Source organism: Chanodichthys erythropterus, chromosome 13 (assembly GCF_024489055.1).
Source record: "Chanodichthys erythropterus isolate Z2021 chromosome 13, ASM2448905v1, whole genome shotgun sequence".
Lineage (NCBI taxonomy): Eukaryota > Metazoa > Chordata > Actinopteri > Cypriniformes > Xenocyprididae > Chanodichthys > Chanodichthys erythropterus.
The window spans coordinates 5,103,601-5,164,548 of NC_090233.1; the positions used below are offsets into that span (position 1 = coordinate 5,103,601).

General features: G+C 35.8%; 2 protein-coding genes across 4 annotated transcripts; both read left to right on the forward strand.

Annotated features, from left to right (window-relative positions):
- Positions 1 to 29,058: 29,058 nt before the first annotated feature.
- lhx1b (LIM homeobox 1b) lies at positions 29,059 to 34,111 on the forward strand. Its single transcript, XM_067407923.1, has 5 exons — positions 29,059 to 29,228; positions 30,801 to 31,024; positions 31,266 to 31,540; positions 32,280 to 32,445; positions 33,741 to 34,111. Exons 1-5 carry the CDS (start codon positions 29,059 to 29,061, stop codon positions 34,109 to 34,111), a joined length of 1,206 nt encoding a protein of 401 aa, XP_067264024.1.
- A 1,944-nt stretch (positions 34,112 to 36,055) lies between these two features.
- aatf (apoptosis antagonizing transcription factor) lies at positions 36,056 to 59,280 on the forward strand. Of its 3 annotated transcripts, none has more exons than XM_067407914.1 (13): positions 36,056 to 36,175; positions 37,029 to 37,199; positions 37,396 to 37,851; positions 37,991 to 38,128; positions 41,209 to 41,323; positions 41,543 to 41,774; positions 43,153 to 43,317; positions 43,572 to 43,655; positions 43,805 to 43,872; positions 43,954 to 44,034; positions 47,988 to 48,059; positions 50,035 to 50,078; positions 59,051 to 59,280. In XM_067407914.1, exons 1-13 carry the CDS (start codon positions 36,064 to 36,066, stop codon positions 59,098 to 59,100), a joined length of 1,788 nt encoding a protein of 595 aa, XP_067264015.1. In that variant the 5' UTR covers positions 36,056 to 36,063; the 3' UTR covers positions 59,101 to 59,280. The 3 variants fall into 3 exon arrangements, with proteins under 3 accessions (XP_067264015.1, XP_067264014.1, XP_067264016.1); XM_067407913.1 differs by having other exon boundaries at positions 37,393 to 37,851; positions 59,051 to 59,278; XM_067407915.1 differs by lacking the exon at positions 50,035 to 50,078 and having other exon boundaries at positions 37,393 to 37,851; positions 59,051 to 59,276.
- The last annotated feature ends 1,668 nt before the right edge of the window (positions 59,281 to 60,948 follow it).

The window sequence follows — 60,948 nt, forward strand, 5'->3', positions numbered from 1 at the left end:
TCAAGAAAGTTTGTTTCCTGTAGCATACATATATCTGCTTTTCATTTTTTAAGGTGTTTTAGTATCTTACTTCTTTTAATTGTTGAATTGATGCCCCTCACATTCCAACTAACAAACATTATGTGTGATTATTTGGTAAGTTAAATTGTAGGAACCTCCATAAATACATATGCACATACATGCTCATTACATACATCTTCTCTAATTTAAATAATCTATATACTGATTAACTTTCACTCCCCATTTATGTAGAATAAACATATAATTTTTACATAACTTTTCACAATTAACATAAAAACAAAATAACATGAAGAACTTTAGTGACTTTAATTTAGTAACGTTCTTGTGTGGGGTAAGGGTACGATGGACATTCTGGACCACTTTGATATGATACCACTAACAGTTGACCGTGAGATATTTTCGTATTTCACGAATGGACTTATTGCACAGGTTCAACCTATCACGGTATCACGCTTGAATTCACTGAGCTCCTGAGAGTGACCCATTCATTCACAAATGTTTGTAGAAGCAGTTTGCATGCCTAGGTGCATAATTTTATACCTGTGGCCATGGAAGTGATTGGAACACCTGAATTCAATGATTTGAAGGGGTGTCCCAATACTTTTGGAAATACAGTGTATATTTCGTGACTTGCTGTAAGATTTGAAAGCTGCGTTATGAGAAAATAATTAATACAAATGTTTTGGGTAATTCATCCCTCATTAGCATCTGTAAGCTTTACCCTCGGCCCCAGTGACAGGCAAACCAAGGCTGATTCTGGATGCTGAAGTCCTGGGGGTGGAATATTTATGCATGTCCCTGCAGGCCTCTTGCAGGCTGGAGGGCTGGTTGCAGTCCTTTGGTTCTCTCCTGCTGTGAGATATATTGAACAGGAGTGTTGAACTGGACTCTGGAGGGGCCTAAGGCTGTTGTCAATTGGCACCACCATATTTGTGATGCTTTGTTCTGAGCATTCACGTCAGTTCAGGCCTGAAGAAGCCAGAGTGCCTTAACAAAGCACTGAAGAGAGGCCTGTGTTCTCCAGCTCTGGGATCAGCTGTTCTTCACTACAGCTCCATTAGCACTGGCCTACCACCCCTCACACCTCAGCCCGAGGTCAGTGTTCATGGCATCCAGAATGACATGCACAAGAACATACTGTCTCCTCATGTCTGTTGAAATACATTAAAATAAACACAAAAGCCACACTTCATTATGCTCCTCTTGTGAACAACCCTCACAGGATAGTATGAGATTTTTAATAATTTCTTTTTTTTTTTCCAGTATGAAGTTTTTGTGAAAAGTTTGTTGAGGAAAGCCTCCATCTTGTTAGAACATTTGATTTAATTTGATTCAATTAACATAAATTGAATTTGCTAAATTTTGACCCGATTCAATTGATTCAGTATTTTAATTTAAAGGAACACTCCACTTTTTTTGAAAATAGGCTCATTTTCCAGCTCCCCTAGAGTTAAACAGTTGAGTTTTACCATTTTCGAATCCATTCAGCCGCTCTCCGGTTCTGGCGGTACCACTTTTAGCATAGTTAATTGAATCTGATTAGACCGTTAGCATCGCGCTTAAAAATGACCAAAGAGTTTTGATATTTTTCCTATTTAAAACTTGACTCTTCTGTAGTTAAATCGTGTACTAAGACCGATTGAAAATAAAAAGTTGTGATTTTCTAGGCTGATATGGCTAGGAACTATACTCTCATTCAGGCGTAATAATCAAGGAACTTTGCTGCCGTTCCATGGCTGCAGCAGTGCAATGATTTTACGCAGCGCCCGTGAGCCCCTGCTTGCACAGGGAACGTGCCTTGCAACCATGGAGACGTTTGTGAGAGACGCTGCATAATATCATTGCACTGCTGCAGCCATGATACGGCAGCAAAGTTCCTTGATTATTACGCCGGAAAGAGAGTATAGTTCCTAGCCATATCAGCCTAGAAAATCACAACTTTTCATTTTCTGCCGGTCTTAGTACACGATTTAACTACAGAAGAGTCAAGTTTTAAATAGGAAAAATATCAAAACTCTTCAGTAATTTTTAAGCGCGATGCTAACGGTCTAATCAGATGAATCAATGATCAATGAACTATGCTAAGCTATGCTAAAAGTGGTACCGCCAGAACCGGAGATCGGCTGAATGGATTCGAAAACGGTAAAACTCAACTGTTTAACTCTAGGGGTGTTGGAAAATGAGCCTATTTTCAAAAAAAGTGGAGTGTTCCTTCAATTTAATTTATAAAAAGAAGTATTTGACAGAACCAAGATTAAGCTGAAGGAACCCACATCTTCAGGTTGGCACGTTCAATCAAATTTAGACAAAAATACATTTAGTAGACTGCAAAAGAAATATTTCTGATAACATTATAATAGTGCTGCATGTGGTAACCCTTGTGAAAAAGAAGTGCACTTAACTGTATTAAATTGTTGTGTACTTCAAATCTTAACTGTATATTTAAAAAAAAAAAAAAAACTGTACTTGCATATAATGTAAAAAGCCACTTAAGTGTAAAAGTGTTAAAAGTACACTTTAATGACTTTGTTTCTTAAGTACACTTTTAAAAAGTGTGCTTTGCTGTAATGTCAAATTAAAAAGTTTATTTCAAAGCACATTTTAAATCATGTTTTAATAATCTTTTGTTATGCTTTAAAGATTTTGATGTGTTATTTTGTTATTTTGATTTGTTGACTAACATAAGTACATGTAAAGTACTTCTAGTGTGTTGTTACTTTAAAGTTAATATTCTACAGTTAAAATAAATAGATTTAAATACATGGCATACAAGTTTTAATAAATATTACATTAAAGCATATTTTAGTTTACCATAAATGTTTGTCAGTACATTCAACAGTACACTGTAACCATGTTTACTAAGACAATAAAGTAATAAAGTAATTATGAAATTACATATATAAAGATGTACTTACTTAAAGGGTTAGTTCACCCAAAAAGGAAAATTCTGTCATTTATTACTCACCCTCATGCCGTTCCACACCCATAAGACCTTCGTTAATCTTCGGAACACAAATTAAGATATTTTAGTTGAAATCCGATGGCTCAGTGAGGCCTGCATAGGGAGCAATGACATTTCCTCTCTCAAGATCAATAAAGGTACTAAAAACACATCTAAATCAGTTCATGTGAGTACAGTGGTTCAATATTAATATTGTAAATCGACGAGAATATTTTTGGTGCACCAAACTGCTGAAATCACATGACTTTGGCGCTCTGAACAGCTGATTCGACACTCTGATTCATAATGCTCCGATGCTTCCTGAAGCATTGTTTTGAAATCGGCCATCACTATATAAATCGTTATTTTGTTTTTTTGCGCACCAAAAATATTCTCGTGATTTTATAATATTAATATTGAACCACTGTACTCACATGAACAGGTTTAGATGTGTTTTTAGTACCTTTATGATTCCTGAGAGAGGAAATGTCATTGCTCCCTATGCAGGCCTCACCGAGCCATCGGATTTCAACTAAAATATCTTAATTTGTGTTCCGAAGATTAACAAAGGTCTTACAGGTGTGGAACGGCATGAGGGTAAGTAATAAATGACATAATTTTCATTTTTGGGTGAACTAACCCTTTAAGTGGGTCAAAACAAGCATTCTTCAGGTTCCACTAATTGTGACTGTATTTGATATAAATTTGATATAAATTTAAAATATAATACATTGTCATTTAATTGTGAATAACATGCAGTTAAGTGTCCGAGAACGTTAAATTCAGATCACAAAAGTATGCTAATGTGTCTTTTTTCACAAGGGAACATCTACACTGGTTTATTTATAGAATAAATAAACACATGTAAGTAAATATGCTTTGAAATAATCCATATGAGTTACCCAAATTCTACTTTTTACAATGTACATACATGCAAATGGCCAAGATAACCAATAAGATGGCCAATAACAAAATCTAATTTCTGTACAGAAAATGAGTTTTCTATATAATATTTTCTACATAGAACTAAATACAGTGGGTAAACTAAGTCATTACACCACCTCATTGGCTGAAAGGCTGTAGATGGAGGTGTTTTGACAGAGATGGAGAGAGCTGTGAAAGCCCTGGAACATTTGTGTGGATGTCTGTGGAGACTGAGAGCAGATAATAGCCTCCGTGTTGACATTCCCTCTCTAACTGTGACCAATTAATGATGGCTGGCTAAAAGAGCATTTCATTAGTTTTTGCCCTTGGCTGTTGCGCATGCTTGCGAGGGCTCTGCTGAAAACAGATTAGGACATTAACTCATGAAGGACTGAAGGACTTGTGGAGTCATGCCTTCAGGCTCTGCCAGGCTTCAAAGAGCCTGGCGCTATCGTATCACTCGCTCTACTCTATCATCCGCCGGCCTGCCAAACGCATTCATCATATGGCTGCTTTAAAGGTACAGACCATCGCTTTCACCTGGGCTTCCTTTTTATGCATGGAGGAGAGCTTTATGTTGGGAACAGCCAGGTGCACTGCAATAGTACATCAAACGATGACCTAATTGTAAGATTCAATTATGACATGATGACAGGAGAATCAGTCTTGATTTAGGGGTTGTTTCAATCCGTCATTCTGCAGAATTCTATTGGATGTGTTTTAATGGAAGCAATGAGCCACTCTCATCTCAATAAACCAATCACCAATCACGTCTCAGTTTCCTCAATTTCTTCCAAGACCAAATTAGTTGAGCTCGGTCTATACTTATACTGTATGTCAACATTTGTCTCATTTGTGAGCCAAATTATAAATGCTGTTTTTGCATCCTTGAAGGGCACTTCGGGAAGGGGATGCCATTTGTAGGGGCATTCCAAACGAAAGTGAACAATGAAATTCCTTCTTAAAGGGCCCTTCCACAAATCTGTTAGTGAACATGCCATGATCACTTCAATGAATTTATTTTATTGTTTATTTTTTAGATACGTTAGGCAAAAGTTACTACTGTACATTCAGGGTCCAAAGATAAGACGCCAAGAGAGGTAATACTGCGCACACATATATATCGCATATTTTAAAAACTTTATTATAAACAGGGGTGCACATAACTTTTTTGGTCTGGTTCTCAAGGGAGTAGCTACCTGGAGATTTTGCTTGGTACTCACACTTTACACGACACATCCTAAAAGCTGTCCTAATCACTTTCCTCCTGACTGCTCTCCTCACTATCTTCTTTTCTCTCGTACATGGTAGATGATGATAATGACTTTTTTTTTTTTTTACTAACATTAATGACAGCAAAGGCTGCTGCCACTTTAAGAAGGAAAGCACGGACCAAATAACTGACACACATCCGGTTTCTTTCTCAACACTTCACTTATGACATAACCGAGAGAATACTTGCCGAGACAGGTATTTTGACATAATTTTGTGAGTATGTTTCCTTTCAAGCGCAAGTAAACGCGAAAGCGGAATTAATTCGGTGTTCGAACGTCTGACTCTCATCATGCATGCATTTCGGGGGGCTGTGCGCACAGATTACAGTTCGCGAGTCCCGATTTTTGCCTCTTCTTCCGCTTTTAAAGTCGTTTGAATGTGTTAATTGGCGAGACAAAACACGTCCAAATTACAAACTTTCACTCTATGATGGTTAAATATAGCAGTTAATCCTCGAATCACATGCGTGCCGAACCGTTGGACCTTATCCGTATGGATCACGGATTAACTGCGATCCTTTGCACACCTAATAATTAAAGAACACACATATTATGATGATTGCTATCTTACCAGAGATGGAGAAAAATCCTACTCCAATAAGTAAACGTATCCATGTGAACCGGTACTCAAAAGCGCTTCCCTCCATGTTTTCTGTTACGCATAGTTCATTTTTTACCGCGCATGCGTACCTGCGTACCTCTTATGTGCACCCCTGATTATAAAATGTGTATTTATTTGCAACTACCGTGCTCTGTTGTCTGTCAGGGGAAAACAATAAGGAAATTGTTATCTTTTATTGCTTCCTTCACCAATTATATTCCAAACAGCTACATTATGACACACATATGGCTATTACATTTTCGGACAGGAATGTTGTTCCAGGATCAACAATATATGTTGACCCAGGAATTTGTATTCATGCTCACTTCCGATTGGAATTCACCCCTAATTACTTTTAGGAGAAATATTCAAGATTTTTAATATGAGAAATATGATTTACTTCCATAATCTAACATATTTTTTCAGAAGTGAAAAATTGTATTCAATGAGATGACAAAGTGTAGGGCAGGACTTTTTTTTTAATCCACCAGTGATTGGATTGTGAAAAGTGGGTGTTACATATCAGATTGGGACTAGGAGTCAAAAAAAATAAGTAAGAGAGATTAGTGCCATAAAAAAAAAAAAAAAAAAACATTTCTAAGGAGCATGTTTTTTTTTTTTTTTTTAGATTTTTATAAAGATTACGAAGACAAACCTTTTTCCCTTGGAATTACATGCATCAGTGAATCAAAGAATAGCATGGTGTCCTGTATAAACAATTTTGACTCTACTTTAACTGCTCTTGACTTTCGGTTATGCCTCATTGCCTACCAGAGATGCGAAAAGAGAAAGAAAGATCTACAAAAAGAAGGGCTGAGGTACTTCATCTGCTGTGTTTCACCATATCTCCCTCTAGTCTTTGAGCAGACAGGCAGAAGTGAGCTTTCAGCGGCAAACAGGGACTGAAACACTGATATGACCTGTCATGTTGACTTGAGGATGCCATAAAAACAGTGTCCAGTGTGGCAGATAAGACTTGTGATTAATGGCTAGTCAACACTAACACGCTCTGTTGAGGGATCGGGAAGCTTTATGAAAAATGATTGAAAAAAGGGGAGTGGTAATGCATTTTGTATGTGTTTGTGGGTGTTATATGTTTATTGATGCGATATATTGAATTAAACAAAATGGGAATGGTTCATTGAAACACTTATTGAAAAACTGCATTTTGAAATAATGAGGAACATTAACATTATTTCCTGCTGTGATACAAATTTCATTCAAAATACAAGTTGGAGCATAAGTAGCTTGGTATGTCATACCGTTTGGTGTGTGTGAGCATGAATGTATGTGTAAACACACTCATGGAGGCTCGGAGTGTGTTTGTGCATGTCGTTCTGAGTTTATGCTAATGAGACGCAGAGGGCAAAGAGGGAGGGATGAGCACTTCTAACAGCTTTTTGAATGAGATGAATGGGTTACAGATGGCCCACTCAATACATTAAAATGAGACATGCAAAACAGGGGCGGGGCTTCCTCAAGATGGGGGCTTTCCTAAAGCAACTCAGCACCTGTCTATCTTTCGTCATGGATGCAGACACACGTATAATGCAAAAATGCGACTGACTCACCATAACAAATAAGCATGGACAGACTTCAACCAGACTAAAACAGCTGTGTAATGAACTCCAATTAAACCAACAAAACTGCATATAGAAGCTCTCTAAAGCTATTTTAGGTCATTCCAGCTTAAACGTTTCACTAAATACTTCAACAGAACAAAACCTTTCCTTAAATAATGACTAGGGCTTATGTGATTCTACCAATTGGTTTTTCAAGACATTTGCAGAGGTCAGACTGTCAGACTGTGAGTGTTTGGAGTAAATGTTTCTGATTCAGGAGCAATGAAGTGGAGAAATGGATGCTGGGATTGTGAGGTTCAGATGATTTCTCCGCCCGTATCGCTCCTTAGTGTCACTCTGACCACTGACACGTGCTGAGCACTGCCCTCTCTCACCTCCTCCGTCACCCCTATCACACCGTCTGGCTACACCTACCATGGTATAACCTCCTGATCTCCCCAAAGACACACTAACCAGCCCTCTTTTTGGCAACCACACTGCCTGTCCATCATTCTATAATTCATATGTGGGAGGATTTTCTGTTTTATCAGAACGTGCGGGCTGTTATTGATCAGACTATTCTGCTTTTTCACCAACGTATGTAGAACATACCAAAGAAGATCTTAACTGCCTCCAGTTTTATTCATTTTGTCCAAATTTTGAATTGGATTGCAAATAATAAGCCAAAAAAGCAGTGACCTTTTTTTTCTAGGAGCAGCCACTGAAAAGAATAAGCCAAAAAAGAAGCCAAAAAAGCTAACAGTGACCTTTTCTTTCTTTTCAGTAGCTGCTCTTAGGCTCTGGAATAGTCTTCCTCTCCATATTAGAGCTTTCCCATTTATTTCTATTTTTAAAAATCCTCTTTGAAGACATTTTATTCTTTATGTTTTAATTCTTTTTGAGGGTGTATAATTTTAATTTTTGATTTTTGTATTATCTGTCGAGTCTTTAAATCTGTTTTAAATCTGTTTCATTATGTACAGCACTTTGGTTTTAAAGGGTTAGTTCACCCAAAAATGAAAATTATGTCATTAATGACTCACCCTCATGTCGATCCAAACCCGTAAGACCTCCTTTCATCTTCGGAACACAGTTTAAGATATTTTAGATTTAGTCCGCCAAAAACAGCCACGGCAACGTAAAAGTGCATTACCAACGCAGACAGATGAAAGGATTCAATGGAATCAGTTCAATGGAATCAATTCAATGGAAAGGTTTCCGGAAGAGAAGACAATGCTGAATAAAGTCGTAATTTTTCTTATTTTTGGACCAAAATGTATTTTCGATGCTTCAACAAATTCTAACTAACCCACTGATGTCACATGGACTACTTTGATGATGTTATTATTACCTTTCTGGACATGGACAGTCTACCATACATACATTTTCAATGGAGGGACAGAAAGCTCTCGGACTAAATCTAAAATATCTTAAACTGTGTTCCGAAGTCTTACGGGTTTGGAACGACATGAGGGTGAGTCATTAATGACATAATTTTCATCTTTGGGTGAACTAACACTTTAAAACCAAAGTGCTGTACATAATGAAACAGATTTAAAAATCAAAAATCAAATGGACAAATGAAAATTATACACCCTCAAAAAGAATTAAAACATAAAGAATAAAATGTGTCTTCAAAGAGGGTTTAAACATAGAAATAAATGGGAAAGCTCTATTCCAGACTATTCCAGAGCCTAGGAGCAGCCACTGAAAAGAAAAAAAAAAAGGTCACTTTAAAACATGATTGAGGTACAGAGAGAAGTAATTGACTAGATGACCTAAGAGATCTTGAAGCAGTACACCAGGTGAGGAGATCACATATTTGACCGGTAGGCAGCCAGCGTAGAGAGGCGAGTATTAGTTTCTAGTGCCAATCAATAATCTAGCTGTTGCATTTTGCACCAATTGTAAATCTTCTAAAGCAGATTTAGGCAAACCAAGATAGAAGGAATTAAAGCTGAGTGTCATCTGCATACATATGATATGATATGATATGATATGATATGATATGATATGATATGATATGATACGTTGTGTTTCTAAATAATATGACCTAGGGAATCATATATAAAGGAAAAACAAGAGGTCCCAGAATGGAACCCTGTTGAACACCATAAGAGATGTGAGCATTTTCTACATTAACAGAGAAAGTCCTCTTCAAGGTAAGAGGGTAAGAGGCAAACCATTTCAGCACAGGTCCCTGAAACCCAGCTACTTGATCAAGTCTTTGTAAAAGGATGCCATGATCTACTGTGTCAAATACTGCACTTAAATCAAGCTGGCTTAAAATACAGCAAGAACCAGCAAGAGTCGAGAAACTAAAACATCATTGGTAACCTTTAACAAAGCAGATTCAGTACCGTATATTCCAGTGAGAAACAGTTCTGTGAATGAAAATGCCTTGTTAACGCCAGAGGTCAGAGAAGAATGGCCAGACTGGTTTGAGTTGATAGAAAGGCAACAGTAACTCAAATATCCACTTGTTACAACCGAGGTATGCAAAAGAGCATCTCTGAAAACACAACACATCAAACCTTAATGTCAACTAAGAACAGGAAACTGAGACTACAATTCACACGGGCTCAACAAAATTGGACAATAGAAGATTGGAAAAACATTGGTCTGATGTGTCTCAATTTCTGCAGTGACATTCAGATGGTAGGGTCAGAATTTGGCGTAAACAACAAGGAAGCATGGATCCATCCTAACTTTTATCAATGGTTCAGGCTAGGGGTTGGTGTAATGGTGTGGAGGATATTTTCTTGGCACACTTTGGGCCCCTTAGTACCAAGTAACCACAGCATACCTGAGTATTGTTGCTGATCATGTGCATCTCTTTATGACCACAGTGTACCCATCTTCTGATGACTAGTTCCAGCAGATAACACGTCATGTCCCAAAGCTCAAATCATCTCAAACAGGTTTCTTCAACATGACAATTAGTTCACTATATTCAAATGGCTTCCACAGTCACCAGATTTCAATCCAATAGAGCACCTTTGGTGCTGTGGTGGAACGGGAGATTTGCATCATGGATATGCAGCCGACAAATCTGCAGCAACTGTGTGCTATTTTTGCACCATTAAGGAAAATAGCTCCAAACAAACTTAAAGCAGAATCATCTGCTGCCTTTCTGTTCAACACAGAAAGTTTCATTCCAGAATGAATCAGGGTTTCTGAACGAATAGGGTGAGTGAATTATTCAGTGACTCACTTAGACAGCCACCTCTGTGTTCTTCCTGAATGAATCAGCATTTTTGAATGAACTGAATGACACAAAACTGAAATGTCTCATAAAGACAGTCACTTATTGCCATCTAATGGCATAATGTAAGAGTCACTGAAAAATCTCCACCACTAATTCGTTTTTTTTTTTTTGTTTGATGTGCTGCGTTAAAAACTGGCCGACCAATGAGATTGATGCTTTTGTTCACATGCCTGGAGCTGCTGAAGTTACAGTAAAACACAACTTGGTGGCGCTCAAGCACAAAACAGTCTTGCCGAGCACACATTGATACCAAGACGATGAAGATAAAGTAAGTAGTCGAGGAAGAGCCCTACAAACTATCCCTGCATCTCAAACAGCTCCCTAGCTTTCTATAGGTCGTGTATCACTATACTGTGTAAATGAATGTGGCCAGACTCCCTGATCAGTGCCCTGGCTACTGAACTAGGGAGCTGATTGAGAAGCACGCTATGGGTGCTCTGCCACTTCCTGGCCACACCAATAGATGTGTATTACTTCTGCATTTTTACTGTTTGTTTTTTTCTTTTACATTCAAGAAATATTGTTGAGAATGTCTATTTCATAAATATGTTTATTTGCACTACCGTTCACTTGCACTACTGTCATTGTGACTTATTTGCTCTATTTGCTTTCTGACTAGCATCTCTCATATGTCATATATATGACATTTTATATCTGCATTTTTATCTTCTTTAACATTTTATTAATATCATAAATGTTTATTTGCACTATCGTTAAGCACAAGTGCCACATACTGGCAGGGAGTGAATTGCACTTTCACTCTGCGCATCGCCAGTGAAAATTGCTTGGGTATGAACACAAAAAAAAAAAAACGTCTCGAAAAATGCTGGCGATAAACACGTGCGATAATGGTTCCGGTGTGTACAGGCCTTAAGGCAACTGTACAAACCCAAAATACTAAAATTTCTTGGTTATATGTTTTATTTTAGTTCTTTTTTTCTTACACTATGAAGCTAAAAAAGGAGCTTTTCCCCACTTATTTCAATACAGAAAAATATTTTGTCAGCCACATACGGTAAAAATTAGCTATCGTTTATTTTTTCAATCTATCTGAAATACAATTATACCTATGTTGTTTTTCTTGAAATTTTATGACTTTTCTCATTTAGGGTTTGAACATGCCTGCAAAGTTTTAACATGCTGCTGTGTTGTGAAATGTGCATGCAGAAATTGTATAAGTTCTTACTGGGTCAATTTGACCATTATAGACAGCTATTCAAAAGCAACTACAGACCCAAAATACAAAACACATCTTTGTTCTATATCAGAGCTCTTCAACTCTAGTTCTGAAGTGCCAGTGTCTTGCTGAGTTTAACATAGTTTGTGAAAAAATAAAAAGTTGTTTTACCTGATAACTGTCTGTCCCACTTTTTGAGCATAGACTTGAAAAGAACTTTTCCAACTTAAATTGTGGAAAAATCTTGAATACTTCAGAGCACAGACTTAAGTTTGGTATCTTTTTAAAGGAAACACCTCACAGACTATTGTACAGACAGTTGTTAAAGTAAAGTTTATAAAAGTTATAGAAGTTTAACTTTATGAACAATTAAAATATATATTTATATAAAATATATATTTTACAAAACATGTTCAACTCTAAAACTTCAAGAAAATCAAAGCTGAATATCTGAAGTTCTGTGACAATTTTTAAGTTGATACCTCAAAAAAGAACTTTCAGTAAGATGTTTTGAGCACAGTACCAAACTTTTTCACTAAATGACATCCAGACTCCACTGGTGACCATGTAAGGACTCAATTTCCATATATGGTGTGATCTAAACCATATATTTCCTTACTTTTCAAAATATTTATGAAGTATAAAAAGAAAATATTTGAATTCTATCCCTAAAACACATATAAAGAAAAAACATACGGAAAGGATTAGAGCATGTGTTTCACAAATGAATAATCTATCACTATTCATCTGAAAGCTTTCAAATGATATATAGTTTTTCAAGATTACTTTAGGTTTAAACTAAGATATTGTTGTTATAATTGTATAATGGCAAGTGTCCCACAGGTGCTGGGAGGGTCAGTCTTAAAAATAGTGGTTAAAAATATTTCCATAAATCATAAATTCAGATATTTATTCTTTGTAAATTGTGAAAAGTATTGTTATTAAAAGTTAATTATTTGTACCTGATTGTATGCTTCTTTTTTTTTTTTTTTTTTTTTTGTGTGTAATTGTATTGAATCCAATTAGGGTCAATTTGAACCAGACCATACAAGCAGTCACCAGAAATTGAACAGTGCATGAGGGTTAAAAGTGCTTGCCTTAATATGCACCACTCATTATTAGTCGCAAGGACATTTTAACACCTGCCAAATACAATGATGTGGGTTTTATTTTTAAAACCTTAAAGGGATGATTCACCCAAAAATGAAAATTCTGTCATCATTACTCACCCTCATGTCATTTCAAACCCATAATTCTTTGGTTAATCTTTGAAAAACAAATTAAGATATTTTTAATGAAACCTGGCTGAGAGGATTCTGTTCCTCCATTGAAAGTCCAGGTAGACTTTTATTTAGATCTAAATAATGATCTACACAAATCGTGCATCACGCACACAAAGAACCAATGAGGTTTGTTCATGAGTTTCTTACTATATGTGATGTGCTTTGTGTATGTTTGTTTATATGTGTATAAAAGCCTAAATTAAATCTGTTCATCATATAAAGCAATCATATCTCTTTACAAGACTTCGATTAAACCACTCGATTCATATGAATTTGTTTTACGATGTCTTCATAGCCTTTTGGGTTTGTTTACCAAGTTTTGGTTACCTGTACTTTCACTTAAGGGACAGAAATCTCTCAGGTCTCATGAAAAATATATTCATTTGTGTTTCAAAGATGAACCAGTCTTTTGAGTTGCGAACAACATGAGAGTGAGTAAATGATGATAGAATTTTCATTTTTAGGTGAACTATCGCTTTAAATGCTTATGAAAAATATTCAATTAACAATGAGATGATTTTATGGGTCGCATAATCCTTTTTTTTTTTCTTCATTGTGTCATCAAGGTATTGAAAATTCCTTGATATTCAATCAAAGATTATATTTACCCATGGTTCCCATTCATCGGAGGAGAAAGCCTAAATGCGATTATGTAGACGAGGGATTAATGTGGAGATAAGCACTAGGTAATGCATGGTAATGATCTGACAGGAGTATTCCTCCTCCTTCATTTGCATATCTTAAAGTGCTGACAGGTGTGCCAGGGCACAAGGTAGAAATGAAGGCCAGTGGACGCCGATAAGACACTGTGGGGTGTTTTATACCTTTGAATGTTGCCGATAATATGGACATTGGTTCTCTCTCTCTCACACACACACACACACACAAGCATGAAAACACTCTGAGTATGTTTGTCACAGATAACATACTGTAGATGGCTTGCTGGACCATCTCTATGTCTAATGTAGTCTGTCTGCAGCTCTGTTGTGGGCTGTAGGCTCTTGTGAGGGCACTGATAAATCAAGGCAAATGTTATACCGAGGTATTTTTTTGCATTCGCACACACATACACTCTTTGCGCTGTGCCTCATGCATCATTTTATCTGAATCTGCCACATGTTGTTGATTTTTCTCCACTGAAAGCCCTGTCTCATAATATATGCTCGGCTGGTGCTTATAACAGTACAGAATCAATCGTTATATTGGCTACATACCACACTGGAAATGCTGAAACATCCTTCTCAACAATAAATATACTGTGGCCTGCTCATAGGATAACCTATCCTTTACTAGGACTATTCAATCCATACAATCTATATCATACAGCTACATCATTACAAGATAATATTCCTCTATATTTTTATTGACTAGCAGTGCATGTACATAAGTCAAATGTCAGAGATAATTGGGCAGAAGTGCAAATGGAAAACAAATTTATATTCATTACTGACAATGCTAATGTATCTCCCATTGGGTTCTTTACCATGTTAAATCCTCCTTTGCATGCAAGTGTCTTTGGGTCATTCTTTGGAATATGTCCCTTTTCTCTAACTGTGACTTTCTATATAATCAATATAATTAAAAGGAAAAAAATCACAGAAACTGAACTTTTAACTCTGTATAGTGTCCTACAACATAAAAAAAAAAGTTTTTAAAATGTTTTTTTCTCTCAATATCAGCAAATTTGTGTGTTATCAGCATTACATTTTACTGGATTAAATACATTAAAAACATTTCCCAAATACCGGAAATGTTGGGAAGTTTTTTCAATTTGAATAAAATGAAAAGTAAAAGACTTTCAAATCACATGAGCCAATATTTTATTCACAATAGAACATAGATAACATAACAAATGTTTAAAATTCACAGGGCCTCCCTGAAATAGATGTCATCTGGAGGGGAGCATATGTTGCTCTAAAACCTTTATATACCTTTCAGCATTCATAGTGCCTTCCAAAACATGCAAACTGCCCGTAACATCAGAGAAGCTTTTGGACTGAACGCTGATAACATGCTGGAAGGTCTCCATTCTCTTTAGCCCAGAGGACAATGGCGTCCGTGATTTCCAACAAGAATGTCAAATTTAGACTCGTCTGACCATAGAACACTTTTCCACTTTGAAACGGTTTAAATGAGCCTTGGCCCACAGGACATGACGGTGCTTCTGGACCATGTTCACATATGGCTTCCTTTTTACTTTAGAGCTTTAGTTGGCATCTGCAGATGGGACGGCGGATTGTGTTTACCAACAGTGGTTTCTGGAAGTATCCCTAGGCCCATTTAATGATGTCATTGACAATCATGCCGATGAGTGATGCAGTGTCATCTGAGGGCCTGAAGACCTCGGGCATCCAATAAAGTTCTTCGGCATTGTCCCTCACGCACAGAGATTTCTCCAGTTTCTCTGAAACTTTTGATGATGTTATGCACTGTAGATGATGAGATTTGCCAAGCCTTTGCAATTTGACTTGTGAGAGACTCTGCCTCTCTAAGACATCCTTTTTATAGCTAATCATGTTACAGACATGATATCAATTAACTTAATTAGTTGCTAGATGTTCTCCCAGCTGAATCTTTTCAAAATGTCTTGCTTTTTCAGCCATTTGTTGCCCCCATGCCAACTTTTTTGAGACCTGTAGCAGACATCAAATTCGAAATGAGCTCATTTAGTGGATAAAAGTGTAAAATTTCTTCGTTTACACATTTATCTATGTTCTCTTGTGAATAAAATATTGGATGTGATGTCTTTTAGTTTTCATTTTATTTTATTCAAATAAAAAAAATAAATAAATAAAAAAACGTCCCAACATTTTTTGAGCTAGTGCAAGACGAGCATTTGTGGTTAAAAAGTATATACATTTTTTTTTTTTTTTAGAAAATTACCGATCATTTCACTAGATAAGACCCTTAGTCTGGGATCGCGTAGAGCCCTTTGAAGCTGCACTGAAACTGAAATTTGGACCTTTCACCCAGTGAACCCCACTGAAGTCCACTATATGGAGAAAAATCCTGGAATGTTTTCCTCAAAAACCTTAATAAAGAAAGACATGAACATCTTGGATGACATGGGGGTGAGTAAATTACCAGGAAATTTTCATTCAGAAGTGAACTAATCCTTTAATATACATATAATTAGATTATATGAAGAAGTAGATGATTCTACCAGAATTTACAATGCTGCAAACACATATTTAGGTCTAGGGGAAAAATCCATATGTATAGATGATTTATTGGAATATTACAGCACCCACTGTGTCTATAGGTCCCTTAGTATGGTCATACTGCTTTGAGTGTAAAAAATATGATTTTCTTAAAAATTCAACCATAGTCATTTCAAATGATATAATAAAAATGTATTTTAATTTTAAAAATATGTATTTATTGGTTTATGTATTGGTTTGTTTTCTTGGTTGGTTGGTTGGTTGGTTGACACAAATGGCACTGTTTGCTGAGAATGAGACCTCTACAGAAAGCATTTGTAAGTTATTTTGCTCTTAATCATGTGAACCGCAAATACACAGATTGTAGACACTGCAGACAATCACAGCAGAATAAGGTCTTCTAACTGTCTTCTGACACTCCCCAGGAGTCACTGTATCAATTGTGGTGCTGTTATTGGGGTGTAATCGGGCATGAGAAAGGCCAGCTTGCTGAGGGTTGGAGGCTATTGTGAGGGTCCCATCTGTGACTGCTGTGTGGAAAGGGGGGTACTGGCCTGGAGGTCTCTGACACATGTCTGTGAATGGTGGGTGTGAGAAGGGGCAATGAAGAAGCAGCTGATACGCCCGGAAGTGAGGGTGCATTGAACAACCTGTCTTTTGCGATAAATATTTTGCTTTTACCCCCCAGATTTCTCTGAGAATGTGTCCCTTTTCACTGTCAGCCAATGTTTTATTATTGTTAACCTAGAAGATGGTTAAAATACATATTGATCTGTTTGCAGATGTGCATGTGTCTTTTTCTCTTCCAGCATAAAACTTCATATTGTCATATTGACAAACTTGTCTTTGAATGCGCATTCAGCGCCAGCTCCACACTGAGACCCATTTGAGAGCGAGAGTGATGGCTGATTGATCCCATGGCTTCCTCTGCTGGGATCAGTGGGTCAGACTGCTGGAGATGATAAGCTGAGATGGAACAGGGCTATCACTGCTCTGGGGTCAGGACCCCTCTGTAAATTGAGCTGATTACTGCCGCTGCTGGTCAGTTTTGCAGGGAAGATCCGTAATCAACAGCCAGGCAGGGTATAGCAGAAGGCTGCTATCACAGACAGTAGTGTAGTAATGGACATGACTGAAAACTGTTGTTAGTCATGCAGTGCAGTTACAATATAGCCCAGCCAGTGGCTTATTGCTACTATAATAAAATTAAAAGAATAGCTTTGACCAAAAAAACTGCCATTCTTATGTTAGAAGATTTATATACTAAAGGTAATAGTTGGCTTCTATGGGTGCTGTAAACATAATTAAAAATATTTAGGCCTAAATTTAAGTTTTATGTATCTGAATTACATATAAAGCTTCAATCCATTTGGATTACACAGTTTTAACATAAACTAATAAACTTAATGTGATGCATATTTGTCAGTCATGCATAAATAAAACAAGGTAAGATTTCTGTAACAGTGTCATATGCCTTGTTTGGACTTTTGTGTTATTTCTTGTTTCTGTGCCATGTTTATTAATTCCTGGTTGTTCCTAGAAGTGTCTTGTTAGTCTCATTACCCGTTGTGTAAAAACAGTATAGCCCTTGTGTTTCTCTTGTCAGTCGATGTTTGGTGTTCCACGTGTGCACTATAGCTTTCTATGCTGCCCGTGTTTCCTGATACTAACAAACTGAATGTGATTTAAATACACAATAAACAGGTTTATATATTCATCATCCATAAATCCAATTTCTTACATCTCATACATCCAATTTCATACATTTTAACTGAATATTGTTTGATTCACATCTAGCCATATTTTAAAAATGTTCATATCTTTAAAAAGATAAATGTTATTGTTTTTACAATGCACAGATTTTATGCTAATTGTAAGCAATTTAAATAAATGCATAATATGATTTAAAATATACTAAATGATTATTTAAATAAAATCAAATAGATGCAAATAATGGCATGATTTTTTTACTGCAGAGATTTTTATTATCTGTTTCATTTATATATGACCAAAAATATGCATAACATTATTAGGTTATTATTATTATTTTAACAGTCTAATTCAAATGAATGGAAATTTTATACACATTTCTAACGCATAAATCGCATAAATCTAAATTTAGTCCATATTCATCATATTCATTCATTCATTTATTTAAGAGGTGTTTTATATATATATATATATATATATATATATATATATATATATATATATATATATATATATCACTCAGTAGCAAGACATGAATGAACATTTTAAAGTTTCTTAATCATTCCTCAAGAGGTTAGTTGTTACTCAATTTAATTATACTATAAAAAATAGTATTTAAATATTAATATAATAACATGTTTTAATATAATATATAAAATATTGTATTGTGTAAAACATATTTGACCAATTATGCCATATTATTATATTATATTTTTAATTTTATTTTTTTCTTATGTATACATTAATAATGTATAATGCGTTCCTTTGAGACATGCAAAGGTTGATCCTGCTTTGCCTTGTTCAGGAAAGAAACAAAATATCTGCTCATACTTTGTTTAAAGTGTAAGTTACTCAATATTAACTTATACTGTTGTATAAAAGCATATATATATATCATATATATATATATATATATATATATATATATATATATATATATATATATATATATATATATATATATATATATATATATACTGAATATGAATACTAATTCATATGCTGCATCATGCTTTCACAACATTTTGTGATTGTCAAAGACATTTTTATAAGTGTATTGGTGAGTGTTAAAACAGAGAGATATTTAATATTTAATTAGAATGATGGTTCCTTTCCCAAATGAATCTGACTGAGAAGTATTGAACAAGCTGCCACTGCTCTGGGAAAACTGTGTCAAGAAACGTTTGACAGTTTAGATGATATTTGCGCATCTCAACCTTCTGGGACACCTCTCAACATCCCGTCAACACACAAAGCATGAGGATGAACAACTCAGATGGTCTCCACTCCCTACTTGACACAAGCATGACCTGTGCGAGTGTGTGTGTGTGTGTTTGTCTAGCCCCTCCTCATTGCAGTCTGTTTCTCTGTTCCTTTTCTGTGCCAACTGCTCGCAGTCAGGGCTGTTCTCCAGGGCCGGGGTGCATCCTCAGGTCACCTGGTCAATTAAATTCAAATTGAGTATAAATGATCTGCACATTATGTTCAAATAAGTAAGTGAAAGGAATTGACTTTGAAATGGCTCTGGGGAGCCAGAGGATGCAGGTGTGGAAACAGGGCACAGAATTTTATTTATATGAATGTTTTACAGTCAAAGTACAATATTTATAATACGATTTATGCAGTCCAATCTGTCTGTATTTTAATATTGTTTTACACTGGGCATCATTATTACTATTACTCAAACTTAGAGTTAGTGATTTGAACAAACTTTTAACTATAAGTATTAAACTTTGGTGTATAACTGCACCATTTGCAAAAAAACAACAACAAAAAACAAACAAACAAAAAACTATGAATGATACCTCAAATCAGGAGTTTTGTCACCCCCTTATGAAAGCAGCCACATATTTTCATGTATAAAAGCCATAAAAGTCATACAGTGCAAGAAAAAAAGTAATTGTTTCCAAAATGAAATAACTGTCTTTTATTGTACTAAAACAAATTGTTAAAATATCATCAGGAAAATATTTACATTTGTTTAACTATTGTGTTTTCACAAAACTGCATATTTGCTTTTTATTAATTTCCTTTTCAAAGTTAGTGCTGTCAATACAATAAAATAATCACTATTAATCTAGCATTCAAATTTGGTAAAAGTAAAAGTCAAAAATAACTATAACAACAAAAATTACCTTAAGCATATTTTATTAATATATACATTAACAGCCCTAAGCCCTAACTTTTTGCGCACCTTCTTGTTTTACCTAAATCATGTGACCTGTTGAGGATAGGTCACATGTTGTGCTTTTATTTTTCTAAGCATCTCATGGTTTATGCCTGACAAACAATTAAACAGGCAAAATAATAATAACAATAATATTGGAGAATAATATTGCAGAGACCTTTGACTTGGGCCAGTATGTAATCACTTGGGGCCTCATTGGGGGCTCATGTTGTGCTGAAACCGTCCTGAATTTAATCTTACGATCATTTCTCAGATGTGCGTACGTGTGATTCATAGAATTAACTTACACACAGAAAACGAGTGTACGCCTCTCTTTCAGATGTGAAATCTATAAATCGTAAATGATCTTGAACTTGCGTACAGTTGAATGGTTTCAGTTCTCCACGTTGTAAACGACACCTAATTAATGTCATTTACATATAAAAGATCAACAGTCATCATCCAAATCCTTGACGAGCTGCAAGAATAGCATAGATTTCCAAAAACCTGCAGTAATCTAAGGAAAAGTGCATACATCTGCTCAGACGCTGACGTGGCGCTAAGCACTTTTTCATGTCAAAGACCGTTTTTATGAATATGAGAGTTGGCGTGGATTTAAGCGTACGCACACTCTAAAATCAAATCTGTGCGTATGCACGCTTTATAAATGAGGCTCCGAGTAACCACCCTGAACACCTAAACAACCGCATAGCAACATCCTGGCAATTACCCACAACACCCTAGAATTACGTTTTGCATGGTTACATTTTATTCTGAAAATTCACATTTTCTTTAGAAAAATCAGTTTTCTTTAGAATACTTTTCACAAAATGTTTCCAATCTGTTCATTGTTTTATCTGTATCTAGGTGTTCTTGTATGTGTGTTTTTTATAAGACAGACAGACAAACAGAGAGAGAGAGAGAGTAAAAGGCATGTAACGGTTCTTGTCCCTGAGGGCCTGATGACACTAAAGAGACACACAGAAGAAAGGAGGAGGGGAAGCCCATCACCCTCTGCTCCATTCTGTTCTTTTACAACTTGACAAAATAGCCTTTTAATTTTGCTGAACGTCTGGGGCGTCTGCGGCTCTGCCTGCATCAATCTCCATCATCAGCAGGCTCCAGGCACTGAGTCCCCAGGGTCCTCTCACTGCCAGAAGACCACTGTCTCACCCCCTCTGGGTACACAGCAAAAGAGAGCGGCCAAGTCTCTCTTCCTCTGTACAGCCAGGAATAGAGTTCACCATCTTTCTATGCTCAAATTCTCCTTCTCTTTCTAGAGAATTCAGGTACGTTTAAACAACAACAACAATGCACAAAAAACGGAAAGGTTTTTTCTTTGTGTTTTTCAGGTAAAGACGCCTACGTTGTCAAAATGATGTCAATGTCAATTTATGAAGAAACGCTACACACCTACAGACTGAACACGTAATATGTATGCGCATGATGTCACCATTTTCACAAATGTGCATTTTTCTTTTTTACACTGAGACAATAAGGGTATTATTATCAAAAACTTGCACTTTGAAACCTGTTTTCAAAAGTTAGCATTTTCAGGCCCCCAAAATGCATTGTTGTGTAAATGAAGAGCCAAACTGCATAAAAAGTTTTCCATTTTTAGTTGAAAACAGTGTTGTGTAAACGACCCCTTATTGTGGGATGTTCCATATTAGAACAGAGCCAGACGTGAAAGTTAACTAAGGGTGCGTTTACACGACAACGATTTATTAAAGGTGCCCTTGATTCAAAAATTGAATTTACCTCGGCATAGTTAAATAACAAGAGTTCAGTACATGGAAATGACATACAGTGAGTCTCAAACTCCATTGTTTCCTCCTTCTTATATAAATCTCATTTGTTTAAAAGACCTCCGAAGAACAGGCGAATCACAACATAACACTGACTGTTGCGTAACAGTCGGGGTGTACGCCCCCAATATTTGCATATGCCAGCCCATGTTCCCAACATTATGAAAGGCATTAGACAAGGGCAGCCAGTATTAACGTCTGGATCTGCACAGCTGAATCAACAGACTAGGTAAGCAAGCAAGAACAACAGCGAAAAATGGCAGATGGAGCAATAATAACTGACATGATCCATGATATCATGATATTTTTAGTGATATTTGTAAATTGTCTTTCTACATTTTTCGTTAGCATGTTGCTAATGTACTGTTAAATGTGGTTAAAGTTACCATCGTTTCTTATTGTATTCACGAAGACAAGAGTCGTCGCTATTTTCATTTTTAAACACTTGCAGTCTGTATAATTCATAAACACATTCTTTATAAATCTCTCCAACAGTGTGTAATGTTAGCTTTAGCCACGGTGCACTATCAAACTCATTTAGAATCAAATGTAAACATCCAAATAAACACTGTACTTACGCGATTAGACATGCTGCATGACGAACACTTTGTAAAGATCCATTTTGAGGGTTATATTAGCTGTTTGAACTTTTTTTATGTTGTTTAAGGCAAGCGCGAGCTCTTGGGGCGTGGAGCACAAGATTTAAAGGGCCACGCACCCTGAATTGGCTCATTTATCATGATGCCCCAAAATAGGCAGTTAAAAAAATGAATTAAAAAAATCTATGGGGTATTTTAAGCTGAAACTTCACAGACACATTCAGGGGACACCTTAGACTTATATTAGATCTTTTAAAAAAAAAAGTTCTAGGGCACCTTTAAAATCTGAAAAAAAAAAAAAAAAAATCCCTTTGTGTTTTTTGCGTACAGGCAACAACATTGTCAGAACGATCCCTGTTCACAGGAATCGGCGAAAATGCTTTAAGAAGCTGTATTATGCATGCCAGGCCAGTAGATGGCGATTTTACTTTGTAAAGATAAACTAACCACCAGACTGAACACATAATACGCAAGTTCATCCTCGTTTTCACTAATTGAGGTTTTTGTAGTTTACACAGAGACAATCGTTTTTAAAAGTTTGTGTTTTCAGGCCCTCAAAACACTGTCGTTGTGTAAATGAACAGCCAAAACACATAAAAAGTTTTCCGTTTTTATTTGAAAACGGTGTTTTGTAAACGGCCCCTGAATTCAGAGGTTTCATGCCTTTCACGTTAAGCAAGTGGCCTTCATGTTCATCAAAATATTTCAGTTAAAAATTCACTTTCAGGCTCATGTATTTGTGTTGATCCTTTTGGGTTTGAGTTCTTCTAGCATTTCTGGCATGATTGAACATCTTTTGACTCACAGGAAACATCACTGGTATGGGCCAGCCTGATGCAGGGACATCATTGAGTGAGACAAATCCATGATATCAATTGGCAGGCTGAATGAGAGACAGTCAATAGGGATTAGAGTGAAGTCTCTCCCTATTGTTTACGTCCATACCTTTGCGTCTAGCATGTCAACCAAGGTAAGCGAAGCAGAATGGGTGTGAAGGGTCTGTGGACAGAGAACGCAGCCTATCAGCCTCTTTCATACAGAAAAAGAGGCTTGATAAACTCTTCAAGCAGCTATCTGTCAGGAGTGACCGTCTGTAGTTTCATCATGCATTTGAATATATATGCTTAAAGGCTTAGTTAACCCAAAAATGAAATTTCTCACCTTTATGTCCTTCAAAGACCTTCATTCATCTTCAGAACACAAATTAAGATATTTTTGATGAAACTCGAGAGGTTTCTGAACCACATCGGCAGCAACGTCGTTGCACCTTTCAAGGCTTAGAAAGGTAGTAAAGACATCGCTAAAATAGTCAACATAACAGTGGTTCAACCTTAATGTTATGAAGCAACGAGAATACTTTTTGTGCGCAAAAACAAAACAAAAATAACGACTTTATTCAACAATTTCTTCTCTTCCCTGTTATTCTCCTATGCTATTTATGTTGTAGACAAAGTGTAGCGCTTCCAGGTTCTACGTCAGAATGCTAACTCATTATTGGCTAGCACACGCATGCATCATGCTGCTCACGTGTACATCGTCGGCATTCTGACGTAGAACCTGGAAGCGCTGCACTGTGTTTACTACATCAACAGCGTAGCAGACTGACAGGAAAGAGAAGAAATTGTTGAATAAAGTCGTTTTTCTTTTGTATTGTTTTTGTGCACAATAAGTATTCTCGTCGCTTCACATAATAACTGTTTCTATATTTTAGCACACTGACCAATGAGCGTCCAGGACTAAAACGGTTTAATTTATAATTATATAACACTTCATACATAAGGAGATAAGTATGAAAGGCCTAACATTAAGATCACCAAGCTCCAACCTCAGTTCTATGACATCCACACTGAGGGCAATCTGCATAAAAACCACAAAGCAAAACCTGCTCTCCACTACACCAAAACCAGCCTGACCTCAAGCTCCCTTTTGACAAATGGTTGCCATGGCGACCTCTCTCCATCCACCTAGCAAAGTCCTTTACCCTGCATTAAGAACTACAGTCTCACTGATACAAATCCACTACACTACATTACCAAGTATGTGAACATTCCTTTATAACAGGTTTGGCAATTTCATTACTAATATGTGCATAAAGTCAAGCATTCCTAAGACAAATGTGTACAGTACAACAAAGAGCCCTTAACTTTAAACATAAACACATAATGTTATTGGTCGTGAAATGAGCAACAGACTGAAGGTTTAAATTTTATCAATAAGACAAACTTATTTACAACCCCCAAGAACACAAATAGCAAGAATATGCACGGTCACAAAACACATTCACTCAACCACCTGTATGTGGCTAAAACTGTGCTAAGTGGTTTCATTTGGCAAATCATAATCAATTATGTTTTCAGCAAATTATGTGAATGAGTGGTCCCTCTGGGTTGCCATCTCATCTTGTTGAACTCAATTAGCAGTAATTAACACGTGCTAATGAGATGAAGTGGAATCCAAAGCAAACAGTAGGAGCTCAGCCTAATATCAACAGCAACAGAGGCTGAACACAGAAGGTCAGGTTCACCGCAACAGACTTTACTGGAGGATTCAAACTATAGTTTATGCAAGATTGTAAACAAATCTTACACATGCACATCATTCAAACCAGGCTGAAGCAATGCCAAACAATAAACAAGATGGTATGGATGTTTAAGCACTCATGGTTTTTGATTTATTTGGTTATTTTGAGGGTGGCTCTGCAACTCACCATGTCTTTACACCCATTCAAGCACAAAAGACATTAAAGTTTACTAGCAGTTGTATTCTCTCTCTCAAGTTGACTGCACAGGCTGACCACAACCCTTCTTGTGTATTGCCTATATTTTTCATCTGCTTGACATATATTGCATAAAAATCCAAGTCGGACACTGGTGAGATATCACTTTCACTGTGAGAATAAAACCTCTTTCACATTTACAGGCTATAAAATGAAGTCTGTACTTCAGTGACTGTCTACAATGCATCTTTGTTCACAAAATTGTTACAGTACCATAATGTTGATCTTCTGCAGAACTCCCAAAATGAATAATTAATGAATAATGCTCATAAAAATAAACATTTGTAAAGGGTCATCAAAGAACGCATTTATTATCAAGAACCATTTTTCCATGAGTTCTTGTGTTGACTATGGTTGCTGATGTTATAGCATGGTAAAAAAATGAGGGATCCAGGTGCTTCAATTAATTAAATTTACAACCATTTAACCCTATAAATCGTCTTTTTTTTTAAATATAAATCTTGTTGTATATGCACTATAAGCACTGTTCTTCATGGAACATGTTTTTTTTAATTTATTTTTTTTACTTTTTTTTTTACTTTTTAGCATCAGCAATTTAGCCTGAGTTTAAAGGGTTAGTTCACCCAAAAATTAAAATAATGTCATTAATTACTCACCCTCATGTCGTTCCACACCCGTAAGGCCTTCATTCATCTTCAGAACACAAATTAAGATATTTTTGATGAAATCTGATGGCTCAGTGAGGCCTCTATTGAGAGCAATGACATTTGCTCCCTCAAGGTCTATAAAGGTACTAAAAACATATTTAAAGGGATAGTTCACCCAAAAATGAAAATTTGATGTTTATCTGCTTACCCCCAGCGCATCCAAGATGTAGGTGACTTTGTTTCTTCAGTAGAACACAAATGATGATTTTTAACTGTAACCGTTGCCATCTGTCAGTCTTATAATGCGACTGAATGGGAACACAATCAATAAGAGTCGAAAAAAAAGTACTTCCATAGACAAATCCAAATTAAACCCTGCGGCTCGTGACGACACATTGATGTCCTAAGACAACGGCAATGATGTCTAGCACTCATTGAAGTATATGCGCGAGACATCACTGTCGTTGTCAGAGCGCGATCAGACCTCACTAAGCGAGTGCTGAACGCAGTTGGACATAGAGGTAAAAATTATATAAATACTGTTCGGTTTCTCACACAAACCGATCGTTTTGTGTCTTAGGACATCAATGTGTCGTCACGAGCCGCAGGGTAAAATTTGGATTTGTCTATGGAAGTGTTTTAGACTCTTATTGTTCGAGTTCCCATTCACTCTTATTATAAGACTGACAGACGGCAGCGGTTGCAGTTAAAAATCATCATTTGTGTTCTACTGAAGTAACAAAGTCACCTACATCTTGGATGCGCTGGGGGTAAGCAGATAAACATCAAATTTTCATTTTTGGGTGAACTATCCCTTTAAAACAGTTCATGCGAGTTCAGTGGTTGTTCCTTAATATTATAAAGCGACGAGAATATTTTTGTGCGCCAAAAAAAAAACAAAATAACGACTTTTCTACAATATAGTGATGGGCTGATTTCAAAACACTGCTTTGGAGCTTTACGAATCGAATCAGTGATTCGGATCTCCTATCAAACGGCTAAAATGCTGAAATCACGTGACTTTGGCGCTCTGAATCACTGATTTGATTCATAAAGCTCTGAAGCAGTGGTTTGAAATCGGCCCATCACTATTATTGTTGAAAAGTCGCTTTATAATATTAAGGTAGAACTACTGAACTCGCATGAACTGTTTTAAATATGTTTTTAGTACCTTTATGGATCTTAAGAGCAAATGTCATTGTTCTCAATAGAGGCCTCACTGAGCCATCGGATTTCATCAAAAATATCTTAGTTTGTGTTCTGAAGATGAATGAAGGCCTTACAGGTGTGGAACGACATGAGGGTGAGTAATAAATGACATTATTTTCATTTTTGGGTGAACTAACCCTTTAAGTCAATTGTTCCTTGCCTTTTAGCGTATCAGGAAAAGAGGAAAAGTGAATACCCTGTGGTTCTTTACATCACCAGGACATAGATTGCTGGTGTTTTTAAGAACAATAGAAAGGCAAACCCCCTAATCGAACTTTTATTTTATGGATGGTAGGCCTAGTGTTTTGACAGTTTCAGGGGTTATTTACGTCACATTTTGAATGATTAATATTTCGAAGTTTTGCTGTAAGATTATAGATATCTCGTTAACCAGACACATGACTTGTCTTGATGAAACAATAAATTCTTAAAACACGTTCTCTCATTGCATTGAGGATCAAATCCCACGGCTAATGATATCTATAGCATACAGGCATGACGCTTGTTCGCTGTCTGCTGTAGCCTATCTCTCGCCGCAGCTCCTCCAATGGCTCCCTGCGCGCTGATAATATCTCCCAGCAGCCGGAGACTTTATATTATAATCATTAGTGATCCTTGCCCTCTCACCCGTACCGAAGAACAATCGCAGAGGAACATTAATCTGAGCTGGAAACTGCCGTGTCCTTCTTTTCCCACATGGCTATCGAGGTCGTGTTTTTTCGAATTGTGCATAATTTTTGAATCACTATGAATTCACACATAGCCTACGTTTAACTAAAATATTTCAAAATAGGCCTACATTTCGTTAATTAGGCTACTGGATGTTGCTGATAAAACGAAATTATATTCTAATAGCTTGTATAAAAATGCCTAATGGGCCTATAAAATAGCCTACTGTAAATAAAAGGATAAATAAATATATTTTAGAATAATTTGGCCTAACAATATCTCGTGCAGTCTATTTCAGCATTAAATGCACTAGTCTATAATTAGGCTAAACCATTTCCCCCCTCATTTCCATGTTGCATTAAATATCAAATATAGCTTCAAATGGCCTCAGGTAAGGATTGCATGAAAAAAAAAAAAAAGTCCAGTGTGTCGTTCTTGTAGCTTGTTCAGAATGAAAGTGAAGTGCTTTACTCATATCCTAATGTCTTGGCTTTTCAAATGTGTCTAAACGAACTAATTATGAATTATTAATTTTATAACAACAATGAATGAATATATTATCAATTAAGAAAAATAGACAAATACTGCATTAATAACATCTCGGTTAAAAAAAGTTACACTTTTTTTTCACTCTGTTTTAAAATAAAATTAGTCAACATTTAAGTTTGTTTGGTAATACTCAATAATTTGTTGCTTCCAAATAGACTGTAGGTAGCAGAAATTGCAGAGGAAAGTGTTTTCCACCTAAATTACTCTAATCTGATTGGTTCTGTTCCAGCATGACGTCACAACGCAGGGAATAAGGTCTCTCGGCAGCATCCAAACGCATGCCAGCGACAGAAGCAGAGCGAGATACAACTGGAAATTAAACAAAACGACCAGGGATATATGTGATATGCTTTGAAATCACTGATTTTAACTTTTTAAAAACGAATTTAATCGTTCATTGTTACTGTTCAACCGTTGGGAACATTGGAGACTCCGCGCGCTGCAATGATTTAAATGTTGAATAAGTAAACATTCCACGTGAGATTGAACTAACACTTCAACTAAAGTTTGTTTTTATTCATCTTAATGGTAAACCATCAACGTATGTTTAATCGTTTAAAGAGGAGCTGACACTAGTCTGTTTATGTGCTGTCATCTTTAGGCAAAATTCGGGATGCTATACATTCAACGCCTACCTTTTTGATGCCTTTTTGTTTACTTGGATCAAGGACCACGTAGTGTTCTCTAACTTTTGGCAACAGATTTTTACCTCTCACAAAGGATAGCACTGTAGTGACTGGAGTCACAAAATATGGTCCACTGTGCTGGATGCGAGAGGCCTATTCTGGACAGGTTTCTGCTCAGCGTCTTGGATAGAGCCTGGCATGCGAAATGCGTACAGTGTTGTGACTGTAAATGCAATTTAACTGATAGATGCTTTTCAAGAGAAGGACGACTCTACTGCAAAAACGACTTTTTCAGGTGAGCATTAAATCGAAGGAAGCATTAAAGGACATTTAAGCTCCTTCGTGACGCTACTGACCTTTCTTATTAAAAACATTCTTGAATTATATATATATTTTTCCCATACAAATATATATATATATATATATATATATATATATATATATATATATATATATATATATATATATATAGGCTATATTTAATATAAATACACACCTACAGCCTATAAAATAGCATACGTTATAGCTAAAATAATAAATGCAACAATGAAATAATAAAAAGAGAAATTTGGTGCACATCACATTTAAAACCCCCTAATACTAGACAGCGTGTTACTTGACAGACCAAAACAGTTTTCTTGGTTTACAAGGTATGAGTGTCAGGCAAGCAGGGGATGAGATTTCCAGCAGCACCTGACGGATGTGTGCCCTGCCTCGCCTCAATCTTTCGTAGCGCACGCGTTTGTTTGCAAAAGCTAGAGCAAAGATGCGATAAGTGGATTTGAATAATGAATGAGCTCGAGAGGAAAGCCACAGACATCCAGCATGCACGCATTTGATAACCATTTCAGTGAACTGCATTTACATGCACGCGCGGAGACAAAAGAATGTATATTGTCGCGTGCGAAGTTTGGAAGAGGATATTCTGTTAATATATTCTGTCAAATCAAGGCTGAACATATAAGCAACTCTATCCTGAAAATATTTCTGCATAGTTCATGCATTTCACATTACGTGGATGGAAATTTTTATTTATCCTACTTTAATCACCATAAAATGTTAGCAATTTAAGAGAAAAAGAATGTAAAACACAACAGTTAAAACGTTAATTGGTAAACATACCTTACCATAGGCTATATGTAAGATCATTGTGTAATAAAATGTTTTAAATTTTTAACTATTTTAAAAACTGCAAAGAAAATTTGTTACATTTAACATGGCAACATATTATGTATTATAAATAAAAAGTCGCCTTATTATTTGGTTAAAATGTCATTCCCATGCAATTCAAACTATTACATTTGTTTGAATTTTATTTATTATTTTTTGAATGTTTCACATTGTATATTGTTAATGTTTATTGCAATATTTAAGTGTCGCGCGCTTTGCTCTTATGTTATTGTGCTCTCTATTACAATACATTTTGACCCATATTGCCATCATAAGGTTTTTGTACATTATCTGTACAATATCTCAAATACGTTAGTACATTAATATTATAATAATTAATGACATAAATTATATATAATTACATAATTAGAAAATGCACAACAAAGTCACCAAAATTCCTGTAATGCTTGCAACACCCTTTATGGTTATAAGATAACTGTAAATTAAAGTGTAGACTATAATAATCTTACTATGAAATTAGGACTTAAATTAGAAATTTTGTGGAAAAAAAATATCTCATGAAAGTATAAAACAGCTGCAGTGCCAACAATCCTTCTCACAGGTTACCTATTACATTTTTTTTTTTTTCGTGTCTATTTTATTAGTTTTGTTTTGTAATGTTTGACTACTGGTTTTTAATTCGCTTTTTTGGCTTCCATGACTTCATTATCTCTTAATGTCTGTGCTTTTCTCGCAGACGTTATGGCACTAAATGTGGAGGCTGCGCGCAGGGAATCTCGCCCAGTGATCTAGTTCGGAAAGCGCGGAGCAAAGTCTTTCACCTCAACTGTTTCACCTGCATCATGTGCAATAAACAGCTTTCCACTGGCGAAGAACTTTACATTCTAGATGAATATAAATTTGTCTGCAAGGAGGATTACATGAATAACAGCATCGGAAAAGACACAAACCTTCTGTCAGGTGAGTCATTTTGGGCCTATATGAGATTAATATAAATGTGCACGATGGATTACACGACACATTGGACACAGTTCAGGATCAACTCCAGGCTATTAATTAAATTTTCCGCGCTGAGTAATTTTGTGTTGTCTTCGAATTTGTGGAACGTCTAGCATTTTGAAAGAAAATAGGCTATAAATTGCGCATTGTTTATATTATGGCAGTGACATGACTAAATGTTTTACTTCTGTGCTTTTTACAGTTACGACATGCAGTGACCCGAGCTTATCTCCAGAATCTCAAGACCCACAGGACGATTTTAAAGACTCTGAGACTGGACACATGTCAGACAAGGAGACCTGCAACAATGAAAACGACGAGCAGAATCTGGGTGGCAAACGTCGCGGCCCGCGAACTACTATCAAAGCCAAGCAGCTGGAGACTCTGAAAGCTGCTTTCTCCGCCACCCCCAAGCCTACCAGACACATACGAGAGCAGCTGGCGCAGGAAACAGGCCTCAGTATGCGAGTGATTCAGGCAAGTATGCCTAAAACGGGAATACATAGAAAAGTCACTCGGCAGCACAGAGTTTAGCCTATCTTCAACCGCGGTTCATCAAATTAGGTTTTACTGTCGGAACTTCCGACAGTATAACCTAATTTGAACTATGTTTAATATGTTTAATATGGCAGCCTTTTAAATATGAACAACTTTATAACAAGTAGCAAGGTTTCTAAAATAATGTATGCTAAAGTGGGAGGATATTGCCCTGAAGTGCAGTGACAATAGCTATATTTTGTATAATTAGTCCACTAGATTGGAAAACAGGCGTGATTGTATGCAAATATGTACCCTGCATTTGTCTGACGTGATTTCTTTCAAAAAAAAAAAAAAAAAAAGTCAATGGCATTCAGTAGCTAGCCTATATAATAGTGCTGCATGGCTTGCAGGCTGTGACGCATGTCGTAACGAAAAGGGTTTATGGACTATTAACGTGGAGTATTTTGTGGCAGAAGTAAAGACATTTGATTTTGGTAGCTACTAAAATTAAATTCTTAAATTATCTTTCTTCATTATTTTATTTTAATTTTGACTTATTGTTTTGTGGATTATAGCGATATGTAAGTGCTTCCTCTTAATGGGCCTATTGCAGTTGTGTTGTTGTTGTTTTCTTAGCATGTTTCCCACGCTATCTAATAACAGCCTTACTCTCAATGATGTTTGTGGGGTTTATTAATATGGAAACTAATGTCCCATTTCTTTTGTGTATTTTCAGGTGTGGTTTCAGAATCGGCGCTCTAAAGAGAGGCGCATGAAGCAGCTGAGCGCGCTGGGCGCCAGAAGACACATGTTCTTCCGCAGTCCGAGGAGAATGAGAGCGCTGAGCGATCGAATGGAACCAGGAGAGCTCATGGCCAACGGACATTTCTCTTTTTATGGCGGTCAGTTTATATTCATGAATATTAACTAGGGAGAAAAAAGGCATCATACCCGGATAGAGATATCCGAGATACTGACATATCCTAGGTCTATATCACACACATATGATTGTGTAATAAATTTGATATATATATATATACACACACACAATTTATTACACAATCATAAATGTTCTTAAAAATGAAAATTAAAAATGAACATGCAAAAAATAGCCTAAATATGGTTTTATTGTATAGCTGTTTTATATATATATATATATATATATATATATATATATATATATATATATATATATATATATATGTGTGTGTGTGTGTGTTGTGCAAATAAATATTTTTTTTGATATGTATTATTTTGATAATAATTCTTATTTTTTCTAATAATAGAAATACATCTTAATGTACTGAAGTACTTATAGAAAGTATTCAGTTTTCACCTGTACTGCCCTATAAAAAGTCAAAACACACACTGTAAAAAAAAAAAAAAAAAAAAAAAAAATTCCAGTTTTTACAAAATAATTTTGGCAGCAAAAAAGAAAAACTGTAAACACATCTACAGAACAAACTGTAAATTTTACAGTACAAAACTGTAATTTACAAACAAGAACATTTGAATGTAAACCAATAAATTCAACAATGCACTACTACTACAATCTGTTTTGTGCCTTTAACATATACTGACAACCACCATATTAATGCAGGTGGTAAAAGAGAAAGCCACATGAAGAATCAGAATTCGTCACAATTAGCTTTTTCACGAGCTGAAGTATATACTAATTTAAAGAAGGTGCACAGAGTCATTCATGCAAACACAAAACACCATCAAAATACTTAAATAATGCAATAAACATTCATTAAACAAAAGAAGAATATAAAACCCTAATATACATAACTGATAACAAAAACTAAGAAACATGATAATTTAAACAAAATACTTTCAAATGTGGAGTGTCACATAGGGAATTGTGGGAATATCAGTTTACAGTTTTTGACTGTAAATTATACATTGATTTGTTCTTTTTTACTTCTAAAAATTATTTTAAAAATTTACAGCATTTTACTGTGAAAATTACATAAAATGTCTGGTAAGAGCTTTTACAGTTTTTATAATACGGGAACTTACTGTAAACAATATTTTACAGTTAAAATCACATTAATTTTTTACATCAATATTACATCTGATTAACCTGATTTCAGTTGAAAAAACTGTGTTTTGCCTTAGTAAGGAAGTTCAATGAGAAGGCTTTGAAAGATCACATTTAATGATCATTTGCTGACCACTCTCCTCTTTCTTACAGACTATCAAGGTGAGTACTATGGCCCGGGGTCAAACTACGACTACTTCCCTCAGGGTCCACCGTCCTCTCAAGCCCAGACTCCAGGTGATCTAGGATTCATGGCCTCCTCGGGCCCAGCTGGAACCCCTCTAGGGAGCATGGACCACCATCACGGAGCACACCACCCCTCCAATGAGACACAATGCTTCAGTGAGATGATATCGCATCACCCAGGGGACTCCCCCAGCCCCGAGCCCAGCGCACCCACCTCCATCCACAGTATCTCCACTGACATGTGTGACTCCACTCCACCCTTCACATCCCTGAACTCTCTCAGTGGCAATGGATACAGCAGTCTGTCTTCAGAGATGAATGAGGGGACGGTTTGGTAGCAAACAACAGACTCATTCAGAAAAGTTCTGTTCATGTGTGATTTTATAGCAACAATATTTCTATTTATTTAATTTATTGACATAACTGTCTATTTATTTGTTCATTGTTTACTTATTTATTTAATGTATTTATTTATTTGTGTATTTTGAAAGTGGAATGTCAAATATGGGTCTGCAGACCTTATAGCTGTGCTATAGACAACGACAGTTTAAGAAAAGCTGAAACAGAATGTTTATATTTACAACACCTGGTGTGTCTGTTCACGTGTATCATAACCTGACGACTCAGACCTCTTTGCCTTTCAAGGCTTTGCCATAATGACACTTGAAATCATCTCACAACAAAATATTTCTCCGCTCTCCATGTGGTGGAGTTACGTTTCTGTTATGAGATTTACCGAGTCTCAGAGTGTTTGCCTTTAAAAGGGAAACTTAAAATTGTTGGGACAAGCCCTTTATTTGAATGAAACATGACTTGAATTATAGGACAAAGTCTACCTTCTAAAAATCATTTCATATGGTCAGTGGACAGAGAGGAGTCAATTGTTTACGTATATTTTCTTCAGGGGTTTAAATATCAACGATGACTTAAAAAAAACCCTCTTGATACTGACATAAACTTTTCTTCAATCAAGGAACCAAACTTTTGTATTAACTCAATTTATATCTGACTTGTGATTCACTGTATTAGTTTGTATGATATTGTGTTTGCACAAAGAATACACTAAACAAAACCATAAATGTTGATAAATGAAGCACAAATACATACTGTAAATGGGCCTTTTTTGAAAACCACTCTAGCACTGAGAATAAGTTCACGTTTATTTATAAAGCACATTTAAAGACAACGTGTGTTGTACCAAAGTGCTGTACAATTTTACACAAAAGATAATAAAACTAATACATAAGATAACATATAAAGCATACCATATAAAGACTAATAACCGCATTAGTCTTTAGGGTTATTTGATCCTTATCTGGAGAACAAATGGAGGACACAGAGGAATTCTTGGGGAAAATGGTAAAAAGATTTAGGGATTTTATTTTAGGATTTCATGTCAGTGTTAGGAGGTCCTTGCTATTAAACGTAATAAATGTAAAACAGATAAAAATGTTCATAAAATCAAAATTTTTAAGTCATATTTTTGGATGTGTCATAATATTTCTGTATTATAACGTCCAAAAATATGACTTTATGATCATTCTCATGGCTTAAAAAGTTACGGTAGGTAGCCTCTATCTAGAATCACACCTATTGACTGCATTATCTCTTAGGAGCATATAAGTTGCATTATGTATCTTTATTATTTACATTTATCTACAAACAGACAACACAAAAAATGTACTTATTTCACTAGTATGAAGCTAATGTTTCGATATGTCAATAATTGTTCGATGTCTCCCTAAATGCAAATAGCCTAATTCTTCTTGGCTCTTCATTTTTTGTATAGACCTACTGCTCAATTTTGTTGCTTTTACATGTTTATTTTTTATATTAAAAACATAATAGTCCCCAAAACCTAAAAATATAGGTACTTCAAATGAAGAAAAAAAAAAAAAAAAGTTTAAATAAATGTAATTTAAAATGTTACATTTAATTTTATATAATCTAATTAAAAAAAAAAACTAAAAAAAAAACTTGTCTGCAGGCATTTTATACTTTGTATCTATTATAAGTCTCTATAGCTACACATTAACATCAAGTAGGCTAGATAAAAAAAGATATCCTGCATCTGTCGGGTAAAATGTTTCTCTTCTCCGCACACACCCATAGCTTTGATCATGGCAGGTTTACTTAGGACATAACAATGTGCAATATTAATTATTTACATTTAATGCTGTTAAAGTTTTTCACTGAGAAAAGACAATCGACTGTGTACTTAGCGTTTCAAACAAACACCAACCTATTTTGTATCTACGTCACAACTCCTCGGTCGCGCTCCGATGATGTCATGGTAGAAGCGCAGCGTGCTACAGACATGGCTGCTTCCATATCACAGCAGCTCGAGGATTTGTTAAATCCTTTACCAAAATTCGTGGATCCCGAGGACGACCCAGATGAAGGTATTATACATAAATATTATAACCATATTTTTAAATGTGCTGTAAGGCATTTTTAGCGCTATTATAAAGGCAAATCTCTCACCTTCATTGCTAGCACGATGTGACTGCATGCCTCAGTGTACTGACTCTGAGAACTGACTTTACTTAATACTTATTAAGATCACTGACTCATGACATTTAATGTAAGTTAGCAATAAATACGATATGTGTAATAATAACTATAACTAAATATTAAATAATACTCAATAAATAATTCTTTTTTTTTCTGTTTTAACTTATTTTAAGCTTCTATTAACACAGTGTACTATGTACATACAGTATATGTGTATCTTTTGTGCCGTGGTAGGACCCTGTCATTATTTAAAGTATCATGTAAATACTATGGTACAGTATATGATGATGATATGGTAACCATGGTATTACTATCAGATACTGTCTTTGTTACATGATACTACTACCACATTATTTATAAGACTAATGTATTATAAAAAGAATCTTATTACAACAGGACCTGTTGATAAGTACACTACAACACATGTGAAAGGCATATTTTATGCTATAGTCATTGTTATGGTTTAGTGATATAGTCAATATCTTTATCTTATGTGGTTTTATATATAACCGATGTATCACTCAAAGTCAAGTTTATTTCTAGAGCGCATTTGCAACAACAGAAGTTGACCAAAGTGCTGTATATCCAAAATCATAAAATAAATAACGACAAAGAGGCAAAAACAAAACATACAACTGTCAAATTGAATGAAGTGCTACAGAATACAAATGACTGTTAATATGATTATAATATAACTGTAATATAAAATAACTTCTAATACTTCATTTATGTGAACTACAGAGACGAAAGCCAAAGTCATAGAGAAGTTCGATGAAGGTGATGATGATGATGAAGAACTTTTATCTGGCCATCTGCGGAGGCGCTCCGTTGCCATTCTGGCTGATGGTGATCGTCGATATTCTGGCAAGGCAACATCCAGAAAAGATCTACAGAAAGAGTTGGATGGATCAGGTGAGGTGAAAATGTTTAAAACAAACAAACAAACAAACAAACAAAAACATCTGCTTGAACAAAAACAGAGATGTTTTGATGACCCTAAAGTGTTTACACTTGTTGGAAAAATCAACTAATGAATAACTTGCTTAAAGCTGTCTGTGCGTAATAAGCTGGGATTTAGAATCTAACATTATATGCAAATTTTCAGCAGATGAAGATGATGAAGATGATGATGATGATGATAAAGAAGAAGAAAATGAACTTCTGGACAAGTACCTGGAGTGCATCAAAGATGATGATAATGAGGAGGAGGAGGATGAGGATGAGGATGAGGACGGTGATGACAATGAGGAGGATGATGATGAAGTGGGTGACCATGATGATGATGATAATGATGAAGGTGATATCGAGGTGGATCTCAATGTAGACAATAGCTCACAGATGTCCAGCTTGGTCTCTAAAATGAAGGGCACAGACTTTATGAAACTCACAGAGGGCATGGATGATCTGGGAGACAGTGAGGAAGAAGAGGATTCAGCAGCCAGTGAAGGAGAGAGTGAGATAGGCTCTGAGGAAGATGAAGAGGAGGAGTCAGCCTTGAGGACCTTCTCTAAAGAGAAAGTTGATGAAGAGGTCGAAAAAGGGAAAGCAGTGAAAAATCAGCTCGGTATGGATGCTTAAGCACATTCACTTATGTGCTCTAAATGAAATGAATAGCAACAATACATAAAAATATCTTTTATAAGAAAATTAAAAAATACCAGAAAAATAGTAATTATTATTTTTTTTTTTTCAAATCTCTCCAGCTCTTTGGGACCTGATGCTTGAAAGGCGAATCAAAATGCAGAAAGCTCTTGTGACAGCCAATCAGCTTCCACAGCCACAAACATTCCCAGCGTTCAAGAGCAGGGGAGGAGCTGAATATGCTGAAGCTTTAAAAAATAGTAAGTGAATTGACTCCCATTTAATATTTTACCCATTTAACAGTAATATAAAATTATTATGTTTTTTTAATCACTCCTTAATCCTAACTGAACGTTGGTAGTTGCAAATGTGCATATGTCTGAAATTCCACATAACATGGGTAAGCTTCTAGCCACAACCTTTTCTTTCCTATTTTGATGCATTACCTATAGAAATGTAGTGTTTTAAAATCAGATCATGTCATGTATTAAAGGATTAGTTCACTTCAGAATTAAAATTTCCTGATAATTTACTCACCCCCAATGTCATCCAAGATGTTCATGTCTTTCTTCAGTCGAAAAGAAATTAAGGTTTTTGAGGAAAACATTCCAGGATTTTTCTCCATATAGTGTACTTCACTGGAGACCAATGGGTGGAAGGTCCAAATTTCAGTTTCAGTGCAGTTTCAAAGGGCTCTACACAATCCCAGTCAAGGACTAAGGGACTTATCTAGTAAAATGATTTTTTTCTAAAAAAAAAAAATAAAAATAAAAATTTATATGCTTTTTAACCACAAATGCTGGTCTTGCACAGCTCTGTGATGCACGTTCACGACCTAACGCATTACATAATCACATTGAAAAGGTTGACAAAAAAGGTAAAACAAAGATGTTGGATGATTTTAAAGTTGGAGGAGTAAATTAGATGGAGTTTTTCGCTCTACCTTTTTGAACCAGAATATACTGACTAACAACTTAGATGGAGGAGACTGCTGTGGTGACACAAGCCTATTAATTCTCCTGGCAGACAAAGATCAACTGAGACGTGTTGGTGCACATGTGTACTCCGAACTTCAAAATCAACCAACATTGTTGTTTTACCTTTTGTTTGTAAAGTGTGTCTTTGCACGTTCGCTTTGTAAATACTGGGTCGCACTACGTCACGTTACCTTTCCAACATGACTACGTGAGTAGTGAACTAATCCTTAAATACTTTACTTATAGTCGGCCTGAAACGGAAGTGATAGTCTTTTTCTTTCCTATTGTGACATATATCCAAGTGAAACGGCTTCTCAAACAAGATAAAATGCAATCTGTGAGTGACCGGTTGCTGAACGAGTAGACATAGTCCCTCCCTTGGCTAGTAAACATTAGGGGTGTAAATCGGACAGTTCACCGCGATTCGATACAATATCAATTCTCATAGCCAGCGATTCGATATTTTCCGATACCTCAAAAAGTTCTGCGATACGATTCGATCAATATTTCGATATTTTGAGCCTATTTTACACAAGCAGTTACATTTTTATTAACTCACAACTGCAACCAAAATGTATAACAAACAAATGTCAAAATTTCACATCCTGAACCCTGATTGGGACATCCTCAAATAAAAAAATTCACACAGTAATCTAATGACAGCTTATGACATGACAACAGTCAAGAAAGTATTTTAGTTTTGAGCTAAAATGTGTAATGTCAAAAAACTGATAAACAAGGAATACATACACACACACACACACACATAATTAAAAGACATTTCTTTTAAATGTATAGCGCAGGTTTTTAATGAAGCAACAACATATTATAGGTAGGACAAAACAAGACGGGCTATTAATATTCTTTCACTGTGCAAATTTATTATAAAGGCTCTAATAAAGCGCGGCACAAAGCACTTGCGTGCATCCCGTGTGCAGAATGATGCGCTTGAAGCAACACAGAGTCACAGTTTATTGACCATATTCTTTCAGTGACAGTTCCATAAACTGTCCCGAGTGTCTTTCACAAGTTCTGAAAGGTAGTTTAAATGAGAATGAGAATTTCAAATAAATGCTTGTCTTTTGAACATTCTATTCATCAAAGAATCTTGAAAAATTGTATCACGGTTTCCACATACATAAAGCAGCATGACTGTTTTCAAACATTACTAATAACAAATATAATGCTTGGTGAGCATAAGAGACTAAAAAAATCTTACTGACCCTAAATCTTTAAAAGGTAGTTTGATTGTGTTCTCCTAAAAGATGGCTAACAGACATGAACAAAAGGCATGCAACTCATTACAATTCTCCCATCCTGTGTCTATTTTTGAGTCCACATCGAGGGAATTATTAGAGTTATTATAGGGAGTTAAATTTCTGCCTTTATCGTCATTTAAACCTGACATATTCTGTGCTGTCAACTAATATCCCCTAAGGAAGCACTGCCCTAACATCACTTGTGGTTTCATCTGGCTCTGAGCAATTAATACATTTGTGCAATGTGCACCTTCTTTCTCAAGCAGATCTGGGTGCTTAGAGAGACTACCTGCTCCTCATTTGCATATTTATTGCATTGGTCCTTTAGTCAGCGAATGATTGATGTGGGACCGTCCTCCTGAATTTTGAACAGCACGTTGCTTTGGGGTGGAAGGAGAGGGTGCTGTGCATGCATACTTTTGATTAGCTGTAAAGATGACACAATCTGTGCAACCCCACCCCCCACACCAGTCCTTTTATTTATTTGCTCTTATTATGTAAAATAAATTGTAGCATAGGCTTCAGGGTTTGTTTCACGTATTGTTGATGCAGGAATAGAAGTTGGCATGTTTTCTTCAAAAGATTTTAAAACGATTCACTTGGTTGGGTTATTGCTTGTTAGGGTTTTGTTTGGTTCTGTTCTGTTTTTTTTTTTTTTTTTTTTCCCACTTTTTTGGTTTTTGGTTTGGTTTGATTTTTTTTTTGTACTTTCCAGGTAAAACTTGTTCTTCCAATATTAGTCTATGGAATTTTTAAATTGAAGTAAAAAAAGAAAATTGCAATCTGATTGCTTAAAGTGATTTCATACCTCTTCTCAAGCACAAACTTCTAGTTGTTTCTGACAGTATTTTAAAATCGAAAAATGGCATGCTTCACCTTTAAGCTTGTTTTCTATGCCATGGAATCAGTGTCTTGTTTGATGGCTTTTGTGCCTTGGGTTATAGAATTAATTTCTTCATGTGTTCTGATGTTTTTAATTAGTGTAGTGCAGAAATGACTAAGATCAGAGGTGGTGAGTTGTAATGACTCTGCATTTACAGAAGTGCGCTGAACTGATGTTGTGGTCGACGTGCTGTATGATAAGCTCGTATCTGTGTGTGGTAGGTCATAAAGCCCTGAAGGCTCTACAGAGGTCTCTGCTGGAACTCCAAGATCTGCTGCTCTACCAAAACCCTGAAACCAGAGCTATTTCTCAGGGCAAGACCTGGGGAGCCAGAAGGTACCAAATTCTGCTTTTTAAAATATATTAGAAAATGTTGACAGAATGTTCATTTTTGGGTGAATTTTTCCACTTGTGGAATGATTCCATGTTTTATTAACAAACCAAATTAACAAACCATAATTTTTTTGTGATGTCAATCATCTATTCCAAAATTTTTGAAAATCTCAGGTTACTATTTTTTGCTTGCTTCTTACATGACTTCTTTTTCACACATAGCAATCCTAAAAATGATGAAGAGATTAACAGTGAGGATGATATGGAAAATGGAGATGATGGCCAAGAGGAAGAACAGGAAGCAGTTAGGAAAGGACCCCCCAAACGAAAACTGGAAATGGCGGAGTATCCCAACTTTATGGCCAAACGCTTTGCTGATTTTCTGCCTTACCGTGATGCCACCTTGCAGAAATGGTATGACAAGACGCGGCTCACAACAGGCAAGAGCAATAAGGTAAAAAATATATATATAAAATTAGCAGGAGCACCTGTAACCTTAATGGGGTCATGTCATGGATTTTTTTATATTTTCATTTTAGTATACTCCTTGAAGTTCACTTTTTTTTTCTTTTTTTTTACAAAAAAATATATATGCGGAAAAAATATTATTTTCAACCTTCATTGTGACCATCTGTCTGAAACGATCCGTTTTTAAGTGCCGACTCCTTTTTAAAGGGATAGTTCACCCAAAAATGAAAATGATGTAATCATTTACTCACCATCAAGTAGTTCCAAACCTGTAAAAATTCTTTTTGTTGAACACAAAGGAAGATATTTTGAAGAAATCTGAGGGAATGATGACATAATTTTCATTTTTTGGTGAACTATCCCTTTAAGGCTTGACGGTAAATGGCCACTGTTATGATTGGTTTGGAAAAAGTATCAACGCTCGCTCGCTATTGCACGTGAGGAAGTGTTTTGAAAAAAGTATCCATGTAAAATCCTCATTTACAGACAAAGAATTATGAAATAATTTACGTACAGTTTGTGATGGAGCTGCTGTCAGATCCAATACAGTTGGCTGCTTTATCTTTCAACAAAAGTCTTTTTGAGAACTTTCATTACAACGTGCCTTGTTTACAAAACAATCTGCAGTCAAATGCTCCGAACAAACATGTATTCCTCTGGTGTTATACAGGACACCATTTAAAAAAAAAACATGCAATTTTTTCCATTGCTAGAATCCTTCTAAAGTCTGTAAAGTACGGAAGAGGATTAGGGGCAAGCAATAATAAAAAAATAAAACCATCTCGAGATTAAAGTTGTTAAATTTCGAGAAAAAAGTTGAAATAAAATGTTGAGAATAAACTCATTAAATTACGAGAAAAAACTCGTTAAATTTTGAGAAAAAGGTTTAGATAAAATGTTGAGAATAAAGTCATTAAATTACGAGAAAAAAGTCGTTAAATTATGAGAACAAATTCGTAATTTAACGAATTTGTTCTCGTAATTTAACTTTTTTCTCATAATTTAATGAGTTTATTCTCAACATTTTATCTCAATTTTTTTCTCAAAATTTAACTAAATTTTTCTCATAATTTAACGAATTTGTTCTTGTAATTTAACAACTTTTTTCTCGTAATTTAATGACTTCATTCTCAACATTTTATCTCGACTTTTTTCTCGAAATTTAACGAGAAACCTTTTTTTTTCCTAAAATTATTAGGTCATAACTGCATTTATAATAAATATAGAAGGAGTGTGTTGTTTAATATAGTTTTAGATTGAATATAATGTCACACAATAGGACACTGCTATCTCTTCTTGATGTGTCAAATGTTTGTATATCTTCACTAGTAATTTACAACGTCTTTGTCTTTTCCATCACACAGGGTTTTGGGGCTTTTGACAGGAACATCTTGACACAGGTGGAGCAGGTTTTAATGGACAAAGAGAGGCTGCTGAGACGTACACAGATGCGAAGGTCTGAATACAGAGTTCTGGGGAAGCCGGAGCCCATCATGCCTGAAAAAGACAGCAGTGTCACAGAGGGAGAGGTAAGACACGGTTCTGATTTTAGAGGGATGATTCTCTGTAATTGAATCAACTGCTCTGTAGATTAGCTATAGCATTAAGAGTTAAACCTCTTTAAGTTAGTCATGCCAGCCAGATCAGTAGGTGACCAAGAGTTTTTATATTTCTGTTAATGTAAATGTATTTGGAGTAACGCAATAATGTTGAAAACCACCTTTGAAAGTAATATTCTCCATCGTGCTAGAAGACTGACCGAGCTCACTCTCTGTTGTTTCAGGCAGCTGAATTGGCAGTGAAAGCTAATGTGCACCTCAAAGATATGGACGAGGAGATTTTTGATGATGATGACTTTTATCACCAGGTAAGAAAAGAGACAGGATGAATTATTATTATGATGCAGTATATTTGTTAACAACAAGGACATTGATGATAAGTAGCTATAAAGAGATTGTAGACACACCGAGGTGATGTCAGGGTTTTACGTCAGGAAACTCTCTCTCTTTTTCACAGCTACTTCGAGAGCTTATTGAGCGCAAAACAAGCGCGACAGACGCCAATGATCAAGTGGCCATGGGAAAGTGAGTGTGTGGGCATGTGTGTATATATGTGCCATGTTATGTGTGCATTTCACCATAATAACTCAACCTCTGATCTCACAGGCAGTGGCTTGCCATCCAGAAACTACGAAGTAAAATCAAGAAGAAGGTGGACACCAAAGCTAGCAAAGGCAGGAAGATCAGGTAAGCTGTTACACTTCTGAAAGACTCAAGATATGTGCTCAGAACTCAGTATATACGGGTGAATCTCACAAAGCCTGTCCATGACATATGCCCAAAAGTCAAAAGAAAAATTAAGAAATTGTATTTATTTACAATAGTCCTTTTTAGAGTCACATTGAGTCATTTTCCACCCAAATTCTCATTACTCTAATGGATATACACTACCATTCAAAAGTTTGGGATTGGCAAGATTTTTTGTTTTTAAAAGAAGTCTCTTATACTCGCCATAATAAAACATTATAAATGTCTTTACTGTCACTTTTGATCAATTTAATGCATCCTTGCTGAATAAGTTATTCTGTATTGTAAGTTACCAAAGCTTTCTATTTCAGATAAATGCTGTCTTTCTATTAATCAAAGAATATTGAAAATCCTGTTTTCAACATTGAGAATAATCAGAAATGTTTCTTTAGCATGCAAATCATTATATTTGAATGATTTCTGAAGGATCATGTGACACTGAAGACTGGAGTAATGATGCTGAAAATTCAGCTTTGCCATCACAGGAATACATTACATTTTAAATGTAAATATATTCAAATAGGAAATGGTTATTTTAAATTGTAATAATATTTCACAATATTACTGTTTATACTGCATTTTTGCTCAAATAAGTGCAGCCTTGGTTAGCATAAGAGACCTATTTTAAAAACAAACAAACTTTTGAATAGTAGTGTATATAAAGCTATCAAAAATTTTCATTAACTTAACTAAAAAAATGTATTTTATTTCAGCTAGTTGCCAAAGCAACATTTCCAATTTTCATTTGGTTCAAGTTGATGTACTATTTAAATAAAATTTAAATTTGTTCAGGCAGGATGATTCTCACTTATGTAAAATAGCATTTTCTTTTCATTTTGGGGTTAAAATAGTCTGTAGATATATACAAAATTCACTCATATAATACACCAAAAACAATTTCGCTGTTTTGGCTGGTCTAGCACAGCCATCACAGCTCTTTGATTCAGTGTTAGTTTAGTTTAGTTTTAGGGACGGGTCAGTAAATTGTTGAATCGCGAATCAAGAATCTCTCGAATTGATTCTGAGCTTATTTTTCAACAGCAGATGGCACTGCATGTGCTTCCAATTCCTTACACACACCACTTGAACCTTCTATAAAATAATCATTCATAAAATTCGAAAAGGTTAAAGCGAATTACAATGGCGTTTACAGTGGGCTGTTTACATTTATCTCGCGTCATAAAAGCATTGAGAGGTGTAAGTAGCCGATACGCACGAGCGTTGTCTTTATGAGTATTTGAGCGTGCAGTTAAACACTAGCTTAGAGTGCCACCTGCTGTTAAAAACTAGGCTCAGAATCACGATGCATTCGGAAAATTTCAGAATCGATCCACAAATCGATTTATTGTCCCAGCCCTATTAATTTTTAGCACAAAAACAAATTAAACTATTTGTAATTTTTTTTTTTGTCATTTTTAAAGGTGCCATTGAATTGAAAATTGAATTTACCTCGGCATAGTTGAATAACAAGAGTTCAGTACATGGAAATGACATACAGTGAGTCTCAAACACCATTGTTTCCTCCTTCTTATATAAATCTCATTTGTTTAAAAGACCTCCGAAGAACAGGTGAATCTCAACATAACACTGACTGTTACGTAACAGTCTGGGTGTACGCCCCCAATATTTGCATATGCCAGCCCATGTTCTCAACATTATGAAAGGCATTACACAAGGGCAGCCAGTATTAAGGTCTGGATGTGCACAGCTGAATCATCAGACTAGGTAAGCAAGCAAGAACAATAGCGAAAAATGGCAGATGGAGCAATAATAACTGACATGATCCATGATATCATGATATTTTTAGTGATATTTGTAAATTGTCTTTCTAAATGTTTCGTTAGCATGTTGCTAATGTACTGTTAAATGTGGTTAAAGTTACCATCGTTTATTACTGTATTCACGGAGACGAGAGCTGTCGCTATTTTCATTTTTAAACACTTGCAGTCTGTATAATTCATAAACACAACTTAATTCTTTATAAATCTCTCCAACAGTGTAGAATTAGCTGTTAGCCACGGAGCACTATCAAACTCATTCAGAATCAAATGTAAACATCCAAATAAATACTATACTTACGCGATTAGACATGCTGCATGATGAACACTTTGTAAAGATCCATTTTGAGGGTTATATTAGCTGTGTGAACTGTGTTTATGCAATGATAGAGTCGAGTAGTGACGTGTCGTTCTTGAATAATTCGTTCATTTTGAACGAATCTTTAATGTGACTCGGGAAGAACGAGTCGCCTCGGGGGGTGATTCGTTCAGTCGCGCATGTGCAATATTCTACAGGTTCTGTACTGCTAGTAGTAGTTCACCTGATGATTCAATTGATTAGTTCATTTCATGAGTCTTTCGGGTTTTGAGTCGTTCCTTAATCACGTGACAGACCCATACGCTATGCTGTGTGACCCAAGCACATTATATTTATTAGTAAATAACGTTAACTCTCCAGTTTTGTTTGAGTTTGTGTTACAACTGTTAAAGCTGAAGTTATCATAACCTTGATGTTTTAAACTAACATTAATAATTCAAATTCAAAATGTTATTTGCTTTTAATTTATGTCATTATGTCCTTTTTGAGCAATCGTCTTATACATATATTAGACCAAAATGTCAAGTCTGCCTAGTAAAAGCAATTATTATAACAGCAAACTCAAAATTGGAGTAAAAATGAACAAACTAGGCTATAAATACTTTGTATTGTAGGCTTGGATTATTATATTATTATATAGCCTAGTGTTTATTTACAGATAAAAAAAGACAGTCAAAAAGATAAATTAATCAATATTTTATTTATAACAGGGCTTTATTTATTTATAATAACACACCACAGATCCTCAAGAAACAGTAACAAAAACAGTGACAGAAATGTCAGAAAAAGCGTATGGGTCTGTCACGTGATTAAGGAACGACTCAAAAACCCGAAAGACTCATGAAATGAACTAATCAATTCTCTTACCGGCTCAGACTGCATTGGTTTAGCATGGGACTGCCTGTCACGTCATTAAGGAATGACTTAAACCCGAAGACTTGTCAGACAAGAGGTGAGGTGAGCTTAATCAGCTTGTCATAAACTGAAGACCCAGGTAAAGAATGAATTAATCATTTCTGAATCTTATAGCATTGTAGTTTTGTATTGTTTGTAGTGGGATCAACGTTTGCATAAGTAGTAGATGTGTTGGGGAAGTAACACGTAACATTTTAATTACATTTTGCTAAAATGAACGAAATGACTCGAAAAAAGATTTGTTTATTTTGTTGAAAGAGACTCAAAAGTCTGAGTCTGTAAAATGATCCGAACTTCCCATCACTAGAGTCGAGAGCTCTGGGGGGGCAGAGAGCGTGAGCAATTAAAGGGGCAGCAGCGCTGAATCGGCGCATTTCTAATTATGCCCCAAAATAGGCAGTTAAAAAAATTTATTTAAAAAAAGTCTATGGCATTTTGAGCTGAAACTTCACAGACACATTCAGGGGACACCTTAGACTTATATTACATCTTGTTCAATGGCACATTTAACTAAAAATAAAATGAGAACAGAAATAAAAACGAATTAAATATATAAAGAACTTAAGATCTCAGTGATGCCAAAATAACTGCTTTTATTTTTACTATCTTACAAAACTATTTTTGTGGCAGCAAATCATATGATGTTATTTGGTAGCTTAATTCAGTTACAGAGAGATGATATTACAGGAATGTGATGGGTTGTTTCTGTTGACTAAGCAGCAGATATCATCTCTTATCGCACATCTCCTTTAATTGCATGTTTGTCATGTAAATGAGTTCAGAATCACTCAGGCTGTGTGTGTTCACAATGAAACATCACAATTCAATTTACTCAAGACTGTTTGTGTTTATACTTGTCATTCTTTCATACTTCTCGCCAGGTTTCACATTCACAGTAAGCTGATGAATTTCATGGCTCCTATGGACAACAGCAGCATGAGTGATGAAGCCCGGTGAGTGATGTCTCATGTCTGATTTTCTTTCTGCTGGAAAATCATATTCATATGATGTATACAGTTGTTTAACAGCACAGTTAACACAAGAATGAAAATGCTGTCATCATTTACATCGTTTATACTGTGGAACCTGAGATGTTTAGCAGAAAATCCCAGCTGCTAATATAAACAGGCAAAGTAAAAAAGGACAAAGAAGCACAGAAAAGCAGTTTACATGACGTCTGAAGCCATAAGATGGCTTTATGTGAGGAACAGACTGAAACTGTCTTTATACAGTAGCAACAATTTGTTTGGAAAAACATGAGGGCAAATAAATGAAGACAGACCTTTCTTTTTTTTAGTGAACTGTTCTTTTAACTGCCAAAGCATCCATGGCATATGATTTAAGTGGGCTTTTTGTATACTAGTCTGTGTTTTTACCCTTACTGTGTTACAGTGCTGTAAGGACACCAGCAGGGAGTTGTAGTGCTGTGTTTGTCTGTGTGCGCATGCGTTTAATTAATGGTTGAGTTGTGTGTTTCTCTGTCCTGTCAGCCAACAGTAATCCTCCTCAAACAGAGAACAGGCTAATCAAACACACTCTGGAGATATGCAAATACACAAACACTCACACATTTCAAAGATTTCACTTTTAATCCCCCTTCTCATATTTTTGTTTTCCCATGCTTCAACAAAGACAGTTGTACATATCAGGTGTTTTGTAGCTCCATTTCTTTTTTCATTGGCACATGATTGATGAAAATTGTTCAATATTAAACAACATATACATGCTCTACTGTTCTTTTTATAATGTTTTTATAATTTTATAATTATATAATTTATAATGTTACAAAATAATATAAATAAATAAATATAAATGCTGCTCTTTTGAAATTTTTATTCATTAAAAGATCCCAGAAAAATATATATCAGTTTCCACAACAATAAAAACAAATAAATAAAATAAAAGTTAAAATAATAAAAAAAAAATTGTAAAAGATAATTGTGCCCTTTTTTTATTATCTCATGATTCTGACTTTTTCAACTGTGAGTAATAAAGTCAGAATTGTGAGACAAGTTTTTTCCTCTGTATTCTGACTTTTCTCACAGTTCTGACTTCTTTTTTTTCCCAAATTGTGAGATATAAACTCACATTTGCGAGTTCTAAAGTCCAAATTCTGAGGGGAAAAAAATCCTGACTTTATAAACACACAATTGTGAGTTTTAAAGTCAGAATTGTGAGAAACTCTCAATTCGGAGGAAAAAAAGTCAAAAAAGCGAGATGTTAACTCACAACTGTGAGTAGAAAAGTCAGAATTATGAAAGTCGCAATTACCTTTTATTTTTTTATTGAGTGGTGGAAACTAGTGTTGTCACGATACCAAAATTTTTGACTTCGATACGATACCCAACTTAAATATCACGATACCGATACTTAAACAATACTATGGCAGAAACCTAAAACAACAGAAAAAGTAAATAAATAAGATATGCCAGAACTTTCAGTGTGCAGGCTAATAAATCTGGATTTGAGCTAGATTTAATGTCATTTTTAATGTTTATTATTTTCATGCTCAAAATTGTAAATTATTTGTGTTATGCTTTTTTTTTTATACATTTAGGTGTTTGACAGTAAGATTATTGTAAAAATGATATTACTGTAAATAATTAGAGCAATGTTATTAAAGCATAAATTGGATTAAAATAACTGTATAAACCCTTCACATATTTATGTATTTTTAAATAAATTTTATTTTTGCAACTAGATATCACTTATTAAACTCAAGACTCAATAATACACCTCTTTTCGGTGGTCTGCTTGCACAGTAAAATAAATAAATAACACTCATTTAATGTTTGAGAGCATAAACATAATGCTGGTATCACATTCACTAACCTGTCGCTCTTTAAATTCTTTGTACAAATCGGGATGTTTATCGGCAAGATGATTTTGACTCCCTTCACTTGCGTTGTTTTGTATCATCTTTTGCAGTCGGACTTTGTGGTGTCCGTGGGCTTGCCCTGGCTGTCGGCAATGTAAGCAAAATAATGCCATATTTTGCTTCGTGCATCTGCTTTCTCAACAATTTGTGGACGTTCTGCAAGAGCACTTGTATATGTAACCATACCTCTCGTTTCGTCACCATAAATACGGAAGAGGATTAGGGCCAAGCAATAATAAAAAAATAAAACCATCTTGACATTAAAGTTGTTAAATTTCGAGAAAAAAGTCGAAATAAAATGTTGAGAATAAACTCGTTATATTACGAGAACAAATTCGTTAAATTACAAATTTGTTCTCATAATTTAACGACTTTTCTCGTAATTTAACGACTTTTTTTCTCATAATTTAACGAATTTGTTCTCATAATTTAATTACTTTATTCTCAACATTTTATCTTGACTTTTTTTCTCGAAATTGAATGACTTTTTTTCTCATAATTTAACGAATTTGTTCTCATAATCTAACGACTTTTTTCTCGTAATTTAATTACTTTATTCTCAACGTTTTATCTCGACTTTTTTCTCGTAATTTAACGAGTTTATTCTCAACATTTTATTTTGACTTTTTTCTCGAAATTTAACAACTTTAATCTCGATGGTTTTATTTTTTTTTATTGCTTGGCCCTAATCCTCTTCCGTGCTTGGTGCTTGAAATGGCACACAATATTCATTTTCTTTATACAAGAGTTTGACCATTCTGCTAAATAACTATGCTTGCATTCCTCGAAAGAGGATCGTACAGATTTGGAGCGACATGAAGGAGAGTAAATGTGAATTTTCCTTTTTGGGTGAACTACCTTAAAAATATATTGAAATCGTATACACCTAAAATAGGAAATCACAGTCTTACAAAATCAAGCCTTGAACACATGTGAATACACTGATCTTCTCTCTGTAGTCCTTCTGTTGTTTTCTTTTCCTCACACACTCACAGTAATTATTCCTGAGGAGGTTTTAAGGGATCCAGCATATGCTGTACTGCGTTTGGAGAGGTGTAGAGGAGAGAGATGGAGGATGTGGAGGTAGGATTAGAGAGGGGAGGATGGATTGATGAAGAAGTGAAGGTGATGGATAGACTTGGCCTGGTGATCACGGTCACAGTGCTGTTCTACTTGAGCACGTAGAGGACGAAAACATGAAGCACTCAAGGAGGTGACAGAAATGAATTGTGCTGAACTGTAATGCACACACACATCTTTAGGTGGACTAGGAAACAACACAGAACCTCTTGTGTCAAACTCTATTTGCATTGTAATGTGTGTGTATGCTGCTCAGGTGGTCATTTAAAAATATTGTCTTCACTAGAAGCGACAGACGTTAAGTTTGCGACGACTTCAAATTCTCTAAATTGGAAACGTGGAAGTTGCAAACCACCTCAGAATTGATTAACAATAGATGAATTAAATGTAATCTCAACTAGATTTTAGCCACAGTAATTTATGTAAGAATGCTTGATCAACATTTTCTTTTCTGCGTATACATATGGATATACATATAAATGGCACATAACAAAATTACTAAAACTTTCAAATTAAAATGAATACTGAAAATATAAAAATAAAAGCTAATTCAAAAGGGTAATGCATATTATTATAATAGTATATAAATTATACTAAAATAACACTGATTTATATATAATGGTATCGTTTGTTTGGGGTCTGTATGATTTTGAAGGAGGAAAAAGAATACTTTTATTAATACTTTTATTCACTAGGGATGTGTTAAAGGAACACTCCACTTTTTTTGAAAATAGGTTCATTTTCCAACTCCCCTAGAGTTAAACAGTTGAGTTTTACCGTTTTCGAATCCATTCAGCCGATCTCCGGTTCTGGCAGTACCACTTTTAGCATAGCTTAGCATAGTTCATTGAATCTGATTAGACCGTTAGCATCGTTTTTAAAAATGACCAAAGAGTTTTGATATTTTTCCTATTTAAAACTTGACTCTTCTGTAGTTAAATCGTGTACTAAGACCGACAGAAAATAAAAAGTTGTGATTTTCTAGGCTGATATGGCTAGGAACTATACTCTCATTCAGGCGTAATAATCAAGGAACTTTGCTGCCGTTCCTTGGCTGCAGCAGTGCAATGATTTTACGCAGCGCCCGTGAGACCCTGCTTGCACAGGGAACGTGCCTTGCAACCATGGAGACGTTTGTGAGAGATGCTGCGTAATATCATTGCGCCTGCTGCAGCCATGATACGGCAGCAAAGTTGCTTGATTATTACGCCGGAAAGAGAGTATAGTTCCTAGCCATATCAGCCTAGAAAATCGCAACTTTTCATTTTCTGTCGGTCTTAGTACACGATTTAACTACAGAAGAGTCAAGTTTTAAATAGGAAAAATATCAAAACTCTTTGGTCATTTTTAAGCGCGATGCTAACGGTCTAATCAGATTTTCATTGGAAAATGAGCCTATTTTCAAAAAAATTGGAGTGTTCCTTTAAATAGATCAAAAGTGACAGTAAAACATTTATAATGTTACAAAAAAAGTTCTATTTTAAATTAAATTTGTTTGAAATTTCTAATTAAAAAAAAATCCTGAAAAGAATGTACTGTATCGAATGTAATGTATAGTTTTCACACATGCAAAAATTATAATAGGAAATGTTTCTTGAGCACCAAAGTAGCATATTAGAATAATTTCTGAAGGATCATGTGACACTGAAGACTGGAGTAGTGATGCTGAAAATTCAGCTTTGATGTCACTGGAGCAAGTTACATTTTAAAATATATTAAAATAGAAAATAGGTTATTTAAATTATAATACTATTTTTACTGTATTTATGATCAAATAAATGCATCCTTGGTGAGCATAAGAGTCAAAAACATAAAAAAAAAAAAAAATCTTACTGACTCCTTAAAGTCCCTGTAAAGTCAATTCTGAGAATTCTTTCTAAACACTTTGTAATGTGTTTTAGCAATACATTTGTAACATTTATAAAGTGTGTGAATTGAGTAATGCTTAATTGTGAAGTTAGAGCGTTAAACAGTTTTTCACCAAGTCTCTGCTCAGGATTTTTTGGGCGGAGCTAAAACGGGGGTCTAATGACGCACATCGTCCCCCGAGCATAGCCCCTCCCCTAACACTATATAACTGTCGATGACGCACCGAGCGTGGCGCCGCCTCTACAGCGGTTCACTCGCTGTGTCTCGAGCCTATGGTCTCGAGTGTCATTACAGTCATACAGCCCTTTGTACATTTAGCTAGTAATGCCTTCGTCACGCAAATGCATATAACATGGTTGTTATAATATACAATACAGCTCGGTCTTCTTATTTCCTCCCGTCTCGCGGCACCATCATTTGTCGACTCGACAACAGTCCGGCAGTAGGCTACGTGCCCACCAATGAGTGTAAGTTACCGAGTTTGCGTATGTTATAATTAGTAGGTAGTCCACAGTAACTCTACTAAAATGTGCAACCCTCAAACGTGATTCTTTTGTTTATATGCATCAGTATGTTTGACTCATCAGACAAGTAAGTTGAGACGGCAGCTCTCGCGAGTGGGTGTGGTTTCAGCGCCGACAGCGGACACGCCCCTAGCGTTTGAGAGCAAAGAGCGCTGCCTATTTTTTCGAGATTTTGATAACTTATTTCATTTACTTGCAGATTTTTTTAATCATTCAAATTTGGCTGGGTGGTTAATAACACATTTTTCTGTGGTGTGAAAAGCTCAAAACACATACTTTGAAATGACTTTACAGGGACTTTAACTGGTTGTCATTAATTACTCACCCTCTTGTCGTTCCACACCCACAAAATGCAAATGAAAATCTTAATGATGAAATCTAAAGGCAGGAACACCAAGCCGACGGTTGGCCGTTGGGCAGTTTTTCTTCGTCAGCTGACTTAAGTTTTCTCAATGTGTTCCTCACTGTCGGTTGGTCGGCCATCTGATCATTCTGATTGGCTGTTCAGATACTGCCACCTGCTGGTACGGAATGGCATTTCATATCGCGCAGGCGCAGAACGGACGTGCTACTTGGCCGTCAGCTGTTTAGTGTTGGTTTAGTGTGTCAGGCCAACTTTGGACCCAAATGCTGCCGACGTAAGCCAACCCAGCAGTCTGCTTTCGTCGCCACTATTTCGTTGGCGTCGGCTTGGTGTGTTGTGGCCTTAAGACAGCTTTGCGACTACCACTTTGACGCTTCAAAAAGTTCATAATGCGGAATTTGAGCAGTTTAGTCCAAATTTTCTGAAGAGACACAATTGCTTTGTGATGAACAGATTTAATTTAATCTTTTATTCACATATAAACAAAAGCTCAACAGAACGTCTGACGTGTGAGAACAAACCTCTTGCGGCAGCTCAGATGTGCTGCGTAACACACGAGAATGAACCTCATTGGTTCTCGCACGTCAAGCAAACTTGCTTGAGCTTCTGTTTACCACAACTTATGTGTGCGTTGATGAATGTTTTATGTGAATAAAAGCCTAAATTTAAATATAAAGCGATCGTGTCTCTTCATAAAATTTTATATGGATTAGTTTTTCAATCTCTTTATGAACTTTTTGAAGTGATAGTTGCATAGCTGTCTATGGAGGGACAGACATCTCTTAAATTTCATCAAAAAGATCTTTCGAAGATGAACGAAAGTCTTACGGATTTGGAATGACATGAGGATGAGATTTTTATTTTTTTTTTGGGTGAACTAACCTTTTAAGCCAGGCTCAGACTACAGGAGTTTTAGGCTGATTTATTCCTGATTTACCAATCCTGACAATCTGAGAAAAAGTCTTGTCCAGGACTAGGACTGGGCGATATATCGCATGCGATTGTCACGCGCATTTCGTAAAGCCGGTTCCCTGATTACCGTTAAATCGCCATCACCTGCTTTCAAATGGAGCGGCATTTAATAGACAGAGCCGTAGATCACTGAAAAGCCACGCAATATCGCGTTCATTATCGAAGGCGATTCACCAGATTTCATAATTGCTTAGGGTTTAAAAACTCTGGCTTTACTGAACAGTAATGTGTGTGTATCGCTTTAAATTTACTATATTCATAAATTATTTTAAAAAATTAGTTTAAAACGTAATAATGCATAGCAAAGAGTGCATGCTGTATATCAGTGGTTCTCAAACTTTTTTCCCAGTGGGCCGCACAATGGTCCAAATGAAAGTCTCACGGTCCGCATATAATTTACATATGACGTCACCAATACAAACCAATCAGATTTAATGTTATCGTATTAGCAAATACTATTATTATACCTAGATGTTGCACACAATAAATAACAAATAAAAACTAACTTACTGACATTAACTTTACAATAATAATCAGTAATGCTCAATGAACACACAAACTGTATAAATCACTTTAAGTTGCTATTTAATTCTGTATGACTTTATGACTTTCTTCAACAGCATCGCAATAGTCACCAAAAAATCACATAAACACCTTAATAGGCAAATGTTACTCAGCTCTTTTTACAAACAACATTGAGCGCATTGTAATTACAATCTCTGACGATATCAAGCATTCTGTGATGTCGCAATCCCTCGCGCAGCATCGGATCCGCGCGCGCGCGCAGAGTTGGACTCATTCCAGCCGCGGGTGCGCTGATGCGGTTATTTTTACTGATTTAAAATACATCAAACAAACACATCGATTTCACAGTTCAGTCTTCTGAAATTGTAGGTTTTGCTTGTCAAGTAGCCTAGTTTACTACAGAGCAAACAGGAAGGCCGTCCATCTCACTCAACTGATTCTTCCATTCTTCTTACCTTCGATGCTGACTCTTCTTGTTTGCATTGTGTTCCTTCATTGTATGTTCCTCATTTTGTTTTTCTCCTCTAATAACAAATTTGACCATTTTTGACCAGGCTTAAATTTACTAAATTAATGGCTACTGTTTGAATTCTTCCTAAGCGCGCACTTGTGTTTGTTTCGTTAACTGAGCGATTGCGTCATTAGCCTACATTGCCTGATGTCTGAAAATAATAAATGCTCACCAAAATTATTTTATATGACAAATAAAGCATTATAGCTCATTTATATTTATTTAATTCACTTTAATTTAATTTTTAAAACAAAAATAAATTGTATGCTATAATTTTTTTAATTGTGATCGGCATATCGCGAGCCGCATTTACATTCGTGACGGGCCGCAGGTTGAGAACCACTGCTCCACACCCATTCAAACGCTTGCTGCAGTGAAGTGTAGCGTTGCGCGACTCGCGCCCAATTACACTCACTGGATGTCATGGCAACTGAATCATCGAGGAAAACTTTAAATATCTCGCCTTTCTCCAAAAAGACATAAAACACTAAACAAATGATTCTGGTATGCGTTTATCAAAGTAGGAAATCCAGACTTTTAATCCCTTAACACAATTACTGCTGTTGAAATAAGAAATTGAGGCGGGTCCGGATTGAATTCCCTCCGGGTCCGGATCCGGACCGGAGTCCGGACTTTGAGAAGTGCTGCTGTATATTCTGATAGTGGTCTATTTTTTTTTTTTTTTTTTTCGCAACATACTGATAACACTGACTGCTATCAGAGCCACAGATGACACAAACTGAAGCCTGACCTTTGCCAGCCACACACACGTATAGTAACACATGTGCTTGGTGGCTTCGTCTTATTTACATAACAATCGGTGAACTACAGTAATAATGATGTATGCCGATGGCATCAGAGAGTGACCGGTGACCTTTGCCGGAGAAGGATTCTAGGCGACCTTTTCCTCATGCAGCCAGATGCACTCAAACACACAAACACTTTCCCTAGCCTGCTTACACAATCCCTCTGCCATATCTTAACACCGGCTCTATAACACCGACATGCACCACTGGCCCCATGAATGTTAATGCTGACGTTGCAGGATGGGGAGTACACACACACACATATATACACACCCTCTCTCTCTCCCTCGCAGAAGGGCAAGCAAGCAGACATGCAGCATACAAATACTGCTGGGGCTTAAGAGATAATCACAATGCATTTGTCCCTGATGGGGTGATGGGAAGAGCCAGGGACTCTGGGTAGCATGAAGGTCCTAGGTAAACCTCATCAGCAGAGATGGGTCTCATCTTTCCCCTTTGATCCTGAGCATCTCTCCTCAGCTCTCTGCTTCTCCCAGGTTCTGTTTGGATCAGATTGTATGCATTGTGTGATGGCGGATACGTGCTGTAATCCTGAACGCTGGTGGTGCATTTCTAACAGGGATTTTGGATTAAGGATGGGCCTGTTAGCCTGGCCTCAGCCCTGCCCCTCTGGGACATTAGCACCTTAGTCTCAGGACCGTGCATGTGTGCTTTTGTCCTCTCTGCATTAAATAGGGCTACAGTTTATCTATTAGGATTTGTGGCCTTTAGTCATGGATGAACAGATTGAGTTCCTCATGCCACTTATATATATATATATATCTTCTCTTGTTTTATACCAGTTTTGTTTTCCAGTTTCACAATTGTTGCCATGAAACAAAAACAACCACAAACATGAGTACAAATTTACAGCTCAAATACACATTTTTTATGGTATAATTAATGTAAGTGACTTTGTTTCTTCAGTAGAACACAAATGATGATTTTTAACTCCAGCCGTTGCCGTCTGTCAGCCGTATAATGCGTGTCAATAGGAACTCCATCTATAAGAGTAAAAAAAAAAACCTGCACAGACAAATCCAAATTAAACCCTGCGGCTCATGACGACACACTGATGTCCTAAGACATGAAACGATCGGTTTGTGCAAGAAACCAAACAGTATTTAATTTTTACATCTAAAACACCACTATGTCCAACTGAGTTCAGCTATCTGGTTGGTGAAAAAAAAACGCGTTCTGAGGACGGAAGTGATGTCTCGCGCTTAGCTTCAATGAGTGTGAGACATCACTTCCATTGTCAGAGTGCGATCAGACCTTCAGGATGTAGAGGGCAGTTGGACATAGTGGTGTTTTAAAGGTAAAAAATTATATAAATACTGTTCGGTTTCTCACACAAACTGATCGTTTCGTGTCTTAGGACATCAATGTGTCGTCATGAGCCGCAGGGTTTAATTTGGATTTGTCTGTGCATGTTTTTTTGACTCTTATAGACGAAGTTCCCACTGTCAAGCATTATACGATCATAATTTGTGTTCTACTGAAGAAACAAAGTCACCTACATCTTGGATGCCCTGGGGGTAAGCAGATAAACATCAAATTTTCATTTTTGGGTGAACTATCCCTTTAACTTCCGCGCCATAGTACACAATGCCATGACGTTCTACACAGTGACATGACTTACTATGTGTTGTACGTCATGGCGATACTTGTCTTACACAAACGCACTGATTTGCTTCAGAAGGCATTTATTAACCCCCTGGATTCGTATGGATTATTTATTTATTTATTTTTTGTCTTCAGAATTTGGGCTATCATTCACTACCATTATAAACCTTGGAGGACTAAGGATATTTTTAAATATATCTCTGATTGTGTTTGTCTGAAAGAAGATAGTCATACACCTAGGATTGCTTGGCTGAGTAAATTATCGAATAATTTTATTTTTTGGGTGAACTACCCCTTTAATCCTCAACTAAATATCTTAACACAATTTTACTTCCATTGTAAGTGCCTCAACATAACCTTGGTCATTTTGTTTCTTTGTGGAACAAGTTAAAATTATTTTTATTGTAATCAACATTATGCCTCAAGTTTTATCAGTTGAGCTTTACTTTTATTGAACACTGAATATAACAATGAACATGGTATAGTGATGGAATCGTGTCAGATGGTGTAATATTTTTGTGAAAATGGATTATTTGATAAATGGAACATTCAAAATAACAGAATTGATTTGAAATAGACATGTTATTAACAGTATTAATTTTTTTTCTCACTTTTGATCAATTTAATGCGTCCTTTGTGAATAAAAGCATTAGTCCACAAAATGTTGTACTGTACTGTGATACTAGGTGTATGTATTTAAACGTGTTTAAAAATTTTACTTTTTAAAATGACATTATTTCCTTCTATTGTATTGAGAAATTCAACCTATCGTCTTCTTTTTGTGTTTAGGTCTGAGCTGTTTCGTTCCCTGTTTGCAAATGGTCCAGCACACTGACTGAAACATCTGTCTCAACATTCTTAAACCCCAGTGTGTGTGTATGTACTGCACTGTTCTCACACACTTCTGCAGGTGAAATCCTTCCAGGACCTCAGACTCAAACCACCTAGGTTTTTTTTTTCCCCCCCTGTAAATGAAACTAAACATCTTTTTATTTGTAAAATGACACATCTTAGTGCCTTTATATTAAAAATACCATTTTGTTAACAAATGTTTTTGTCAATATCTTCATTGATGCCTTAATTTTACACTCGGTACATGATATGGTAAAACTAATATGTACCTCTATTTTAATTTCCTTTCTGGAAGAATTCTGTAATGTTATCTGATTGGAGGTATCAGAGAAACCTAAATTATCCACCCCAAGCTTTCACTTCTGTGGCTGCCATAATTTTAATTGGGTATTGAATTGCTGTGTTTCAATTTGGCCTTTGTCATTGTTGGTAGGTAGTATGAGAATAGACTGTGGAACCCACACAGAGGGGACCAGATGAGAGAATGATTGCTGAATTGATAAATCAATGGAAGTGTGTTCCTGGATCCTTATGTCATTTGATTTCTCTTAAGACCAAAGAATAGCATGAACACAAGCACTGTTTTTGTTGTTAGAAACAGTCACCGATCCTTAAAGGGATACTCCACCGTTTTTTCATATTAAACTGTTATTCCCTTAACTAAGACGAGTTGATACATACCTCTCTCGTCTGTCTTGCGGTGAAACTTTGTTAGCACTTAGCTTAGCCCAGTTCATTCAATAGGGGCCAAGCAGAGAAGCTACCAAACACCTCCACGTTTTCGCTATTTAAATACAGTTACTCGAGTAGTGTAACTCGACCTAGGACGGTGACACAAAACAAAACGTTGCGCTTTTCTAAGCGTGTAAAATGGATAACTATATTGTATGGCGGAATACCACAGCAAGTGCTCGGGAGCACTTTGACTTGGCGCAGTAATATCTTCACCCCGCTCCCTCTCCTGTAAATGTCACGTTGGACCGGGTGTGTCTCATACGTTCTGAAAAGTGAAGCCACGGGCTCTTTGATCGCCCCCTGGAGGCTGGATGCAGTACAGGTCATAAACCCCGCCCTCTCAATGCAGTCGAATGAGACTTCAGTGAAAACTTAAAAATAAATTCTGCTTCAAATAAAACTTTATGAAAAATGGTTTTGGTCATTTAAGGTAGTTGTTATCACACTGATATATATTCAATTGTTCGTTTTTGTGATGATTTAGATTTTAGCTAGCAATTTGATGCTATAAAAACGGGGCGTGTCGTCATGATTCGAACTTGATTGACAGCTCAGCTTGTCTGAGGACTGTCGGAGCTTCGAGGGGAGATTGAAGATGTATTAGCTAACTGTTAATTTTCGATTTCTTTGTTATTTAACACCAACAAAATGAGTTGTTCAGCAGTAAACTGTACTAACCGACCTACAGGATCTGACGGATCACTGAACCTTTTTCTGTAACATTAAATATGGGTGTTATAAGCTAATTAATAAATGTTATTAGTTAAGATAACACACCTAATGTTAACAATGTCGGGAAAAAGCAGGTGATCGTTATCTGGCAGTTACTTATTATTTTTATGGGTATAAAAATAATAATTAGCAGGACAAAACTAATGATAGCTTACTCTAATTACAGCAATCGGTCTCCTGTAACATTAGTTGAACTTGATTTAAAATGGCAGGACCGTTTCTGACGATTTAGAGTTGTTTCTAGTGGCATATTATATTGATTTTATCTACTGAATTTGCTGTTTTAAAAGTATTATTGCTCTAGAAATAGAATAGCCTATTATTTTATAGGTAGAATTTTAAATTGTATATAATTTTTATAGTCTATT

Excerpts from the sequence above, each read along its gene's own strand:
- lhx1b (XM_067407923.1), top strand. The coding sequence starts at position 29,059 with ATGGTCCACTGTGCTGGATGCGAGAGGCCTATTCTGGACAGGTTTCTG. Across the intron at positions 29,229-30,800 it reads TGCAAAAACGACTTTTTCAG|ACGTTATGGCACTAAATGTG; the intron begins GTGAGCATTAAA and ends CTTTTCTCGCAG. Across the intron at positions 32,446-33,740 it reads ACATTTCTCTTTTTATGGCG|ACTATCAAGGTGAGTACTAT; the intron begins GTCAGTTTATAT and ends TCTTTCTTACAG.
- aatf (XM_067407913.1), top strand. The coding sequence starts at position 36,064 with ATGGTAGAAGCGCAGCGTGCTACAGACATGGCTGCTTCCATATCACAG. Across the intron at positions 41,324-41,542 it reads AAGACCTGGGGAGCCAGAAG|CAATCCTAAAAATGATGAAG; the intron begins GTACCAAATTCT and ends TTTCACACATAG. Across the intron at positions 48,060-50,034 it reads AGCATGAGTGATGAAGCCCG|TCGGACTTTGTGGTGTCCGT; the intron begins GTGAGTGATGTC and ends CATCTTTTGCAG.